Raw genomic sequence first — 72,089 nt, forward strand, 5'->3', positions numbered from 1 at the left:
ATCTTTGATACCACCTCCATTTGTTCCATCTGTTCCTGTACAACCAATTGTAGTAGCTCCACCACCCCCATCAATATCATCATCCTTACTTACACAACCCATTGTAGTACCTCCACTATCTCTGGTAGTCATGGCACGATTTACACCTCTCTTACTGCCTACTCAACTTGCTGCTTTGCATCGGATTATGGTCAAAGACTCCCTTTGTTTAATGGAAGTGCATAAATTACAGCTCAACAACATGTTGACAAGTTAATAGATTTCATTGATTTAGAAGAAATTGATGAAGATAATTCCAAGATGAGTATTATAGGTCAAAGTTTCTCAGGAGATGGTAAGAAATGGTTTCGAAGTATGGCTGCTAATTCTGCTAACAACTCTCATATATTGATTTAATTATTGTTAGCTCGTTGGCAAGAGAATAAAAATCCATTACAGATATTGGCTGAGTATAATTCAATGAAAAGGAACTCAAATGAAACAGTTCAATAATTCACAGCGAGATTCAACACAGCGTACAATTCCACACCTAATGATATGAAGCCTCCACCTGGTCTAGCTCTTCTTCATTATCCTAATGATTTCGATCCGGACATAGCATACCAGCTGAGAGAGAGAGATCCTACTACTCTTAAAGAGATGAAATGGAATGCGGTCAGTTTCTAAGCCAATTTTCTCATCAAGAAGTCAAAATCAAAGCCAGAGAGGACTGAGAAGAATGTTTTCTTTAAAGAAGAACCTGTATAATCTTTTCTTGTAAATCTTGAAAATCTGATAAAAACTATGGAGAGGATGATGGATGGAATATCCATAACTGATCGACAAGTAGAACCTTCAGTGAGGAATCCTAACTTTCACGGACAACAACAACAATAGTTCAGAAATTGACAGAAAGAGCAGCGAAACCAATATCCTCATGGTCAAGTAAGAGCTCCATTTCAACAAAATTATACTAAAGGCCATGAAGAAGATGAAGAAGAGATATTAGAAGAAAACCACTTATTTCAAGAAGATGAACTACCTACTTTCCTAACAGAAGAAGATCAATTTTCTGAAGCTTCTCTCATACCAAGTGATCAACAATTTATGCTTGCAAGTGATGATCTGTGGGTTGTTCAAACTGAAGAGTACCAAAGAGGATATCAGAATGCCCTTAGTCAGCTTCAAAAGAAGTACAATTTGTGGAATAGAAATGTACCTGTTACTCTAACTTAGAAAAGACAAAATGTACAAAAAGACACACCAAGCAAGGAAACTCTTCCTACAAGTTAGAATAAAGAAAAGGACATTGTCATATTGAACCAGGACAAAACAAATTAAGCATATACCAGCAATGTGAAGAAGGACAAAGAGTTGCAAACTGAAAGCCACAAGAAGGAGTCACAAGCTAAAGGGAAAATATAAAGGAAGGACATCATTGCAAAAGAGGTAGAAAAGAAATCTAATCATTTTAGTTTGGAAAATGAAATTTCTAAATTGAAGATTGCTATTCCCCTCATTGAATTATTGAGGAATGATAAATATAAATTTCAGATTGCAAAGATGCTTAAGGTTGACCAGATTTCTGATACATTTAACGTAACTAATGATGAGCCATCAATCCTTTTTGGTACAACCTTAGAAGGAACTCCTGTAGACAGTGAAATCCCTCCTTTTTATCTGAGTCTTAAACTTCATGATTTTATCCTTCATAATGCCATGCTAGATTCTGGTGCCTCACATAATCTTATGCCGAAAGCCATCATGGATAAACTAGGACTGAGTATCACCCGAAACTACCATGATATTTATTCCTTTGATTCTGGGAGAGTGAAATGCCTTGGCCTCATTAAAGACATGGTAGTATCCTTGGACCAAATACTAACCAAGAACGTGCTCATGGATGTAGTAGTTGTTGATATTCCTCCTAGGTTTGGCATGTTTCTTTCAAGGTCTTGGGGAGAAAAACTAAAGGGCACTCTGTAGCTTGACTTTTCATATGCCCCTATCCCTATTTTTGGTCAGCTCCAAAAACTTTATAGGGAAAAGAAGATGAAATTTATGATCATCGGTAAGGAGAAGCCAGTCAATCATCCTATAAATGATGTCCATACCGATCTTGATTCTTTCATTTTATTTAGCGATATAAATTCTGTTGATGATGAAAGTCAGCTAGCGGAAATTTTAGAAGTTCCCAATGTCATGAGCAGCATGCATGAAGTTATTACAACAAAAGGTAAAGAGGATAATGAAGAGTGTTTGCAATAAGAAAGAAGAAATTGAAAGAATAGTGCAGAAACAGTTTATTCTTCAGAAATCCTTTTTCTGGATGAAGAAAATGGTCTTTGGACCATGGGGTTCGATGGCTCATCGAGAAGAGAAGGAGCAGGGATTGGTGTCTGGATACATGGTCCATTACATCAGTCAAATAAAATCCCTCGAAAGTTGAGAATCAGTTCTTACAAGTTGGCTTTTGAGTGTTCAAACAATGAGGCAGAGTATGAGGCATTGATTGTTGGCCTCAAAATTTTGAAGAAGTTGGGAGAAAAAAAGATTTATGTTTATGGTGACTCCAAATTAGTAATCAAAAAAGTCAAAGGGGAATACTAGACCAAGCACCCAAGAATGAGAGCTTATCATAATGATGTACTTGACATCCTCAACACTTTTTCAGAATACCCTTTGTCTCTTATTCCTAGAGCTCAGAATGTCATATCTAACTCACTCACCACTGCAGCAAGCATGGTGAAGATTCTTATTCATCCTAATCAGAAGTACTCCATCCATGTAAAACATCACCAAGTTGTTCCAGATAACATGAGATTTTGGCAAGTGTTTGGGGATGATAAATAGATAGACAATTTTCTGCAATTGGAAGGAGAATTTCATAATTCTCACATTGATGATTCATCCAATTTGAATGATTCATACATCCACTCAGTTGAGATTGAAGTATTAAAGATAAAGGACAACAACATTCCAAGAGGCTTGGTGCCTTTGGAAGAGTTATTTGATCGAGATGATGTCTCCAAGAGGCCCACCATGGTTCCTACAGAAAAGGGAGTTGAAGATGTAAACATTGGCACGACTGATAATCCTAAAATGGTAAAATTATCAAAGTCCTTATCTCCCGAAACAAAAAGTAAGTACATGTCTTTAATGAAAGAATTCGTTGATATATTTGCTTGGGACTATTCAGAGCTAAAGGTTTATGACAAAAGTCTCATTCAGCAAACAATTCCTATCAAGCCCGATCAAAAGCCATTTTGCCAGAAATTAAGGAGGATCAATCCCAAGTTGCTGCCATCAATTGAGAAAGAGGTAAATAGGATTTATATGTCTGGAATCATAGTCCCTATTCATTTTTTTGAATGGATGTCTAATCTGGTTTCTGTAAGAAAGAAGACCGGGGAAATTCGTCTATGTATTGATTTCAGAAATCTAAACAAGGTGTCCTTGAAAGACAATTATCCCCTACCCAAGATGGATCACATACTCGAGAGGATAGTTGGTTCCTCTTGTATGTCATTGCTAGATGGATACTCCAGATACAACCAAATTTTGGTACACAAGGATGATCAACTCAAGACAACCTTCACAACGCCATGGGGTACATTCATGTATGCCAAGATGCCTTTTGGGTTGAAGAATGCAGGAGCTACTTTTCAGTGGGCTATGGACATAGCTTTTGCAAATGAAAAAGATGTATTTATGGTTATCTATTTAGATGATCTTATAGTGTTTTCAAAGTCTGATGAAGATCATTTACATCATTTAAGAATTCTTTTTTAGAAATGCAGAAAATTTTTCATCTCACTTAACCAAAAGAAGAGTTTGTTCACCATGGAAGCAGGTAAGCTATTGGGACACATCATATCTAAAGATGGCATCCACATTGATCTTGCAAGAGTGGAGGCCATTCAACAATTAGACTTCCCAAGGAATAATAAAGAGATTCAATCTTTCAATGGGAAAATCATTTTTCTGAGAAGATTCATTCCTAATCTAGTTGAGAATTTAAAGGAAATGACAAACATGATGAAGAAGGAAAGTGAGGTAAAGTGGTCTTTAGAGGCTAAGAAATCATTTCATGCAGTGAAGTTCGCATTATAGACTGCTCCTATTTTTATTATTCCATTTACACTTCAAATTTCATCATCTTTTCTTTTGCATCTGAGCATACATTAGCAACAATCCTAATGCAGAAGAAAGATCAGAAAAATGAGCAGCCCATAGAGTTTTTCAGTCGCACTATAAGAGATGCAGCACTAAGATACAATATCATTAAATCATGCCTTGGCTTTGGGGAAGGCTCTCAAGGATTTTCGAGTTTAAATTCTGCATTCTCACATGATTGCTTATGTTCCTACTGCAACAGTTAAAGAAATTCTTGTGCAGACAGATCCTGAAGGTAGAAGAGGAAAGTGGATTGCGGCCATGCTAGAATATGACTTGGAGATAAAGCCTATAAGGCTCATAAAAGGACACGGATTAACTAAATTCATGGTTGAATCAAATCTACATGCACTAGACATCAATTTGATTTCTTCACTTTCTGAAGAACAAGAAAAAGACGATCCTTTCCTACAGGTGGAAGATATGTTTATGTCCTCACCTTGGTATTTTGACATTGTCTATGTCTTGTAGCACTTGAATCCTCCACTGGAAGTCCCCAAAGGTAAAGCTAGATCACTGAAAGCGAAGGCTTCAAAATATTGTATTCTAGATGGTGTTTTATTTTGGAAAGATCTTGGTGGTGTGCTGTTGAATTGTTTAGTAGAAAATGAAGCTAAGGATGTTGTGAAGAATTTCCATAAAGGATACTGTGGCGGTCATCACTTTTGGAAAACTACAACAAACAAGATCTTAAGAGTTGGCTTCTATTGGTCCACCCTCTTTTCTGATGTATACAAAACAGTCATGAGCTACCATGAATGTCAGATTTTTCAAGGAAAGAGAAAGCTTTTGCCATTACCATTATAACCCATTTTAATTTCATCTCCTTTTCAGTAGTGGGGTCTTGATTTCATTGGCGAAATCCATCCTTCATCTTCAGCACAACATAAATGGATATTGATAGCCACCGACTACTTCACAAATTGGATTGAAGCAATCTCAACCAGGCAAGCTACTGATTCTCTCATCATTCAATTCATTGAGTCTAATATTTTATCTAGATTTTGCTGCCTATAGAAAATAATTATTGGCAGTGTTGCTGCTTTCAAGTAAAAAATAATGGTGGACTTCTGTGCCAAATACCATATTGTGCTAGGACATTCTACTACTTATTATCCACAAGGGAATGGTCTTGTTGAATCTTCCAATAAAGCTTTGGTTAACATCATCAAGAAGGTTCTAGAGGTGAACAAGAAGAATTGGCTTTAAAAGCTCATAAATGCCTTATGGGCGGATAGGGTTAGAACTAAAAAGTCAATCGTTATGTCCCCTTTTTAGCTGGTGTATGGAATTGATAAAGTGTTTCCTTCATCTCTTGCTACCCCGATCATGAAAATTCTACAAGAATTGGATAGTGAGACTATTGACATGAAAAGAAGGATAAATCAGATGATTCATTTACAACAGACAAGGGAAGAGGTTCTTCAAAACACATCCAAACTCCAGGAGAAGATTAAAAAGATTTATGATCGCAAGACCAAGGAAGAAAATTTCAATCTAGGGGATGCGGTTCTTCGATGGGATGCTAGAAATGAAGAAAAGAGAAAACATGGAAAGTTTGAAAACTTATGGAAGGGACCTTACAAAATTTTTGCTTTCAAAGGGAAGAATGATTTCTTATTGGAAGAAATGAATGGAGCATATTATTCAAGAGGATCGATCAATGGTAGGCTTCTCAAGCACTACTATGTCTGAAAAAGGTCTTGAAATTCATCATCATTGTATATACCAGTGTATATTTTATTTCCAGCAATTTAGGTGGTTGTCATAGGAGTTTGAAGCCCGAAGTGAAGGCCCTAAGGCTTCTTGGGTCAGCTATTGTTTTGGTTTTTATTTCACTTTTTAGTCTTTGTCATGTCAAAAGGTCAGTCAGTTTTAAGTCAAAAGTCTGTTTTCATGCATGTTGACTCCATTGCCCAATGGATAAGGCTACTTGGTCTACGATGTTCTTGACACCTCCAAGGAGTTGCCATCCCCAGTTGGAGCCAATGTTAGTGTCAGTCTTGTTAGCCTATCACCTGGATCAAATGTGCTTTTACTATGCTTGTCAAGACTATCAAAATCAATTTTTTTTATGTCACTAGGTTTACACAACAAAATTTGGTCATTGTTTGGTTAGTCTAGAAATGAGATTAGTCTTTTGGAAATTCACTCATGCTGGTCAACTATCACATTTTTATGGAGGTGTCATAATAAAAATATGTTAGTCATCAACATCATCCCATTTAGTTTCAGGTCATCCATTAGGTCACTAGGGTTTCCAAGGTCCATCATTTTTATGAATAAATCTAGCAATGAATAGAGGATGACAAGCAGTTCTTATGTATTTATTTGTGATTGATCACACATTCATCATGTTCTCATGGTAAAAAAGCTCCAGAAAAAGAAGTTCCAGCACTCAAGAAAGTGAGAAGGCAGCTCAGGTTGCAGTTGTAAAGGTAACTCTGTTTTCAAAAGTGAAAAATTAGTTTTGAAAGTATTGTGGGTCCCATTTCTTTTTCAGAAAGAGAAATAATTTTTCCTATATAAACTCAAAAACCCCAAAACTTGGTTCATTTGCCTCCTATTCACTCTTGAGAATCAAGCTCTCCCATCCAAAAGAGAGAAAAAGTTGATTTCTTAGACAAATTTGAAGAAAACCTTGAGGCATTGCGGACAGGAACAAGGTGCTATGCACAGAGGGTCGGCACTGCGCAGGAACAAAGCATTGCGCACAAGACAAAGTGTCTAGAAAATGCCCAAATCTCTCCCAAACTCCATTTTTTGGCTTGCAAAATTAATTTCATTGATTTATAAGCCAAGAAACAAGAAAGTACACCATCATTCTCCCTCATTTTATTTTCAAAATCATCTCATGCCAATGATTCTTCAAATTAGGGTTTGTAGTGAAATTTTTCATGGAAATGATAGGGTGATAATGGCCATTTTTATTTTTGGTTTCTAAACATGTAAAATGTTTCCCTACACCTGCATACATATTTAATAAACTATTTTAACCATTCAATCCACCTCAAAACAAAGTTTTACCTCTCAAAAAGTAAAGCCCTAGTTCATTCCTAAAGGTTTTTGGGCATTTTTCATTACAAACCCTGTTTTCCTCCTTGCAAGAAGATCACTCTTCCACTGTTTCTTCACTCATTTTCATCAGCTTCCAAATTTAATATCCATTTCTTTCAAACCTCCTCTATCATTTTGTCAAAATCCACCTTCACATCACTTCATTTTCATTCATACCTCACACTTTTTTCATTGCCTGCTGCTAGGGTTTTTTGTCATCATGGAGGCAGAATGTTTAGCAGAGAGGAAAAGACATCAGAAAGGAATGAAGATCCTCAGATATCAGCCATCAAATTGTAATGAAATCAACTCCTATCCTTTCATCCAACAGTGCTTCGATATGTACATTGCTTGGAGTTTTACAGAAGGGTGAGAGAGGTAGGTTTTCAGGAACAGTTAATAGATTGGTGGCAACTCAGTTGAAGGGTGAAAGTGTTGTCATCGCTGATGTTGATTTCATTTTTTTAGTGGCCTCCATCTTAGTTGCAATAGGGCTACCGAACAATGGTGAATATTGGTTCAAGGGACTTAGCCTAGATCTTGAATACTACAGGCCTTTCTTAAAAACACCATACAGGGAAAAAAATGATTACACTATGCCTTTCAGATACTTATTGGAGAAATATTCCCCTTTGATGAAGATTATCATGAATTTCTTTACATGTGAAAGGAGATTCTCCAGGTTTTATTCTTATCATTTCCGCCTCCTAATGCACTTCACCTCTCAGAAGCCACTCAATATGTGTAACTACCTATTTAGGAGCATTTCCAAAATGTCAGAGAAAATACAAATTCAGAAAAAGGAGCACTACCCAAGCCTGTTTCATCGTAGTCTGATTAATACTATAGTCCTTCACTAGCTTGTAGAGAAAGGCATGACTTGGGAAACCTTTCTGGAAACCGCCCTGAAATGGCATGAGGCCAATGTAGCAGCTCAACCCTCTAGCACACCAAAACAACAAATGGAAGTGGGGTCCTCTAAAAAATAGGTTGAGAAAACTCTAGTACCTAAGCCTGAGGTGACTAAAGTGTACAAGAGAGGACAAAGGCTAGTGTTTTATTCTCATGGAGAGAAAGGGGCCAAGCCTTCTTCATCGACAAAGCAAGGACTAGTAGCGAAAGATAAAGAGACAGTTGAGCATGAGTTTAAGCTAGTTGATTTAGAGGTAGAGGATCAGAATTCAAGCATGCAATAGACAATTGGAGATAAATACTATCAAATCAAGGAGATTACAATCAATATGGAAAGAGAAAAATATGTCATTTCATTCCTTGAACAGGAGAATAGTCAACTCAAAGCAAAGGAATTAATCATGGAGAAATAACAAGCCAAGTTATTGCAGTAGGTTGGAAAAGGAAAATAAATCATAGAATCAAGCTAGCCTAAAGGATAAAAAGGGAAAGGAAAGAGGAAAAGGCCAAGAACAAAGGGAATAAAAAAACTTTTGCAGGAAGAGGAAAAACACATCCTATTGAATGAAGACATGGACCTAGAATATAGAATTGTTCTTGAGGTCAATCAAGACAAGGAGTATTGGCTCAATAGGGTGAATGAACACTTGGAGAAGCTTCTTTAGAAGGAAAACAAAGATAATTAGTTGCTTAGACATATGGCACACCACTATCAGGCTCAAAACATGATCGCCAATGTCGAGGTAAAGCAACTTAAAAACAAGCTCAAGGAAGTGAGAAAAGACCAAAAGGATGAGAAAAATTTGGATATGCTTGGTGAAGCATCTATGAAGGTTTAAAAAACATATTTTTACAGATTCTAGTGAATTTTGAGCAAAGTCTGAGCACTTTTCATTTTTTGAGGATTTTTGAGCTAAATTCAGAAAATCAATAGCTCTAGAAGCGCAACACCTTGGCGTTGCGCTTTTTCCTCAGGAATCTATTTCAGGAAACGTTTACATTTTTGAAAAGCTCTTGCCATCCTGTAAAAATCCATCTGCTCAGATTTTGCAGAGGTGGCTTAGTTTTGGAGAAAAATGCAAAAATGTGGCAAAAAACTAGCATTCTGGACCCTTTTTTGACATGCATTGCGTAGAGGGAGTGACCTAGGGAGAATGGATTTCGGAAGGCCTTCCCATGGTCCAAATTCAAAAATTCAAACTGTTCTGGAAACTAGACTTGAAGGGATAGTTCACCATTCTCTCAGTTTTGCAGTTGGACCCCTCGAAGGCATGTCAAAATCAACTCAAAGTCGGCACTTCTCTTATGCACTTTTCCATGTTTTAATTTGTAAATTCCACTATGTAAAATTTCTAATTTCTAGTTTGACTCAGTCAAAGTCAAGATTCTCTTTGTAACAACAATAGTTTCGAGGCTAGGTGATGTAGGAATGAAAAAATGTACATCATAGGTTTTTTTTATGTTTATGACGCCTCATAAAGGAATCATACTCCTAAACAAACTTTCCATGAATTGTTTGAGTTTCACCTTCTCACTCTCACTTATTGGTTGAGAGAATATTGGAGTGAGTTCCTCCACCAAGGAATTCGACTCTTGAAGGTGGGAAAGTGGTCTAGGAGAGTCTATGTATATATATATATATATATATAATTTCTCTTTAGGAGAAAAGGGTTGAACTTTTTCTGAAGGAGGATAACATGTAATCATCTTTTTAGCTAATATAGAGACACGTTGTAGCTATTTTCAAGGAACTCTAGCCTAGTGATTTCATGGTGCTTGTTCTTCATTATATTTGTTTTCTAATCGTTTAAACATATTTATATACATGATATCTCTTGTTTCTATGGATTCCTTACAATGAAATATACAAAATTCTTGTTTTTCAAGCTTTGTTATCTGGTTTTCATAGTTATTATGTTTATGTCTTCCTAAGCTAATGAAATCACGTTTACTTATGCTCATTAGTGTCTTCTACATTTTCTCCTCTATACTACACTGACAATATTATAAATACACCATGGCTCCTAATATCTAGCTCCTTCTCATATTTTCTCCTCCACTCCTACAACCTTGACCTATTTGTGGCTCCAAACCCTAACTTTAGCAAACCCTAAAACCCAAATTTTCATAAACAAACAAACAAATACACATATCTAGCCTACAATTCATTTGCTTGAAAGTCATATCACTGATAAGAGACTTAGAGAGATCCCTATCATGCTTAGTAGGGCTAGCTTCTGTGCTGAAGTGGTTTGAGGTTACTCTTCTCGATTTCCTTTTCAACCTAGGAGATTGTAAGGACTAACAGGAACCATGAAAACACACTTATTAGAGTTCAACCAAATTTTGTAGTAACGACTTCTCAAAGACTAAACGAAGGTGTTGTGGATGTTCCATTCTCTTGTGAGAGCGAGCAGCTAAATCATCCAAATATGATTCAATTATATGCTTGATGTCATGGAAAGCATAGGACATGACCTGTTGAAAGGTAGCTCCAACATTTTTAAGGACAAAAGGAATTTTGATGTATGCAAACGTGCCCCAGGGTTAAATAAATGTTGTCTTATGTTGGTCCTCAGGACGAATTTTTATTAACAGTATCCAGAGAATTTGTCTGTGAATGAAAATATTTCATTTCCAGCACATTCATCGATAATCTGATTAATAAACAAAGTGGAGAAATCGTCTATACAACAAGCTTCATTCAAATCCCTAAAATCGATGCATAATGATTGTTACTTGTTTTTTTATCAAGAAGGACTAGATTTGAAACCCATTCAATCAAAAGAGCATGGTAGATGAACTGTGTCCTAAACAACTTCTCTACCTCAACATTAGTAGCTGTAACTTTCCTAAGATTAACTTTTCTATTCAAAACACAAAAACTTTATTATGTATTGTAATCATCTATTAATTGTTAAAATACGTTTTAAGATTTATATACACTTCAAATTTATTTTAAAATGATATAAAACATAATAATCTTTATTTTATTAATTTATAAATATTTAAATTATATGAAACATAATGATATTACTTTTAAATTTATAAAAAAGCTTAATAAAATTATATTTTAACAAATTTAATAAAATTTAAATATCTTTAAATATTATAATATTATCCTAAATTAATTTTATTTAATTCAAATTTTAATAACTTTTTACATCTATGAGCTTAAATAAAATTTTCCCATTTGAGATGGAATAGAGATTTACAAATTTAATTTGTTACTTTTAAAAATAGCTTTAAGTTTTATTTTGTGTTTTGTTTATTTAATATTATTTTATAATTGTTTTTTTAATGTAGTTTATATATTTTGGAGATGGTGAAAATTATGCTTACATTGTATTAAGCAGATTCACTTGAAAGGATTATTTCTTATTAGTTCAACCAAGGACTAGAAAATATAAAGAGAGAATAACCTATAAATAACAAAAATGTTTTAGCAATTGAAACTCAACCAATTGAACTAACTCTTAAAAGTATATTATTCTTTAATTATATAAATATATTTTAAAATATAAAAGTTATATTTTTTAAAATTTTATTAATTTTTAAAATTTTAGATATTATTTATAATAAATATTTTTAATTTGTACGAAATTTATTTTTTCATAAGTTTAACTAAAAAATTTAAAATACTTAAACACATTTTATATATATCTCATTCGAGAAGATCAAGCAGAATTAAGAAAGGAGATTCAAAAGGTAAAAGAAGCTAGAAAGGAAGGAAAATTGGCAATAATCAGAAATAGAAAAGCTTTTATTCGAGATAGAAACCAAAAATATAGTAATCAATCGCAATTAAACATGCTCTGGATCCTTTCTTGGAACTGTCGGGGCTTCCCATGGAATAGAGGCCCCAAGCTAAGTTAGATTTCAAATGATGTTGATATTATTTTGCTTGTCGAAACTTGGGAGCATGAAGAATATAAGGTCCCTAACATAGATGGCTTTATGCTATGGTCTACCTGGAACAAGCGATCCTCCCGTAGAGGCATTGGGGGAATAGCTTGCTACATTAAGAAGAACATCCCCCCCCCATGCTAGGATTTATAAAAACAACCCTCACAACCAATATAGTTGGATAGAGGTCAGAGACATTAATAATAAAAAGTCCTACATAGCAATATGTTATTTCCCCCCATCAATTCTAACTTCTATAAGAAAAAGAATCTAGATAAAACTAACCCTTACAATGCTTTAGAGAATGATATTTCTAGCCTAAGGAATGACGGTAATATCCTTTTAATAGGAGACTTTAATGCTAAAACTTCAAACAACCAAACTATTATTCGAAGCAATCATTCCAACGCTAATCCTCTTTGGTTAGACGAAGACCCTACTCTGGCTATTAGGCACAAAAGGAGCTCTGAAGACCTCACGGAAAATTTGTTTGGGTCAGAGCTAGTCAAGCTCTGTAGTGCTCAGGATCTCATAATTTGCAGCGTTCTAAAGAAGTGGCACAATTCCAACAAGATGACCTGCATCCATGGACTTGGTAGTAGCGTGGTAGACTACATTATTTCTGATCTCCCATTATACAATGAAATAATAAATTTTGGCATTTTAAATGACCACAAACCTGACTCTTATCATAGGCCTTTACTTGTAACTCTCAATTTTGTCATGCATAGAGTTCCCACATAAAATAATACTTACAGCCAAAAGAAATTAATATTTGATAGAAATAAAAATGATCTCTTTCTAAATGAATTAAAATCTTATTTGCTTCCATTACCTAGTATAGACAACATAGAATACCTCTATCATAATTTTACTACAACCCTCTCATATTATATTAACATGTTCTCAATTGAAGTTTCAAATAATAAAAGAAATAGCAAAACCAATCCATGGTATGACGAAGATTGTAAAAGTGAGAGGAGAGCAATTAAGGAAGCTGTTGATGATCCTCTTAAAATGGACAAGATAAAGATATACAAAGCCCTAACTAAAAGGAAAAAGAGGCAGTACATTCGTCAAAGACAGGAGAATCTCTTACACCTCTCTAAGGTAGCTCCTAAGAAATTTTGGAGGTAGATTCTGACTAGGAAGACTAAAGATAATAATAAAATTGCTCTTTATGATTGGAATTCCTATCTTTAAAAGCTTTATGAATCTCAAAATGTCATGGATAATTTGGAAACCCTACTCACAATGAAAGAAGTTTTCTCTTTAGAAGACATTAAGTTTGGGGTTAATCGCCTCGCTAATGGGAAAGCTAAGGACATTGATGGTTACCAGGCGGAAATCTTAAAAATTGGAGGTCATGTCCTCATCCTCCACATCCACAAGATTTTCAATCAAGCAGTCAAACAAGGGTTCCCTAAACCTTGGACTCAGAGCCACATTATCCCTATTTTTAAAAGTGGGGATACAAATAACCCCTCTAATTATTGGACAATTATGATCAACCCTCTCTTAGCCAAGTTATATGGTAGTATTTTGGAAAAGAAGTTAAGAATATGGCTTGAAAGTGAAGGTAAGCGGGCTAAGGGCCAAGCAGGTTTCAGAAGGCATCACTCAACAAAAGACAACCTTGCTACATTTAGGATCATTACAGAGGAATGTCGTAATGATAAATCCAATTTATTTTGTTGCTTTGTGGACTTTAGAAATCTTTTCAATATGGCTCCTAGATACAACCTTTGGAATAGATTAGAAGAGCTAAAGGTTCCTCTCGAGTTGAGAGCTACCGTTATAAGGTTATACGAGAATGTAATTGCCAAGCTGAAGAGCAGTGAAGGGTGGTCGAAAGATATTAAGTGTAACTTCGGAGTTAAACAAGGTTGCCCCCTCTCCCCTACCCTATTTTTCATTTACATCGATAAGCTCGAAGCCTATTTAGAGGAAGCAGGATGTGATGGCACGATCTTAGCTGGGATAGTCATCATCCTCCTTCTCTATGCTGACGATATTGTTCTCTTGGTAAGGTAAGGTGCCCATTTGATCTTGAGAAGCAACTCAGGCTTCTTAATGATTTATGCTCTACCATGGGTATGACTATTAACACTAACAAAACAAAAGTTATGATTTTCAAATCCAAGAAGGACAATTATGCTAATTTTATGTATGACAATAATAACTTGGAGGAAGTGTATTCTTACAAGTACCTAGGAATTGATATTCATCACAAGCTCAACTGGAACCATAGCATTGAGAAAAGGATTAATGGGGGCTGGAAAGCTTATTTTGGTCTTGAAAATAATTGTAAAACAACAAACCTCGTAATGTGGGATAAAAAGAAGTTCCTCTTTGAAACTTTAGTTACTCTTGTTATCTTATATGGCTGTGAGGCTTGGGGTTGTAGCATATCCAGAGAATCATGGAGAAAGATTGAGCAAATCCAGAAGAGTTTTATAACTTCTAACCTGAAAATTAAAAGTAATACACCCTATATTGTTCTCCTTATAGAAGCAGGTCTTTCCCCTATTGAGAGCCTAGCTACGATGAGGTTTTTGTTGTACAAGCATAAACTCAATAACATAGATGATCATAGACTTCCTAAGATAGCTTTAAATTCCAGCCAAAACCACCTAAGGATCAACCAGGGGTGGCATAAAGACACAAGGGCCTGGTTAAACTATTGGGAGATCAACGAGAATGGTGCATTGCAAAACATAAATAACATTAAAGATATTGTTACTTCTAAGTTCAAATAAAAAAATGTGGTGTGAGAAAGATTTAGCGGCTAAAAGAAAATTAAGTTATTACAGGAAGGTCATCAACCCCACCCTAGAAGATCAAAAGTATCTCTCTATTTTAACTAGCTCAAAGAAGAAAATTAATATAGCAAAGATTAGAACGAATTCTCATGAGCTCCATAGTGAAACAGGTGGTTGGGCAGTTCCTAAAACGCCACGGATGGAAAGGATCTGCCATATATGTGAGAATAGGAACATTGAGAATGAAAACCACTTCCTCTTAGAATGCCCCACGTACAACCACATATGATCTCAGTTTCACAATCTTTGTTATAATACTGACCTTCCTAGCCTTTTACAATGTCAAAATTATAGTGAGCTTGGGAGGCTTCTCTCTAAGCTTTTTGAGCATAGGAATAAAATATTAAATCAAAATAGATAATTTGTTTCTTTAGGTCCAATAGACCAATGTTTGGTCTCAGCGGACGTTAACCATCATCATCATCATCATAAAGATTATTGGTAGACTAATTAAAAAACTAAAACACTTTTAAATATTTAAAAATAATTTGTGTAACTAACTTAGTTTCAATTTTATTAATTAAGATTTAAGTTATTAATATTAATTATAATTAATATTTAGGTATATAAGTATTATTTTAGTGTATACAACATAGATTTTGTTGATATCATCATTCTTTGTAAATATTAGGACACTCACATTAGTAAATGTGGTTGATATAGGCAGGTGTGTGTCGTTTTCATATGCTTATTGATGTATTTAGTGTGTATAACATAGATTTTGTTGATATCATCATTCTTTGTAAATATTAGGAGAACTACATTAGTAAATGTGGTTGATATAGGCAAGTCTGTGTCATTTTCATATGCTTATTGATGTATAAAAGGTGGAAAAAAATGTATATCCACTTATATCAACCACATTTACTAAGGTGGTTGTGCGAGTTGATGGAAGACATTGGTTGGGTGGATTTGTTGACCATGGTTGACCATGCTTGAAGAGAGTTGATGAATTTGATCATGGTTGACAAGGTTGAATGAAGTTCAAAAGGGTTAACAAAACATTAGTGTAAAAATGTAGTAATGTTACATCTAACAAACAATGTTATATTAATGTTGACCATTGATACATTGTTATATTGATGTTGACCATGGTTGATGTTACATTAATGCTATTGTTAATGCTACATTAATATTATGAAAAAGGTTGAAGTAGATTGAGGAGGTTGATCATGGTGAAAGAGGGTGACAATGATTTAAGAAGGTCAACCATTGTTGGTCAAAGAAGACCATGACCATGAGTAATAAAGATTAAGATGATAGTTTAAAGATTAAGAGAAAAAATTATAATTAACATTAATTTTCCATTATGGACTATTATTATATAATTACAACAATGTTACCTTTATTAATATTTAGGTTATTCATTCTAATTCTCATTCTAATTAATATTTATTTATTATTTTAATATATATAATATAAATTTTATTGATGTCATCATTCTATGTAAATAAATAAAATGCTATTATTTGAAATACTTTTTTGATAATTCATAAAAGTGATATTTTTAACCTCTTCATATCTTAACTACTTTTGGAAAACCGATATCTTACTTTAAACTAGTACTTTTAATAAAATTTAACCTCAATGGCATACATAATATCAAATACCATCCCATCCTATTATATAAAAATCCATATTTAAAAATTGAAAAATTTATATATAAATTATTTTATATTCCTTGAGTGGATCCAACCATTATAAAAATCCGTATTTAAAAATTGAAAAATTTATATATAAATTATTTTATATTCCTTGAGTGGATCCAACCATCATTTGTGATTTTATTCATCCTGGAAAGTAACAGCATTGCAAATGAAATGTAACAATCCAAATGAGTTTTGAAGGATTCTCTTATTTTTCCTTACCGTCTTCCCTCCGGTAAGGAACGATGTGTACAGCTCGTTCACTGATGACTCAAATGATTTCCTAAAAAGTCTTTACCGATGTTGCATTGACAGCAATTGGACTTGCCACCAAATGGTGTCTATTTACCCATGTAATTGACCCAAATACATACTCTCCTGCAGAACTCTTGACAGCTCTGAGTGCCACATTAAATGATTTTTTTTCTCCACTTCTTGAAAATTGAAGCACTTGAGGCTGAACCGAAACGGAAATTCCATCAGGGGACTGCACCTTTGCCCTGTAAGTTGCAGGTCCATTTCCTACATTTGTCACAGTTCTTTTCACAGTCACAGACCCTTTCAGGTCTGAGACACTGATAGAAGGATAGTTGAGGTCATATATCTTAGGTTCACCTGCTGGACAAGAGAATACCTTCCCTGTTATGGCCTTAATCTGGGTTGAATTGTAGTTCAAGCTGCAGAGGAAGCTATTGTAGTCTCTGGTTGATAGATCATAGACTAGGCCAGGATCTGCAGCCCCATTTGGATGAACATGACCCGCGCCATAGTTGAAAGGACCTGCTGTTTGCAGTGACGAATCCTTAATTCTGCCCTTGGTGTTGTCTGTTATTTTAGCTGAAAGAAAATAATGTGCACAGTCAAAGGTAGAGTAACTGAGCATATATATGTTTGTTTGGCAATCTGTATTTTAACAAAATGGGGTTTGCCTTCCTAAATCTCCCCTGCTTAAAATGACTAAGTCCTTTTATGGTTAGACACGTATACCTGTAGTCATAAGGGCAGACTTGATGGACCCCGGGCTCCAATGAGGCTGTAGTCGTTTTAATAAGGCTGCAACACCAGCAACATGTGGAGTGGCCATAGATGTGCCAGAAAGTATATTGAAAGGTACATGTCTATTATCAGAGGTAAGATCAGTTATTGGTGCTGCTTCTGAATATGCTGCAAGAATGTTCACCCCTGGAGCTGTGATATCAGGCTGCATTGGAGAAAAAATTAAAAACTTTCTTTGCATGAAATTGCAGTACCTTACTATTGATATATTATGATATAAACACATGTTTCAGGAATTGGATTATAACCTTGAGTATGTCAGGACTAATAGGATTTGGCCCTGGAGAAGAAAAATCTGCCATCACCGGAGCTGGCTTTATATTTAACTGAGTCCTTGAATAAATGGAAGCCACAGGGGACCTGATTGTGCATAATTTAATTGGAATTTATCATGTAAGCTCTTTAATGGACTAAAATCCTTTTTAATCCTTTTTAATCAACCTATTTCAAGAATATTTTGAAATTAGATAAACATCTGTAATGTCAATGAATCTGATCAATAGAATATTTTGAAATTAGATAAACATCCGTAATGTTAATGAATCTGATCGATAGAAATGAGGTAAATTATTTTTGTTTGTTTATCCAATTCAAAAATATTTCTAGAATCTGTAATTAAATTAAGGGGAGCGAAATTTTGTTTCTATTGTTAATTCTAAAATAATATTTTAGATTATAATAAATAAGAGTAACATCACTCTTATCCATCACATTCAAAATATTCTTAAAATCTGCCATCAAAATCTGCAATCAAAATACATGGAATTAAAAACTGCCCTGAAAACCTACCTTGTTGAATTAATGTATTGAAAAACTGCTGTTCCAGCAGACGCATTCAAATGTGTTGCAGGCAGTACATGAATGTCTAAATCGACGTCCTGGAGAGTTTGCTTTCCATTGCAGAGAATCATACCTACTCCCCCTGCCGCACGAACCGCTTCACCTTTCTCAATATTGTCGTTGATACCGCGGAGGCAAGCAACGATCTTTCCTTTAACTTTTCTGGGATCTAGAGCTCCCAGGAAGCACCGCTCTCTGCAATATTATTCTCATTAAAACGAAAACACCCACTGTGTATAATTTCACTGATGGAACTGGTACTCTTTCTTGGAAAAATAATAACCATTGAAAATGAAAATTAACAAGCATTTAGCTCATACCCAGCGGTTTCATTTGTATTTGGAGCTCTGACATTCACTGATGATACAAGAGGGTAGAGTCTGTTTTTTGGTAACTGGAATTGGGACAGACTTTGTCCCTGCCATGAAACAAAAACATAGAAAAGAGTATCTAAGTATTTATGAGGGATCAGATATCCTGACTTTAATGCTCTAAATGTTGTTTTATATTTATATTTAATGTAGTATTTGTTACAGGTTTGGAAATTTTTTTGAGCAATGTAAATAGAATTTGGGAAAAAAATGGTTGGAATCACACATTTTAATTATGAATTTTACAATTTAAGTGTTTTACTAATTGTTTCATTAAATTTTTATCAAATATTTTAAAAATATAAAACACTATTTATTTTAAATTTATTTAATTTAATAAATTAAGAAATAGCTGGAATAGATTTAATAAATTATAAAAGTTGATTATTAGAATATAAATAATTAATATAAATAAATTTCTTTTGATAAAAATGATAGCCCTAGTTTAATGAGGTTTTAAATTTGCATTCAAAACAGTAGAAGATTATGAATTTTATGAATGAAATCAAAAGAAGTTTTGACAAACAAACAAGTTTTATCAACCTCAAAGTGAAGATTATGAATCTTATGAATGAAACCAAAAGAAGTTTTGACAAACAAAGAAGTTTTATCAATAACTTTGTTAAATTCTATCATCTAGAGAATGAGCTAGGTCATAAGTGAGGGCTCTTATGCAATTTACTATAGGGCTAACAAGAGTGTATTTTTTGTAAATTTTAGGTTGCTCGTAGATAATTGAAATTTGAGGGTTATGAAGAGTAAGTCATTTATGAATAAAGTTTACAATGCCTTTGACCACTAAATTAGTGATGGAATTTATCATATTTTTAAATAAAGATTTGTATGAAGAAAATGATCAAAAAATGAAAAGTTTAAATTCAGAGTGAAAAGTTAATAACATTAAAATATTAACCTTATTAACTTTTAAAATAATAATATTGATATTATCATTAAAATACCATATAAATTAATTTTTTCATTTGTAAAAATTATATTTAGACATCTTTTCACAACATAGTAAAGATTAAATTTTCAATACAAATATGATGGAACATAATGAAAAATTAAAACATTTTTCAAAACTACCAAAGATGGAAGATCATGTGATAATAGAATTGGAAAAGGGTGAGGGGTATCATGAGAAAATTAGAAGTGGAAGAGGGTGAGGGGGTTTTTGGAAAAGGGAAAGGAAGGATTAATGTAAGTTAATGTTTTGAAAGTATTAAATCATTATATAAAATATTTAAATTATTATAATTAGTTTTATTAAATTTATTAAAAATTTCATGTTAAGAAATTTTTTATTTAAATTTAAAATATAAATTTTAAGGTATTTTTTGATAAGTTTGGTAAGAGGATTATATTTTCATTATGTCTAGGGAATTGAACAGTGACATCAAAAATTGCCTAGTGCCTTAACAGAAGCCCGAACATGTCTATCCAAGACTCTGTAGACAAATTCCAAAAGCCTAGTGCCTTAACAGAAGCCTGAACATGTCTATCCAAGACTCTGTAGACAAATTCCAAAACATTTTTATTTTAATTGTTATTTTTATTTTAATTGTAGATTTTAAAAATTTGATGAAAATTTCCCATAAATTTCAAAATATTTTTAAAATATATAATCAAATTTAAATACCAAAATAATTTTAAAATCCGCAATCAAATTAATTTCTAACAAATTTAAATACCAAAATAATTTTGAAATGTGCCATCAAATTAATTTCAACAAATTTAAAGCAATAACATATACTCACGTTATATGTCGCGTTGTTTCCAAGAATAGCGATTGAAGGGAATTCCTTATCGACAGTGCTTGCTGCCACAGTTATGATCCATGGTGCCACATTTGCAACACTTCCTGCTTCTGGACCAAAATTTCCTCCAGCGGAGACAACTATCTTTCCTCTCTGGACTGCATGGAACGCTCCAATGGCAATTGCATCTTCAAAATAATCTGGGTCAGGGGAAAATGCCACAGAAATAGAGAAAACATCTACACCGTCATGTATCCCTTGATCAAATGATGCAAGCATATCCGCAGCAGTGCAAGCATATCCGAACAAGCCAGGCCAACAAGCTTTGTATGTTGCAACTCTGGCATGGGGAGCTCCTCCTTTTGCAACCCCTTTTGCATGTCCGTATAAACTTGAATTTCTCACAAAATTCCCACCCGCTGTGGACAGAGTGTGCGTTCCATGCCCTTCTTGGTCTCGCGGGGTACGATATTCCCCTGATAGAGACACATTCAGATGCCCATATACAGCTTCATATCCCTTCATAAAGTATCTAGCTCCAATCAATTTCCTGGTGCAAATAACAATTTGGTGAGTGAAATGTTGATCCTTTAAAGAAAAGTTTAGTGCCCTTATTTCCAATCAAATCCCTATTTGAGTGTGAAAGCTTTTCTTTAACAATCTAGGTAACACGGGTTCTATAGTGGTGTTGGGTTTTATAAAAATCAACAAAGCATCCAGCATAAAGAGTTTGAGCATATTGTCCAATCTACATGTTGCAATTTCTTCTTCATTCTCAATTTAATAAACTGAATACATCAGATTGCAAAGAATACAACAAAATCAAATAAAAAAGTATGCACACCAAACAAGTTGTATTGTTATTTTTTAATCGATCCAAAAAAACATAAAGTGGAACAAAACCTTGCATGAAAGACAAACTGTATTAGTGCTTGGGAAAAGCCTAAGTAAACTGTACTACTTCATACAAACACCTCTAAAAAGAAGTATAAAATCTATATCTATATTTTAAAGCTTTGGAACGTGTATCCATGAAAGTAGTCCACAAAAATATAATTTTTTAACTTCGAAATTATAATCTTTTTCTTTGAAAAAAAAAATCTTTCATCAATTTTAAACCACTTTAAAACCCTTAATTTTATAAATACTTGAGTCAACCTAAAAAACCGAAAATCTACTTCCATATAATTATTAGTAAATTCATATTCACCTGCAAAAACCCTTTGGATAAAAAATGTTGGAAAGAATTTAATGATAGAACTATCAACCTTCCATATGTTGATCTGGGAAAATGAAGATCAGAAATTCAAAATACTTGGAAATGACTTTTTCCCTTATTCAACAGTCATCCTTTATTTCAAAAACCAAAGTAATTTTTCCCTCTTAAATAGAGGAAAGTCTTTATATGTTTGGAACATCAAAATAATGCATAAACAACAAGGAACATAAAGTATTTCTTAACTTTCCACGATTGGACTCATCATCTATCTCATAAAAAGATGATACAATTGGACTTTACCAATTAAAACTACTTGTAAAATACATTGATTTATGCCATGTATATCAGTCAGCCCACCTGTTGCATTGCCTTGAAGTGAATTTTGTGCCATTTTGGCATATCCCTTTCCATCTGGTAGGAACAGGCCCGAAACCTTTGTCACTGAAGCTTGCAGATTCAGGCCATGCTCCTTAACATAACAACAATAACGTTAACAACATAAATCAAATGAATTAACTTTAGTAATGTCTCATTAAACCTGTTATGAATTAGTCTTTATAATTCCTTCTTGAGAAAATCAATGCTTCATTTAGGCATGCATATGAGTTCAGTTTCAATTTATATTGTATTAAGTAGTTACTTTGTGCGTTTCCTAAAAGACATTGTAGTTGAACAAGCATGCAGGATGTAAAGCATTGTAGTTGAACAAGCATGCAGGATGTAAAGCATTTTGATGAATAAATAGAGTAGATTTTGATTGAATTGAAGTTTATTATGTTTAGAAAATTTATGATTATTAATAATTTATTATAAGGGGAAATGAGAAGAAAATTGTTACAGTATGTAGTTAGTTTTTGAGTTTTGTATTATTATTTTGTATTCAGGCTGTCTTCTTTAATTTGTAATGTTTTGTTTTCATGACAGGTTGCGAAGCATTAATTATATGGAAAATATTTTCAATATTGAGTAATCAAAATTTAAGTATTCATAAATTTTAAGATGTGTTAGATATAGTTTAAGATAGTTAAGATAAGGTTTTTTTAATGACCTTTAAAAATGTATAGGATATAGTTTGAACAAGGTATGATAAGGTGCAAGTATGAGTACTAGTAGTGAATTAAATATGAATAGAGAGCACTATTTATTTCTATAAAGATGATCCATGTTGATGAAATGCACAACTCCTAAGTTTAGGATTTGTGGATTGAAACGTATTCATGGTACATATTTTTATGGATCAAAGTATCAAGAAAAATTATAATCAATTACTTAATAGGATACAATAAGAATATTGTTAGTATTGATAGCACATTATAAGTGGGTAGTTCACTAAATGGATTTGAAATTGATCTTCAATGATCACAATAAGGGAGAATCCTACGTGCAACAACCACCTAGGCTTGAAGTAGACATAAACTGTAAGAAACATAAATTTTGCTTATAAATTCATGAAGATATTATATAGTTTGAAAAAAGTTCTTAATCTTAGTATTTAAGAATTAAAACTAATATTCTATAGCATGGTTCTGTTATGTCAAAATGAACCAATATTATATGTAAAACCAACAAGCTCTCTGTTTGTATATTTTAGGTAGATGATTTTATGTTTAACTATAATATCTATAAAATTATACATGAATCCAAGCAAGTGATGTTTGAGTTCAAGATGCTCTTTGTGAATTAATGCATTACTTTCTTGGTATGAAATTATATAAATTGCTTGATGTTATTTTCATTTGTTCCATTAAAAGCTTCGCATCATATTACCATAAGCTGAAAAGCTAAACCAAAAAAATAAAAACAATAACATTGATGTAACTCAATTTTAGAAATTAGATAATAATCTCATATATACATTACCAGACCATATATAAGTTTTGTAATCAGTGTTATTTCTAGATTTATAACAAATCTACATAGAAAAGAATTTGGGTCATGATATTTATTATACTACACCAAAGAATTTGGAGTTGGTAGTTTTAATTCAAATTGAGATGGCTTAATAGATGATCAGAAATCAACATTAACATACTATTTTAATATGATAATATTAATCTATAATAAAATTTTAACGAGCAAGCAGATCTATTTTTATATATCCATTATAACAAGCAAACGATCTATTTCTATATGATATATAGAGTATATTAATATTTTATTTTAATACTTCTATAAATTTTATTAAATTTATATGTTTATTTTTGAATTTTATATTAACTTTTAAGTTTTACTTGGTTGATGGTAAAAATCCAATATAAACTGAAACCCCAAATACAAAACACTCTCACCTATTATATTGTTTTTAATATAATTTAAACCAGATTTGAACGAGAAGAGAATAACAACGTTGTTAATGCATGCCATTGACATTTCATGCATCCCTTTTCTGATTATTTTTCATCTACAACAATAGTTCTGAGGGGTACCTGTATCCAGGTGAGCAATGATAACGTTCTTCCCGAAATCTCCTTTTTTCCATAGCGATTGCTCAGGAATTTCTTCATTTTCAGACTCTCCCGCTCCTTTTTCTAGGCCGAGGAATCCCCATGAGTGAGTTGTCTGCAGACTGCCGACTTTGTTGACAAATACAGACAATACCTGCGGGTGTTCTGAATCACAACACCCAAAACCAGTAGGACCACTTCATTCAGATAGCCAAAATTCCATGTGTTTGCAAGTTAGACCATTCATTCAATGCAACAAATGTAGAGGGTCGTTTAATGCTAAGTATGTTACTTGATAGAGATACAGCGTGCTCTTCTTCCAGAATGGCAGCAAAACCATTAATGGAGGTGGTGTATGAGTAGAAGATGGCTTCTGTGGCTGCTCTTGCTGTAAGTTTTCATTTAAAACTTCTTTATCAGAGCCCAATTTATAAGCAGGAATAACCAGATTCAAAAGCTTGTAACATTTATATCATATAACAATAACAAGAATACTATGCTGGGATATAATCTTGCTCATACGTATACATTGATCCTTTTTAAGTATAATAGAAATACTATACAATTTTTTCTTCTGAAAAAAAAAACAACAAGAAGAACATGTTGATACCTTGTATTTTACATTATATTACTCTACTAGTTTCAAATTAGTTGGCAATGCTATGGGTTATTTATGAATTAAGTTTATCTATTCAAGTTATTGTTAAAGTGATGGTAGATTTTGAGAATATTTTTGGATTTGTTACAAGGTAGATGAAACAATTAACTTTTTTTGGATTTGTTACAAGGTAGATGAAACAATTAACTTTTTTTTGTTTATTAGATTCCAGTCTATGATCAATTTATTAATAAAAAATAACTTTATTTTAAAAAAATAGAAATAAAACAATAAATTTAATTCACTCAATCAAATTCCAAAATATTTCTTAATTTACAACCAAATTATTTATCAAAAACAACTTACATTTTAAGAAAAATATTACAGTACCTTTTAAATAATATGAACAAAATTAAACTAAATGTGAATAAAACAAAATTTATAACCTAAAATAACAATAACATAAAAATATTAATTTTATTTATATCTTTGAAAAATAAAACTACTTTTCTGATTCATATTAAATAAAATTAACTCTTAAATTAAAACAAAAACCTCTGATTCATAAATAAAACTAACTCTTAAATTAAAATAAATATTTAAAAACAAACTGTATATTAAAATAGTCTTATATAAAAATTTAACGCAATATTTTAAAATTTATCAATTTATTCAATTACCTTCCGAGTATTGATCCCAAAATCCTATAATGTGTGTTCGCTACTTGTCCGTATGGCAAATTCTGGTTATGTTGTCCTCCCAGGTACACTATATAAGACTGCAGGAAACAACACAAATTGAATCATATATTTGGTTAAAATCTTGATATATATAATTAAAAATGAATTATGATCAAATAGTAAATGAAATATTTTAAAATTTTATATATTAAATTATTATTTTATATATTAAATATTTATATAATATATTTAAAAATAAATAAAGTTAAAAATACTAAAACTAATAACTTTACCAGACTTTCATGTGATACTTAACAACCCATATTTCTGACTGAATCATTTCATACCTAATACCCACTAACCTATTCTTTCACCCATATTTTTTAAAAAAGTGAAAAACTAAAAGGGAAAAAAATATATATTCAGAGGAATTGTAGAGATGGTTAAAAAGTAGTTTTAATAGCAAAAAAAATTCAAAAGATATTGCAGTAGCAGTGTTTGAATCATGTTTTTGATGGTGGAAATGGATTCAGCACCATCAACAATCTCTGAGGCACCCAAAATTTGAAAGTTTGACAGCTATAACATGATTTACAAAAATCTCTACAAAATTTTATCAAGTTGAAATAGATTCAGTATCATCAAAAACCTTTGAGGCACCCAAAATCTGGAAGTTTGATAACTATAACCCAGATTTACAAAAATCTCTCAAAATCTTGCCAGAATTTCTATGAATTTCCGGACAAAAAAGCATTTTATTTAGACTACCAAAAAAATACTCATTCCAATCAATTAAAAAAACTGAAAACATATAATTGCTGGTTAGAAACGCATCTATTAGAATTTTTCTTATGTGATTTATGCATGGTACAATTTGGATTATTGAAGTGGTGATTGGACAGAATGGTTGGTATATTGCTCACTAAAATTTATTTCCTTGAGAGTTGCCTGATGATGAAAAATATTATTGTAATAAGTAAATGCCATGATTTATTTTAACCTTAGTACTGCTCTTGGTTTATGCCTTGTGAATTACAGGATGATGAGAAATTTGTCCGGCCTATAATTATTGTTTATATTAACCCTCACTCTCGCCCGAAACAAATAGAGTAGATAATTTCCCAAAAAAAACTAATAAAACTCATATAAATAATTTTATCTCATTATTATATGTAATAGATCATATCATCTGATGATGAAAACCTGTCTCACAATGTTGACATATAAAAGATATTGCAGGCAATAAAAGGTGTAATGTATCCAGAAATTTTTTTGTTTTTTTTTGGGGGTTAAAATGAGTGATATAATTTCTGGTTACATGATAAATTTCAGTGTTTTAAAATAGGTTTGTAAATGAATAACTAAATCTAACACAACTTTTGAGCTACTCAAATTTTGCTGACACTTACAATTCCAAAAAATCCAGTGGAAATCCAAAATAAGCACAAATCAGTACTTACTGAACTTAAATCTTAATGGAATTCCTCTGAAATTCTAATAACTATAAATCTTCAGACTGCAGCTACTGAATAACAATATTTCCCAAACAAATACAAAGCAACATTCATAAGGCGAGCTGTTGTTCTTGCCTGTGTAGCGCCCAAGGCCGAAAATACGAATGACAGTGACAAAACAACGAGTACAACTGAAATCGTTCTCCCGGCCATGGTGGGTGCTGCGCGGAATTATTTCAAAACGTTATGACTCTGCGCGTACCAGGACTTTGCAGCTGCTTCATATAAAAAATAACGACTAGAATAGACATCTGGTATTATATGGAAAGGGCTTATATATATAAAAACATTGAAATGGTTTGACAGACCTAGTTGAATACCAAAGCTATAACCAGATTGGCATGTCCTCTCCAGTGACAGCAACATGTGAAGCACGGCGGATATTTTGGCTTCTTTAATTCCTATGATGGGGAAACTTATTGAGAACTGCAATTCATCTATAATTGCAACTCATCCCTAATAATTGTTTCGTGACAAGGTTAAATAATTAGTCCGCAAGATCCATATGCTGTCAGATTTATTGTAGTTTGTTATGGAAATTCGGAACATTGGAGTATTAATATGGATTTTTGCGTAAATGATTGCTAAAAACTTTTAAATTCATGCACCAATCTTAGAGGTGACTTTTATGATAAATACCGCTGCAGTTATAGCATTGAGAAAGGATTAATGAAGGACAGGAAGCCTACGGTGAAGTTGACAAAAAAAATTTAAATAAAGATATTTATATTGGATTTTAAAATAATTTTAAATTAACATATTTTCAGTTGGAAGAAAAAATAGAAGTTTAGATTAATATTTTTATAATGTTATGTGGAGATATTAAGATATTTTTAGGTCGATAGGCCTTTCCTATTCTTTTACTTTGATCCGTTAGATCAGATGAAATACTTTCAACCGTTGATCTGAACCAGAAAACAAAACAATGGAAAATCAAGAAAGCACGGAAAGTCAAGAAAGCACAAAAGCTCAAAAAAGATTCTATGCAAAAAAATCAAGAAAGCACAAAAAAATCATAAAAATCAAAGATCGAAAGAAAAAAGCTCAAAAAAACAAAGATTTTTAGGCCGATAGGCCTTTCCTATGCATCAATTTTTCGTCAACACTTTTACTTTGATCATTAAACACTTTCAACCGTTGATCTGAACCAGAAAAGAAAACAATGGAAAATCAAGAAAGCAGGGAAAGTCAAGAAAGCACAAAAGCTCAAAAAAGATTCTATGCAAAAACAATCAAGAAAGCACGAAAAAGATCATAAAAATCAAAGAAAGAAAAAAGCTCAGAAAAGCAAAGATTTTTGAGGATTTTTATTTTTTAAATGCAATGTATTATTAATTTATTTTTACAATTTAATTGAAATATAAATTTAAAATTTAAAAATTAGTTTAGATTTATTTTTAGTTGTAAGTTTATTATGTGTTAAGAGAGATTTTTTTTGACACTTTGATTTTTTAAGAGTGAAAAGAGATTTGATTTTTTTTGGCATTTGGTAGATGTAGAGTTAAAATGAATTTAGATTAGTTTAAATATTAACCTTTAAATAACTCACATTAGAGAAAAATACCATGGGAAAAAACCATAGATTAAAAATATGATAAGGAAAAACCATGGGTTGGAAAAATTTATATTTTATATTTTAATTTTAATTTGACTAAGTCAAAATGTTAAACATTGTAACATCTCTCTAAAATAATTAAATTCAATTTAATTCTATGCTAGCTCCCATCATTTTCCTGCTCAAAAGATAGGCGTTCTCAACACCTTAGCTACTTCGGCGGGCGTTGCAAGTTTATGACGAAAATCACCTTGAAGATGAGAAAAGTGACCTCCTGGAAGCTTTTAATAAGGATGGTTATAGTAGGTCTCAAGGTCTTAAGGCTTTTCAAAATGCTGAAAAGGGTCCTAAGAGTAAGATTGATCCCAAGGATTGGTCTTCCGGTGTTCATCTTCCCTTTATTCAAGGGACCACCGATAAAATTGCTAGGATCTTGAGGAAGCATGAGATTCATTCTTCTTTTAGACCTCTTAACACTATATGAAGTTCTCTTCATTTTGTTAAGGACCCGATTAACCCAAAGGATTAGAAGGGTGTTTATATCATTCCCTGTTCTTGTTGAGCTCCTTATATTGGTGAGACCGGTCAATCCATTAACCAAAGGATTTGTGAACATGCTGACGACATCAGGCATGGAAGGTCTCGCTCCTCCGCTTTGGTAGAGCATGCAGAAAAAACCAATCATCACATCTCCATTGAAGAGGCTAAGGTCATTGCGAGGATTGACCATTTTCATTATCGTAAATTTAGAGAGGCCTTAGAAATTGAAAAAAACCACTTGTTAATTTAAATAGAGATAATGGCTGGAGTATCAACAGATGCTAGATTCCTGCGCTTTCTTCCTAAAAAATTATTTTTATTTATTTATAGATTAATTAATTAATTTTTTTTGTTAATCCCCATCTTACTTAGTTTATGAATCTCTTAAATTATTTTTGGTAATATGAATAGGATTAAACCTTAATATTAATATAATATTATATATAATATTATTATTATTATTATTATTATTATTCTTTGTAAATATTAGGACACTCACATTAGTAAATGGGTTGATATAGGCAGGTGTGTGTCATTTTCAGATACTTATTGATGTATTTAGTGTATATAACATAGATTTTGTTGATATCATCATTTTTTGTAAAATTAGGACAATCACATTAGTAAATGTGGTTGATATAGGCAAGTCTGTGTCATTTTCATATGCTTATTGATGTACAAGAGGTGGAAAAAATTGTATATCCACTTATATCAACCACATTTACTAATGTGGTTGTGCTAGTTGATGGAGGACATTGGTTGGGTGGATGTGTTAACCATGGTTGACCATACTTGAAGAGAATTGATGAATTTGATCATGGTTGACAAGGTTGATTGAGGTTCAAAAGGGTTAACCAAACCTTAGTGTAAAAATGTAGTAAAGTTACATCTAACAAACAGTGTTATAATGTTGACCATTGATACATTGCTATATTGATGTTGACCATGGTTGATGTTACATTAATGCTATTGTTAATGCTACATTAATATTATGAAAAAATTTGAAGTAGATTGAGGAGGTTGATCATGGTGAAAGAGGGTGACAATGATTTAAGAAGATCAACCATTGTTGGTCAAAGAAGACCATGACCATGATTAATAAAGATTAAGATGATAGTTTAAAAATTAAGAGAAAAAATTATAACTAACATTAATTTGCCTTTATGGATCATTATTATATAATTACAACAATATTACCTTTATTAATATTTAGGTTATTCATTCTAATTCTAATTAATATTTATTTATTATTTTAATATATATAATATAAATTTTATTGATGTCATCATTCTATGTAAATAAATAATATATAATAAATAAAATACTATTATTTGAAATACTTTTTGATAATTCATAAAAGTGATATTTTTAACCTCTTCATATCTTAACTACTTTTGGAAAACCGATATCTTACTTTAAACTAGTACTTTTAATAAAATTTAACCTCAATGGCATACATAATATCAAATACCATCCCATCCTATTATATAAAAATCCATATTTAAAAATTGAAAAATTTATATATAAATTATTTTATATTCCTTGAGTGAATCCAACCATCATTTGTGATTTTATTCATCCTTGAAAGTAACAGCATTGCAAATGAAATGTAACAATCCAAATGAATTTTGAAGGATTCTCTTATTTTTCCTTACCATCTTCCCTCCGGTAAGGAACGATGTGTACAGCTCGTTCACTGATGACTCAAATGATTTCCTAAAAAGTCTTTACCGATGTTGCATTGACAGCAATTGGACTTGCCACCAAATGGTGTCTATTTACCCATGTAATTGACCCAAATACATACTCTCCTGCAGAACTCTTGACAGCTCTGAGTGCCACATTAAATGATTTTTTTCTCCACTTCTTGAAAATTGAAGCACTTGAGGCTGAACCGAAACGGAAATTCCATCAGGGGACTGCACCTTTGCCCTGTAAGTTGCAGGTCCATTTCCTACATTTGTCACAGTTCTTTTCACAGTCACAGACCCTTTCAGGTCTGAGACACTGATAGAAGGATAGTTGAGGTCATATATCTTAGGTTCACCTGCTGGACAAGAGAATACCTTCCCTGTTATGGCCTTAATCTGGGTTGAATTGTAGTTCAAGCTGCAGAGGAAGCTATTGTAGTCTCTGGTTGATAGATCATAGACTAGGCCAGGATCTGCAGCCCCATTTGGATTAACATGACCCGCGCCATAGTTGAAAGGACCTGCTGTTTGCAGGGACGAATCCTTAATTCTGCCCTTGGTGTTGTCTGTTATTTTAGCTGAAAGAAAATAATGTGCACAGTCAAAGGGAGAGCAACTGAGCATATATATGTTTGTTTGGCAATCTGTATTTCAACAAAATGGGGTCCCGGGTTTGCCTTCTAAATCTCCCCTGCTTAAAATGACTAAGTCCTTTTATGGTTAGACACGTATACCTGTAGTCATAAGGGCAGACTTGATGGACCCCGGGCTCCAATGAGGCTGTAGTCGTTTTAATAAGGCTGCAACACCAGCAACATGTGGAGTGGCCATAGATGTGCCAGAAATTATATTGAAAGGTACATGTCTATTATCAGAGGTAAGATCAGTTATTGGTGCTGCTTCTGAATATGCTGCAAGAATGTTCACCCCTGGAGCTGTGATATCAGGCTGCATTGGAGAAAAAATTAAAAACTTTCTTTGCATGAAATTGCAGTACCTTACAATTGATATATTATGATATAAACACATGTTTCAGGAATTGGATTATAACCTTGAGTATGTCAGGACTAATAGGATTTGGCCCTGGAGAAGAAAAATCTGCCATCACCGGAGCTGGCTTTATATTTAACTGAGTCCTTGAATAAATGGAAGCCACAGGGGACCTGATTGTGCATAATTTAATTTCAATTTATCATGTAAGCTCTTTGACCGACTAAAATCCTTTTTAAACAACCTATTTCAAGAATATTTTGAAATTAGATAAACATCTGTAATGTCAATGAATCTGATCAATAGAATATTTTGAAATTAGATAAACATCCGTAATGTTAATGAATCTGATCGATAGAAATGAGGTAAATTAGTTTTGTTTGTTTGTCCAATTCAAAAATATTTCTAGAATCTGTAATTAAATTAAGGGGAGCGAAATTTTGTTTCTATTGTTAATTCTAAAATAATATTTTAGATTATAATAAATAAGAGTAACATCACTCTTATCCATCAAATTCAAAATATTCTTAAAATCTGCCATCAAAATCTGCAATCAAAATACATGGAATTAAAAACTGCCCTGAAAACCTACCTTGTTGAATTAATGTATTGAAAAACTACTGTTCCAGCAGACGCATTCAAATGTGTTGCAGGCAGTACATGAATGTCTAAATCGATTTCCTGGGGAGTTTGCTTTCCATTGCAGAGAATCATACCTACTCCCCCTGCCGCACGAACCGCTTCACCTTTCTCAATATTGTCGTTGATACCGCTGAGGCAAGCAACGATCTTTCCTTTAACTTTTCTGGGATCTAGAGCTCCCAGGAAGCACCGCTCTCTGCAATATTATTCTCATTAAAACGAAAACACCCACTGTGTATAATTTCACTGATGGAACTGGTACTCTTTCTTGGAAAAATAATAACCATTGAAAATGAAAATTAACAAGCATGTAGCTCATACCCAGCAGTTTCATTTGTATTTGGAGCCCTGACATTCACCGATGATACAAGAGGGTAGAATCTGTTCTTTGGTAACTGGAATTGGGACAGGCTTTGTCCCTGCCATGAAACAAAAACATAGAAAAGAGTATCTAAGTATTTATGAGGGATCAGATATCCTGACTTTAATGCTCTAAATGTTGTTTTATATTTATATTTAATGTAGTATTTGTTACAGGTTTGGAATCTTTTTGAGCAATGTAATTAGAATTTGGAAAAAAAGGTTGGAATCACAAATTTTAATTATGAATTTTACAATTTAAGTGTTTTCCATTAGTTAATTTAAAATTGTTTCATTAAATTTTTATCAAATATTTTAAAATATAAAACACTATTTATTTTAAATTTATTTAATTTAATAAATTAAAAAATAACTTAAATTTATAATGCTTTCACAAAAAAATAGATTTAATAAATTATAAAAGTTGATTATTAGAATATAAATAATTGATATAAATAAATTTCTTTTGATAAAAATGATATACCTAGTTTAATGAGGTTGTAAATTTGCTTTCAAAATAGTAGAAGACTATGAATTTTATGAATGAAAAAAAAAAAAAGCTTCTATAAACAAACAAGTTTTATCAACCTCAAAGTAAACCTTAAAGTGAAGATTATGAATCTTATGAATGAAATCAAAAGAAGCTTTGACAAACAAAGAAGTTTTATCAATAACTTTGTTAAATTCTATCATCTAGAGAATGAGCTAGGTCATAAGTGAGGGCTCTTATGCAATTTACTATAGGTCTAACAAGAGTATTTTTTTGTAAATTCTAGGTTTCTCATAGATAATTGAAGTTTGAGGGTTATGAAGAGTAAGTCATTTATGAATAAAGTTTACAATGGCTTTGACCACTAAGTTAGTGATGGAATTTATTATATTTTTAAATAAAGATTTTTATAAAGAAAATGATCGAAAATGAAAAGTTTAAATTCATAGTAAAAAGTTAATAACATTAAAATATTAACCTTATTAACTTTTAAAATAATAATATTGATATTATCATTAAAATACCATATAAATTAATTTTTTTATTTGTAAAAATTATATTTAGACATCTTTTGAGAACATAGTAAAGATTAAATTTTCAATACAAATATGATGGAACATAACGAAAATTTAAAACATTTTTCAAAACTACCAAAGGTGGAAGATCATGAGATAATTAGAATTGGAAAAGGGTGAGGGGTATCATGAGAAAATTAGAAGTGGAAGAGGGTGAGGGGGTTTTTGGAAAACTGAAAGGAAGGATTAATGTAAGTTAATGTTTTGAAAATATTAAATCATTATATAAAATATTTAAATTATTATAATCAGTTTTATTAAATTTATTAAAAATTTCATGTTAAGAAATTTGATATTTAAATTTAAAATATAAATTTTAAGGTATTTTCTGATAAGTTTGGTAGGATTATATTTTCATTATGTCTAGGGAATTGAACAGTGACATCAAAAAGTGCCTAGTGCCTTAACAGAAGCCCGAACATGTCTATCCAAGACTCTGTACACATATTCCAAAATTTTTTTATTTTAATTGTAGATTTTAAAAATTGGATGAAAATTTCCCATAAATTTCAAAAAAAATTTAAAATATATAATCAAATTTGAATACCAAAATAATTTTAAAATCTGCAATCAAATTAATTTCAACAAATTTAAATACCAAAATAATTTTAAAATCTGCCATCAAATTAATTTCAACAAATTTAAAGGAATAAAATATACTCACTGTAAATGTCGTGTTGTTTCCAAGAGTAGTGATTGAAGGGAATTCCCTATCGACAGTGCTTGCTGCCACAGTTATGATCCATGGTGCCACATTTGCAACACTTCCTTCTTCTGGACCAAAATTTCCTCCAGCGGAGACAACTATCTTTGCTCTCTGGACTGCATGGAACTCTCCAATGGCAATTGCATCTTCAAAATAATCCGGGTCAGGGGAAAATGCCACAGAAATAGAGAAAACATCTACACCGTCATGTATCCCTTGATCAAATGCTGCAAGCATATCCGCAGCAGTGCAAGCATATCCGAACAAGCCAGGCCAACAAGCTTTGTATGTTCCAACTCTGGCATGGGGAGCTCCTCCTTTTGCAACCCCTTTTGCATGTCCGTATAAACTTGCATTTCTCACAAAATTCCCACCCGCTGTGGACAGAGTGTGCGTTCCATGCCCTTCTTTGTCTCGTGGGGAACGATATTCCCCTGATAGAGACAGATTCAGATGCCCATATAGAGCTTCATATCCCTTGATAAAGTATCTAGCTCCAATCAATTTCCTGGTGCAAATAACAATTTTGTGAGTGAAATGTTGATCCTTTAAAGAAAAGTTTAGCGCCCTTATTTCCAATCAAATCCCTATTTGAGTGTGAAAGCTTTTCTTTACCAATATAGGTAACAGGGGTTCTATAGTGGAGTTGGGTTTTATAAAAATCAACAAAGCAACCAGCATAAAGAGTTTGAGCATATTGTCCAATCTACATGTTGCAATTTCTTCTTCATTCTCAATTTAATAAACTGAAAATAAGAATGACATCAGATTGCAAAGAATACAACAAAATCAAATAAAAAAGTATGCACACCAAACAAGTTGTATTGTTATTTTTTAATCGATCCAAAAACATAAAATGGAACAAAACCTTGCATGAAAGACAAATTGTACTAGTGCTTGGGAAAAGCCTCAGTAAATTGTACTACTTCATACAAACACCTCTAAAAAGAAGTATAAAATCTATATCTATATTTTAAAGCTTTGCAACGTGTATCCATGAAAGTAGTCCAAAAAAATATAATTTTGTAACTTCGAAATTATAATATTTTTCTTTCAAAAAAACTAACCTTTCATCAATTTTAAACCACCTTAAAACTCTTAATTTTACAAATACTTAGAGTCAACCTAAAAAACCTAAAATCTACTTGCATATAATTATTAATAAAATTCATATTCACCTGCAAACCTAAAATCTACTTGCATATAATTATTGATAAAATTCATATGCACCTGCAAAAACCCTTTGGATAAAAAATGTTGGAAAGAATTTAATGATAGAAAATCCTATCAACCTTCCATATGTTGATCTGGCAAAATGAAGATCAGAAATTCAAAATACTTGGAAATGACTTTTTCCCTTATTCAACAGTCATCCTTTATTTCAAAAATCGAAGTAATTTTTCCCTCTTAAATAGAGGAAAGTCCTTATATGTTTGGAACATCAAAATAATGCATAAACAACAGGGAACATAAAGTATTTCTTAACTTTCCACGATTGGACTCATCATCTATCTCATAAAAGATGATACAATTGGACTTTACCAATTAAAACTACTTGGAAAATACATTGATTCATGCCACGTATATCAGTCAGCGCACCTGTTGCATTGCCTTGAAGTGAATTCTGTGCCATTTTGGCAGATCCCTTTCCATCTGGTAGGAACAGGCCCGAGACCTTTGTCACTGAAGCTTGCAGATTCAGGCCATGCTCCTTAACATAACAACGATAACGTTAACAACATAAATCAAATGAATTAACTTTAGTAATGTCTTATTAAACCTGTTATGAATTAGTCTTTATAATTTCTTCTTGAGAAAATCAATGCTTCATGAGTTCAGTTTCAATTTAAATTGTATTAAGTAGTTACTTTGCGCGTTTCCTAAAAGACATTGTAGTTGAACAAGCATGCATGCAGGATGTAAAGCATTTTGATTAATAAATAGAGTAGATTTTGATTTAGCAAAATGTAGTGAATTGAAGTTTATTATGTTTAGAAAATTTATGATTATTAGTAACCTATTATAAGGTGAGATGAGAAGAAAATTGTTATTGTATGTAGTTAGTTTTTGTGTTCTGTATTATTATTTTGTGTGCAGGTTGTCTGGTTTAATTTGTAATGTTTTGTTTTCATTGAATATAAAAGACATGTTGGGAAGCATTAATTATATAGAAAATATTTTCAATATTGGATAATCAAAATTTAAGTATTCATAAATTTTAAGATGTGTTAGATATAGTGGTTTTTTTAATGACCTTTAAAGATGTATAGGATATAGTTTGAACAAGGTACCATAAGGTGCAAGTATGAGTATTAGTAGTGAATTAAATATGAATAGAGAGGGTTATTTATTTCTATAATGATGATCCATGTTGATGAAATGCACAACTCATAAGTGTAGGATAGTCATGCTACATATTTTTATGGATCAAAGTATTAAGAAAAATTGTAATCGATTACTTAATAGGATACAATAAGAATATTGTTAGTATTGATAGCACATTATAAGTGGGTAGTTCATTAAAGGGATTTGAAATTGATCTTCAATGATTACAATAAGGGAGAATCTCACATGCAACAACCAACTAGGTTTGTAGACATAAACTGTAAGAAACATAAATTTTGCCAAAGTTCTTAAACTTAGTATTTAAGAATTAATACTAATATTCTATAGCATGGTTCTGTTATATCAAAATGAACCAATATTATATGTAAAACCAACAAGCTCTCCATTTATATATTTTAGGTAGATGATTTTATATTTAACTATAATATCTATAATTATACATGAATCCAGGCAAGTTATGTTTGAGTTCAATATGCTCTTCTTTGAATTAATGCATTACTTTCTTGGTATGAAATTATATAAATTGCTTGTTTTATTTTCATTTATTCCATCTAAACCTTGGCAATCATATTGCCATAAGCTGAAAAGCTAAACAAAAAAAATAAAAACAACAACATTGATGTAACTCAATTTTGGAAATTAGATAATCATCTCGTATATACATTACCAGACAATATATAAGTTTTGTAATCAGTGTTATTTCTAAATTTATAACAAATCTACATAAAAAAGAATTTGGGTCATGATATTTATTATACTACACTAAAGAATTTGGAGTTGGTAGTTTTAATTCAAATTGATATGACTTAATAGATGATCAGAAATCAACATTAAATACTATTTTAATATGATAATATTAATCTATAATGGAATTTTAACAAGAAAGCAGATCTATTTTTATATATCCATTATAACAAGTAAACAGATCTATTTCTATATGATATATAAAGTATATTAATATTTTATTTCAATCCTTTTATAAATTTTATTCCATTTATATGTTTATTTTTAATTTTTATATTAACTTTTACCTTTTACTTGGTTGATGGTAAAAATCCAATATAAACTGAAACCCCAAAAAATACAAAGCACTCTCACCTATTAGATTGTTTTTTAATCTAATTTAAACCAGATCTGAACGAGCAGAGAATAACAACGTTGTTAATGCATGCCATTGACTTTTCATGCATCCCTTTTCTGATTATTTTCATCTACAACAATAGTTTAGTTCTGAAGGGTACCTGTATCCAGGTGAGCAATGATAACGTTCTTCCCGAACTTTGCTCTTTTCCATAGCGATTGCTCAGGAACTTCTTCATTTTCAGACTCTCCCGCTCCTTTTTTTAGGCCGAGGAATCCCCATGAGTGAGTTGTCTGCAGACTGCCGACTTTGTTGACAAATACAGACAATACCTGCGGGTGTTCTGAATCACAACACCCAAAACCAGTAGGACCACTTCATTCAGATAGCCAAAATTCCATGTGTTTGCAAGTTAGACCATTCATTCAATACAACAAATGTAGAGGGTCGTTTAATGCTAAGTATGTTACTTGATAGAGAGACAGCGTGCTCTTCTTCCAGAATGGCAGCAAAACCATTAATGGAGGCCGTGTATGAGTAGAAGATGGCTTCTCTGGCTGCGCTCTTGCTGTAAGTTTTCATTTAAAACTTCTTTATCAGAGCCCAATTCATAAGCAGGAATAACCAGATTCAAAAGCTTGTAACATTTATATCATATAACAACAACAAGAATCTTGCTCATATCTATATACTGATTCTTTTTAAATATAATAGAAATGCTATATAACTTATTCTTTTGAAAAAAAAAAACAACAAGAAGAACATGCTGATACCTTTCTCTAGTATACATCTATAGATAAGAAAATTAGTTGGCAATGCTATTGGTTATTTATGAACTAAGCTTATCTATTCAAGTTATTGTTACTGTGATAGTAAATTTTGAGAATATTTTTGGATTTGTTACAATCTAGATGAAACAATTAACTCTTTTTATTTATTAGATTCTAGTTTTTGATTAATTTATTAATAAAAAATAACTTTATTTAAAAAAAAATAAAAATAAAGCAATAAATTTAATTTACCAAATCAAATTCTAAAATATTCTTTAATTTACAATCAAATTATTTATAAAATAACTTACATTTTAAAAAAAATATTACAGTAACTTTTAAATAATATGAACAAAATTAAATTAAATGTGAATAAAACAAAATTTATAACCTAAAATAACAATAAGATAAAAATATTAATTTGAAAAATAAAACTAGTTTTCTGATTCGTATTAAATAAAATTAACTCTTAAATTAAAACAAAAACCTCTGATTCATAAATAAAACTAACTCTTAAATTAAAATAAATATTTAAAAACAAACTGTATACTAAAGTAGTCTTATATAAAAATTTAACGCAATATTTTAAAATTTATCAATTTATTCAATTACCTTCCGAGTATTGATCCCAAAATCCTATAATGTGTGTTCGCTACTTGTCCGTATGGCAAATTCTGGTTATGTTGTCCTCCCAGGTACACTATATAAGACTGCAGGAAACAACACAAATTGAATCATATATTTCGTTAAAATCTTGATATATATAATTAAAAAGGAATTATGATCAAATATTATAAAATAAATTTATTAAAAAATAATTGTAAATGAAATATTTTAAAATTTTATATATTAAATTATTATTTTATGTATTAAATATTTATATAATATATTTAAAAATAAATAAAGTTAAAAATACTAAAACTAATAACTTTAGCAGACTTTCATGTGATACTTAACAACCCATATTTAGCAGACTTTCATGTGATACTTAACAACCCATATTTCTGACAGAATCATTTCATACCTAATACCCATTACCCTATTCTTTCACCCATATTTTTTAAAAAGGAAAAATTAAAAGGAAAGAAAAAAATATATTCAGTGGAATTGTAGAGATGGTTAAAAAGTGGTCAGAATAGCAAAAAAAATTTAAAAAATATTGTAGTAGCAGTGTTTGAATCATGTTTTAGCAGTGTTTGAATCATGTTTTTGATGGTGGAAATGGATTCACCACCATCAACAACCTCTCAGGCACCCAAAATCTGAAAGTTTGACAGCTATAACATGATTTACAAAAATCTCTACAAAATTTTATCAAGTTGAAATGGATTCAGTACCATCAAAAACCTTTGAGGCACCCAAAATCTGGAAGTTTGATAGCTATAACCAAGATTTACAAAAATCTCTCAAAATCTTGCCAAAATTTCTATAAATTTCTAGACAAAAAAGCATTTTATTTAGACTACCAAAAAAATACTCATTCCAATCAATTAAAAAAACTGAAAACATATAATTGCTGGTTTGAAAAGAATCTACTAGACTTTTTCTTATGCGATTTTTGCCTAGTACAATTTGGATTATTAAAGTGGTAATTGGACAGAATGGTTGGTATATTGCTCACTAAAATTTATTTGCTTAAGAATTGCCTGATGATGAAAAATATTATTGTAATGAGTAAGTGCCTAAGAACATGATTTGTTTGCTCTTAGTTTATGCCTTGTGAATTACATGATGATGAGAAATTTGTCTGGCCTATAATTATTGTTTATATTAACCCTCACTCTCGCCCGAAACAAATAGAGTAGATAATTTCCCAAAAAACTAATAAAACTCATATAAATAATTTTATCTCATTATTATATGTAATAGATCATATCATCGGATGATGAAAACCTGTCTCACAACGTTGACATATAAAAGATATTGCAGGCAATAAAAGGTGTAATGTATCCAGAATTTTTTTTGTTTTTTTTTGGGGTTAAAATGAGTGATATAATTTCTGGTTACATGATAAATTTCAGTGTTTTAAAATAGGTTTTTAAATGAATAACTAAATCTAACACAACTTTTGAGCTACTCAAATTTTGCTGACACTTACAATTCCAAAAAATCCAGTGGAAATCCAAAATAAGCATAAATCAGTACTTACTGAACTTAAATCTTAATGCAATTCCTCTGAAATTCTAATAACTATAAATCTTCAGACTGCAGCTACTGAATAACAATATTCCCCAAACAAATACAAAGCAACATTCATAAGGCGAGCTGTTGTTCTTGCCTGTGTAGCGCCCAAGGCCGAATATACGAATGACAGTGAAAAAACAACGAGTACAACTGAAATCGTTCTCCCGGCCATGGTGGGTGCTGCGCAGAATTATTTCAAAACGTGATGACTCTGCGCGTACCAGGACTTTGCAGCTGCTTCATATAAAAAATAACGACTAGAATAGGCATCTGGTATTATATGGAAAGGGCTTATATATATAAAAACATTGAAATGGTTTGACAGACCTAGTTGAATACCAAAGCTATAACCAGATTGGCATGTCCTCTCCAGTGACGGCAACATGTGAAGCACGGCGGATATTTTGGCTTCTTTAATTCCTATGATTGGGAATCTTGTTGAGAACTGCAATTCATCTATAATTGCAACTCATGCCTAATAATTGTTTCGTGACAAGGTTAAATAATTAGTCCGCAAGATTTATTGTAGTTTGTTATGGAAATTCGGAACATTGGAGTATTAATATGGATTTTTGTGTAAATGATGCTAAAAACTTTTAAATTCATGCAACAAACAATCTTAGAGAGGTGACTTTAATGACAAATACCACTTGCAGTTATAGCATTGAGAAAGGATTAATGAAGGACAGGAAGCCTACAGTGAAGTTGATAAAAAAAATTATTACAGTGAAGTTGATAAAAAAAATTAAACAAAGATTTGATATTGGATTTGAAAATAATTTTAAATTAACATATTTTCAGTTGGAAGAAAAAAGAGAAGTTTCTTAGTCATGTAAACTAGTATTGTCCAAGATATATTAATATTTTTATAATGTTATGTGGAGATCTTAAGATATTTTTGTATTTTGTGTTATTATAGGTTTGTCATTTGCCATGTTTGAATGAAATGAAAGAGAACACAAAGCTAATGATATGGTTGTCACTTTTTTATTGAGCCTAAACGTTTATTGGGCCGAGAGGCTCATTCTACAGCTAAGTATGATGTGTAATTGTGTCTAAAAATTAAAAGAAAAATAGAAAGAAGAAAAGAAATTATTTTATGGTTGTCACTTTTTTATTGAGCCTAAAAGTTTATTGGGCGGAGAGGCTCATTCTACAGCTCAGTATGATGTGTAATTGTGTCTGTAGTCACCAAAGTTGAAATTTTGTTCATGTTCGCCAAACTAAAAATTAAAAGAAAAATAGAAAGAAGGAAAGAAATTATTTTAAAATCCATAATGCTAGAGATAGCCTATGGGATTCTTCATCTACTAGATGTATTGGGCCCTTTTTTTGTGAAGCTTCACAATAAGTACTCCTAGCTTCTCGACACATCCCTTGCTAAATAGATTATCCCAAGAGCTAGCTTCCAGCATTATGCATAGCTTTCCCTGTTGTCTTTGAAGGCCTCATATTCTAAAATGAAATTCTTTTCTATTTGCACTTTTTCCCAAAGAACAAAAAATGCATACTCTTTCCTCGCACACTTATTTTGGCCTTTTCCAATGCCCTGTTTCAAAACACAATGGAGTTGATGAGAATTAGACCTTAACTGAGCAATTAGAATTTTGGCTCTCCAAGAGATATTGACCTCTATGTATGTTTTTGTTTGATGACTATGAGTATGACTAAACACATCAATATAGTACTTTTTCTTTCTTCCTAGCTCCTTATCCCAAGTACCCTTGTGGAACTTTTCCATAACAAAAGATTTTATCTCTTTGTTGTTTATGCAACACGTGTTCAAAAAAATACCCCATTTACTAAACCATTTGTGATTTTGCTTTATCAAGTCTTGTATTTATTTATTTATTTAATATGTTGCACAATTTGTCATTAAAGATAACCTTAGGCCATCTATCCTCTTCCATTTTCTCATTTTTTAATAAAAACTTTATGACTCACACCATAGCAATTGTTTCAATAGGAGCAGCCCCTGTTTCACTTAAAAAGATAACATAAGGAACTACACTTTTAATCTTGAATTTGTTTGTAACCAAATGGTTCTGAATTTTCTCAATTTGTCTCCACTGCATATTGGATGTACTGCTCGCCCATAGTTCACAACCATAGGGAATCACCAAAATCCCTAGATGCCCAAAAAGAGTTTGAGTGCTTTTCAATCACATAACTCTACCTCTCTACACCTATTTTGAAAAGCACAAAATGCTTTCCAGCCCCCCAAAGTTCTTTTATTTCTACAACCATCCCAGCTTAGATTTTTGTTGAAGTCAATTCTGAGGTACTTGTAATCTGCAACTTATTCCATGATGCTGCATTCAAAGTAGAACTTATGTTGGTTATGTTTTCTTTTTTTAGAGAAAACCACTACTTTCGTTTTTTTGATATTGCCTTGCATCCCCACACTTCTATAAAAATTCTCAACGGATAGTAAGTGCTCTTACACACCAAGAGCCGATTTAGCAATCAGAATAAGGTCATTTGCATACAAAATAATCTTTATAATAAATTTTCCCAAATAGATATCATCACCCCCTTGCGAATTTAACCACTCCTCGAGCTTGTCGATATATAAACCAAAAAGGGTAGGAGACAATGGGAAACCTTGATTGACCTTGATATCGCTTCTAAAACATTCAGAAATGCTCGTTGAAGTTCTAATTTTGAATTTCATTTCTTCATATAACATATGCATAGCTGCTCTCAAATGTTTAGGAACCCCAAGTTCCTCCATTTTGTGCCAAAGCTTATCCCTAGGAACTGTGTAAAATGATTTTTTGAAATCAACAAAGCAACAAAATACTTCTTCCTTTTTCTCCCAAATATTTTCAATGATGTGCCTTAAAGTTATACAATGATCAACTATGGAATGTTTAGGTCTAAAAACTGCTTGCCCTTTAGCATGCTTATCTCTTTCCTCTACCCAATTGCTAATTTTATTTTCTAGCATGCTTCCAAATAGCTTTGCAAACAAATGGTTTATCATGATGGTCCTATAATTGGAAGGATTATTGATGTCATCGCTCTTGAAAAGAGGTATTTCTAGATTAGTTGTCCAATCTATGGGGAGCCCCTGTTGTATGATGTTGTTGAAAATTTTTGTAATGTGAGATGCAAGGATATTTGAGCCCCACTTTAGATATTCTAATTGGAGTTCAGCTAAGTCTTTTGCTTTTCCAACACCCAACTTCTTGAAAACCATCTCTACCTCTTGCACCATGAAGAGTTTAGTATCAGTGTTAACCAAGGGGGCATGTTCGACCTTGGGATCCTGCTCATAGAGTTGTCTTGCATAGTCAAACCATTTAGAAGTTGTAATACTATTTCCATTTTGTATCTTTCTTGGTTGGAGCTCCTTCCAAAATAATTTTGGATTATTTTTCCCAATGAAGATTAATTCTTCCCTCCTTGAAACCATGAAATCGACATTTTTCTTGCTTAATAACTGCTTGTAACCTTTGAGCTTTATGTTATCCTTGTTTAACTCTTTCCACATTCTCCTTGCCTTTCCATTCCTCAACAAACCAAACATTAATCGGAAAGCACTTTGTTTCACACTTCTTATTTTTTCTACTTTGCACTCTGCAAATGCGCATTGAATTAAATGTGTTAATTCATGACTATGAAGGTTGTGAATTGTTATTTTCTCTTTTTTCGAAGAGCCTCTCTAGCACCATTTTGAAGGTATTACAATTTTCTGGATTCAAAAGAATTTTGCCCTGTGGAAGATTTTGTTGGACATGCTGAATTTTTTAGACTAATTGTTTCTTTCCAATCCAACAGAAACTTAAATAAATTGGATTATGAACTGATTTTAAGTCCGGCAGCTAATCTCCAATCAAAACCTTGTTCATTTTCTCACACAAACCATGCGAGAAAATTACATAATCTACTACACTTGCTCCATTGTAAGTATTGCAAGTGAAATTACTAGACTTTGCCCATTTAGACAAGCCATTACAAATGACTAAATCAAAGGCCCGACATAGAGTAAACAATTGTTCACCAAAGAGATTGGATCCATTGTCCTATGAAATTATTTCCCTCTGATGATTACTCTCTTTTGTAAGCCAAATAGGGTTGCAATCTTCTTTACAGCAAAGAATGCTAGGTTGTTCACTTGCAGTCCTAGCATTGAAATCACCCACTATAAGGACTTCACGTAGCTAAGAATATGTTGCAATATCCACTTTTAAGGCTGCAAATGGATCTTTGTGGTCAATCTCTCTACCTTTGTAGATTTTGGAAACTTGCAGCACAAACTAACATGCTGCAGTTCGGATGTAGTTTCCGTTTTCTAAAATTTTAGACCAAATGAATTGCTTATTTGAGCCTTCTTTTTCTAATGGAATGAGATGACCTTCTTTATCTCTCAATAAAACCATTATACCCCCGTGTCCTTTTCCATTTCCTACTGACTTGTTCCACACTACCTTCTTCGAGTGTCCTTCAAACACAAGTGTCTTACATGCTTCATGCTCATGTGTCTATATGAGGCAAATTAGGTATCTACCTTCTGCAATATGCCCTAACCCAGGTCCTCATCTCCCAAGGTAACCTTTGCAGTTCCAACAAACTAATCTTAAGGAAATTTGGGTATGACTTGATTGCTATTTATTTTGACGTGCAAGACTCATATTTGAGTCTTTGTCCTTGCTTTCCCATACTGACCTTGCTTCTTGATTTCTTGTTGAAAGTTTGTTGCCTCTTATTTATTACCATCTTACTGCTCTATTTTGGAAGGAGGTCCAAATCGCACTATCATAGCTTTTCCTTTATAAATCTATGCTCTCTTGATTTCATCTCTTGCTACCTAAACCTTTAACATTTCTTCCATTTGTCTTACAGTTAAATATTCTTCTAGGAAAAAGTGAGAACCCCTCAAGAGATGCTTCTTGCTTAGAATGATATATTTATCATGCAAGCTAGTTATGATGAATTCTATGGGCCTGGCTCTCTCACCATTAAACTTACCCACCCTTCATGCTTGGCATATTTTTCTTTTCCATAGCAACTTGTCTTTCAAGAAGTCTCTTGCAAGGTCAAGAGTACATCCGTTTTTCCCAAGTCTTTCACCCCTTTAATAATTATGTTTGCTTCTCTATTTTTTCTTTCCTTGCCTTCTCCATCTTGCATGTTGTTAACTTGAATGTTTGTTTCTCCTTCCTTATTAGCATAATTGCTAATAACTTGAGCCCAACTGTTGGAAACTTTGGTAGAATCTCCTTTCGCTTTTTCTCTTGCTCTCTCTTCATGGTTGTCTATTTGGGCAATCATTTTCCCTTTATCTTGGGATGATTTCGCATTCACTGCCTATGTACTTTCCACTACATATTTCTTTATGTTTTCCACATCTACCTTCATGTGTTTCCATTCTATCTTCCCTATCAGGAGGGCATCCTGTAGCAATGCCACTTGTTCTTTCAAAAATTTATTGCTTTCTGCTAAATCCTTGTTCTCAGCTGTTATTATATGAATTTTATGATCTCTTTCTTTCTCTTTAGCTTCTGCAACCTCCAACCTTTGTTTTGCATTTAACAATTCTTTCACATAAATATCAAATGACCATGTGAGAGGTGTGGATGTGGGACTACATAAGGCATAATCATCAATGACTTTTCCTCTAGACTTCTTGTTGCCACATGCTTGTAGAGGGGACTTGTTTGAGTGCTTATTGTGAAGGGTTCGAGTACTTTCCTTTTAAGACAATTTTTTCCTTGTCTGTTCCCATTTTGGACGAGCTAGTCTTCGTTTTAAAATGCCCCGATACTGTCTGGCATTGACCCAAACCCACTTCCTAGCTTTTGTAGATGGGACAATTTTCACTTGTCCTAAATCATTTGTCTCCACATGTTCTGAAATCCCTTGTCCCCTTGTCATGTTTGAATGCATTTTCCATCCAACATCTTCCAAGAAATATGTAGGTCTATAAAATTCCAGGATTACTTTGCACTGCTCCTTGTTGTTCAGGTTATCACTACTCCTTTCTTAGGCTATAGGTTTCTCCTTGCTCAATATTTTTGTTGCATAAAAATCTCCCTTCTCTCACAATGCATAAAAAAAATTAAATAACTATACAAAATATTTAAATAATGTTGGCTCAAAAAAAAAATTGCACTTGAAGAAATTGAATCCCTGTCAACTCATGCTAGATTCATATTTAAAATTGAACTATGCTAGTATAAATTAACAATGGAAAACATCAAGCCTACTATGAAATTTTGGAAAAACATCAAATTAACATACTTATATTGAATTTGAAACCAATTTTAAGTTAACATATTTTTAGTTAGAAAAAAAAGGAAGTTTCTTTAATTCTTACTCATGTATGAGTATTGTGCAAGGCGATCAATATTTTTATAATGCCATATTGAGATATTAAAATATTTTTGTGTGTATGCACGTTTGTCATTCACCATGATTGAATGAAAAGAAATAGAACAATACGTTAATGATATGGTCACCCTTTTATATAAATTAACAATGGACGACCTTTGTCACTACGAATTCTTAAAATTTTTATTTACTAAAAACATAAAGGCCCAAATACTCTTATCAGATAGGGCTATTCGGATCTGGGACCCCATGGACCAAAATTTCCATCTATAAGATTAAGCCTTTTCTCTTGAGGTGAAAAATCTATGTTTCCTCACTAAATTATCAAGTCAAGGTGCTTGGATGGTTGTAGAAAGGAAGAGAATGTGGGGAGGAAATTGTTGGTAGTTACATCATTCATCATTTTCAATTATGAACCTATAAAACCACTAGAAAAATTCCCATCAAGGACATGAAATATATTGTTAGCTATGTGAGAGATAATAGATATTTGTTAGGTATATGTTATATTCTTTCCATGACTATCGCCATGAATGAGATGATAGATATTATTAGGTATGTGTTATATTCTTTGTGTATCTACCCCCAAAATGATTCTTATCAAAGTACCAAAAATGGGTCACAATGGGGTCTAAGCCTCTCAAAAGAAACTTAAATGGGATTTCACATATTCTTTTGCATCTTTTGGCACAATTTTCTATTTTGGTGGTTTTGTGGGGCATAGTGGTTTAGACCATGGTTTTCTAATTTTGGTTAAGGAATTAAGATTGTAAACTAATCCAAATTAATGGAATATATGGTTTCCATATCATATACATTGTATTGTAAATAATGAAATTGATTGAAGATAAAAAAATTAGAGGTGGAAATCTAAAAGGTTTGTTGGTTTTCACATATTGATTTTTTTATTAAATTTCTATTTAGTATGTGATTTTCCATTGTTTTACTTTTCTATTTACAAAAAAATTGTGTATTCATCACATAATTGTTTTTTATTTAAACTACATTTCGTATAAGAGGGTAGGTGTAAGCTAATGATGGACGCTAGCGGCAATGAAAAACTAAAAAAATAAAAATATGTTAACTTGGCGGGATGATTAAAGGTACTTATGCAATGAATTTCAAGATGGTGTAAAATAATTAGACGTATGAAAATGAATAGGATTTCTCAATATATTATTTTTTATTTATAGAAAATAAGCCTAGCTATGTGAATTTTTAGTTTTCCTAACATTTTTTTGTTATTTTCATTCAAAATATAGTGCTTATGTTTATGTTAGTACAACCTTTGAGTAACTAAATGATATAATGTTACTACAAAAACTTGTAGAGTTGTAGAGAACATATTGTTTTTGTAAGAATATCAATTACTCATGCTATCAATCACACTATAAAAGTACACAGAAGAACTTCATTATATAGTAGTGAAGGAGTCATAGTGTTGATTAGAGATAATTATGACAATTGGGCAAATACAAATTCCTATGTCAGCTTATGACTCACTATATCTAGCTCATTAGGAAAGGTAACATTGGAAAATAGCGACACTAACACTACCCTTAAGAAAAATGTAGGGAGTAAACATTGCAGATACAAAAATTGTAGAAAAAGCTAAAGTACCAAAATTGTGGATGTCAGATCCATGAAATCTCAATGAGGTTGGTTTATTTTTGAAGTAAAAAATGTTGTAGAGGCACATGAGTGTCCAAGGCTATCAACTTCCCTAGAAAATAATAACCAAGAAAAAGGCTTCAAACTAAAGAAACAACATTAATGAAAAAAAAACAATGAGGCGTATAAGTATAGAAATGTCAGCAAAAACACGATATAACAACAATAATGAAGACATATGAAAACCATCACCATCACAAAGAAGAAAATATTAGTAATGCAATTATCATAAGAACAACAATGATATCTATCATCATTAAAACCCCCCTAGAAATACAATTGCAATAAGAGTAGGAATTAGTTATATCTATCATCAAAACATTTCCCATGAAACGTAACTAAGCAAGTAGTTGTAATCAACAATTAACAAGATGAACTCTATATGACTACACAAATAATGAGACAAAACAATATGAATTTTGAAAACATTTGTTCAAATGATTCCACAACCATCCATCAATCCAACCGAAATTCACCTTGACGGTCAACACTAGTCCATGGCTCCTCCTTTCACATCTCTTTTGTCGTGACTTGAATGCATGGATGCTATGTTACAAAAAATGTTGACACCTAGGTTGTATCGTTTAATCCATATGAGGATGTTGATATCGCTCGACTTTTGGTTCTACAAACTTAAATCTATGTGTAACAACACTTCAACTAAAATGAAATTAACGTCCATGTCAGTGATTTGTTTATCACAATAAGTAGGAGCATGTTCTTCTATAACTCAGCCTCTATTGGCTTATTGGGGCCTGCCCCAGGTTCAGAGTTAATTAGCCAAACAAATCCGGGTACTATTGGCCCTTTTGACAACAGTCCGCGAAGCGCGGACTAAGGTCTCACCTGAAGTAGTATGGGAGGGTGCTAGAACCATGTTTCCGCACCCTAAAGATGTCCCATGAGTTCAAATGGTTTGTGGTTTGTCCCTGCATGTATATTTCTTTGTGTACTTTCCCGTTCCTCGTAGCTTGATATACTGCCTTCGCGCAACCCTACCTAGGGGCTGAGCGCTGTGCTCTACGTTATTACCTAAGACCTTGCCTGTATTCCATTGTCAGTTAATTATCTTTTCCTACTTGAGTGTTTTAAGTTATACTTAACCACATAAAACATGCATACAAAAGCGCACAGTCAATAAATAATATAATTGCAAATTATGTCAATCATGCACTAAACCAAGAACAGATACACAAAATTATAGTAAAACTTCTCTTTATTGATTCTTTCCCCGGTTACAAACTCGAATCACCCTGTGCACTTAGCTGCAAGGGTCCGCACCCTCAGCTGTAGACTACTAGGCCTCTGTGCACTCAGCTACAGAGCCTTCTCCTACTCTATGACCCAAAGACATACTTCACACTACGACTCAAACACTTAGACTTCTCCTTCCTTCTTCATTAGAGCCTCGCTCTATTTATACAATTCCATGGTCCATGGACCATGGGTAGGTCTATCCAACCGACATTACGTTACAAAACTAGGGTGGACAACCCTGTGACTCTATCATACTTTTGCACTCCATGCCTGCAATTTGCAGATATTTACAACAAGATTCGGTCAAAACTTGGGCTTTAAGCCCAAAAACATGCCTTCGGGGGGATTCCATGCCCAACAGGCCCCCAACAAAAACATCATGACTCACCCTTGAGTCACTTTTTCGGCGTGGTGATCTTGGCGTAGAGTCCCTTCAACTGTTCTCGAACTATGTGGAGGTTAGCAACGCACTGAGCTACTACTTGTTGGATCTATTGCATACATTGCTCTGGGACCTCTATGTCAGGAGTGCTTCTCTGCATCAATATGTGCATCCCCTGCATATGTGTAATCTTTCCTTCGATTTCTGCCATGATGGTGACGACCTCATCGATCCAAGGATGAACGTGCGCCTTCAGGACTACTTCCTTATGTCATGTCGCATCCACCTGCTCCTTCAGTGCTTTGGCCTGCTGCATCCGCGAAAGCCTCTAGGTGAGGACCACCATCTGTGCAGTTCCCTGGACAGTGTCATACTATTGTTGGAGTTCTCATGCCTCTATCTCTAAGCGTTGGATGTTGGGGTTCTCCTGCAGAGTTGTGATGACCTCAAGTGATTCTTCCAACATGCTCGTGCAGTCTCCCACTACACTGCCAATTTCCTCCAATCCCGTTGTGATACCGCTAACGCACTGTTCTCTGACTTTCGGGGGAGTGGATGGTTGCGCCTTTAACCTCAACTCACAATCTGAAGATTCAGCTCCAGCTGAACCTTTCTCATTTCCTCCCTGCTCTTGTGGACCCCTACTGCTAACTTGTGGATCCCCGCCTCCACTAGTATATCTGTTGGGATGGCTAGCTCCGGGACGCTTTAGCAAGCGTCCTCTATCACCTGTACCAGCTGTTGATTTTGCAACACCAATTCATTGCGCTGCAAGATTAGTTGTTCCATGTTTATTTTTTGTTCACTTAGGACTTATAGCACGCGACTCTTCCTAGCTCACAGCTCTACAGTTATCCCATACTACAAAACATATAAGTTCTTGCGTGGGAGCGCAACAATATTGACACTGAGACCTTTCAGCGTGCTAACCGAAGGCCTATTGGCCTCATTTGATGGCACTAGTGCCCCTTATGGCAGCACTATGGTTTTCATTATCTGCACATGTAACATCTACTCTGTTGCCGAGGATCTGACTATACCAACCTGAGTGGAGCATACCTGTAATTCTTGCAACTATGCTTTGAGGGCTCCCAGCACAATCTGGTTCTCCTGCATGAAATCTTGGAGAGCCTAAGTGGTGACATCGCGTACCGCTTCGCTAATGTTGTGCAGATCACCTCGATTAGGGTGATCGGGTCAATGGACAATTTTGAGGCCTTGACCTTCTTCCACGACCCTACCCGCTCAGCTAGGTGTTGGCACTTCACTTGTGTTGACGCGGTTCGTGGGTCCGTGCCTCCTTCTTCTATTTCTGCTTCCTCTTCTTCCTGCCCTTGCAAAGGCATTATTTGGCCCTCACCCGCCTTCGTGGCTACTTCTTGTGCTACTACTGCGGCCTTTTCCTGATTGATGCCACAATCTTGGCGCCTTTTGGAACATCCCCCACAGTCAGGGTCTGCGTGACCTCCTCAGTGGTCATTTTTGTTATGTCCATAAAATCTTGAGCAGTTGGCATCGTACTCGTTCGGAAATCTAGCACTTGCGAACTCAGGGGCTCAATCAATGCTCGTCTCACAACACTCAGGGCTTTGCTCAATTTCTCAATTCACAAATGACCAAGTGTTATTTGCTGGGCAGCCCTTTGTATTTTATAGCTCTTTTTGAATTTGAATTTGATCGTTCCCCCCAAATTTGGTTCATTAATGCTTCCTTAGAAGCAGATTTTTCCATATATTGCCCATAATGCGCATCTTAAATGCCTGCCTCCTACTCCAATTGGCCTCAAGTCAAGCATCCCATCGTGAATAGTGACTTCAATGGTCACTTTCTAGCCAATCCGCGAGGTAGCACAACCCCTTGTGTGTGGTCGTGGACCTTGTGACTCTTTGCTTTTGCAAGCATCTCCAATATCTCGTAACTCCTAGGTAGAATAGTTTATAGTCCCGCACTCCCTTTCAACTGCCTGGAGCACTAAGACTATTCCTTCCCCAACTAGTCAGGCCACCACACCACCTATGTCTGGTTTCTTCCGATCATCCAACATTCCTTCTGGGAAATACCTACCTTTCACCATTACTGGCCGCATCACGCACATTATCCTTTGTAGTGCATCAACCTGGTCAGTTCTCTTAGTAATATGCGGTCCAAGCCAAGGCATCAGGCTAATCAATTCACGGTGATAGTCCTCAAGCTTTTCACCATGATTGTGCACATCTTGTTTTATCACCGTGGTCTTCTTATCAAGAACCTCGTCCCTTATCTCGTCTTCTAGCTTCTTGAATTTTTCTTCTACCAAAGTGCTTTTCCTCCTTAACCGCACCCTTTCTTTTTCAAGTTCTTGGAGTCTAAAGTTTCCCTATTGGATTTCCGCTTCCAATTTTTCGCGAACCATTGCATCCATTGGTGTGATCATGTGCGGGCTAAGTTTTCCTAGTATTATAGGGCTTACTTCAGTTGCTTCGTACTCCAGCCTTGGTGGTGCCTGCACGGTTCTGATTTTTCACATGGTCCTATATGCTCAGAGAACCGCTGGTACGCATAGGTCCCAGTTAGTCTATTTGGTATTGTGGACCCTGTTCAGTACTTCACTCACTTTTTCAAAAGCTTCGATACAGATAACATTCTGCATGCTTGGTCTTATCATACTTGCTAGTCCCAAACAGAGGGGTTGTTCACGCCATTGTCTTGTCTAGTCCTGCTTGCCGATTGTGTTTCTTATCATGCAGATGGTGTGCCTTCATGCAGGTTACGCACCATATGCCTGTATCCATCTAGAAAGATGGGTGCACGAAACGTTTTTTCAGGTATACTTGGCTTTTATCCACATTTGAGGCTTCCCAAATCGTAGGCACATCATCCTTCTACATTCGCGCTAGTCCTCAAAACTTCTTTGATGTGTACCCCACCATCTTGCGGGCATAGCGCATAGTACCCATTTTATAGTATCGAAACACTGCTATTCTAGTACTTCTCTTTAAAATTTGTTTAGAAAATCATCCACCTCACTCAACTTATCGCACATAGGTAGAACTCTTACCTCTGTTGCCGCGTAGTGCAACAACCTTGTCATCTTGTTACAGTTGAGTGTGGTTACCTTATGTAACTGGTTTTTCCATTTTTCTATTTCCTCGTCCGAATTTGAGGTGCAGGAGCTTTCACACTCCCAATATATTCGACCATCCACAGTGGGATTTACCTAGTATTGCTCCCATGCAGCTATCTTGTAGATTCAGTCTAGATCATCGTCATTATCATTGTCACACACTGGTTATGTGTAGCGCGATCCTTCCGCAGGGTCTAAAGGTACCACTACGTGCAGTGATTTTTTATCAAAAATCATCTTTCACTTATTTATATTTATAACTCCATTCATGTCAGTGGCCCACTATATTCCTAGTAGCACAGGATAGGGATTGTTGTCATCAACAATTTCTCTCACTTAAAAATCTACAAGCGCGCTTGCACCTTCGATATCTTTCGTTATTCCCTGCAATATTCCCATAGGTAGGATCTTTTGCTAGTTTTCCATTCGCATTTGGAAAGGAGATCATTGCAGTGCAGGCCTGCCCATGCACTCTCATGTCTGCTTTGGTAGGATGTTCGCGTCCGATCCTAGATCCAAAATCACTTGATCCATTTCATATTCCCCGATCTGCACAATCAATATCATCTCCATTCTTGTTCACGTCATGTGCTTCCCGAGCTTCTAGACTACGCATGGTTCTCTTGGCGCGGTCCCAACACATCTAGTTATGAGTTCTTGTAGCCCCTTCATAGCCTTGTTGTCGTGCAATAGCTTCATGCATGTCTCTAGGAATGTAGTGAGCATTGATGGGTCCATTTATGGTTCCAGCCTGTCTTTACTTCGTAAAGCAGATGCATCCGTGAATCTCTTCTTAGCTTCCATGAATGTCTCTTTAGCGTGTTCCATATCAAATTCAGGTTCCTTCGTCAGAGCCTTGCGAACCCTGGTACTTTATTCGGGCTGCTTGCCCTTGTCATCCCTTGTCGTAATACCGCTTCGGAGCATGATATTTACATTTGGGTTTTCCTCGTGCGGCTCAGACCTCATCATTTGCAGGTTCTGAGTCGAGGGAGGTTGGAGTGCTCCTTTATCATGCAACTTTGCTATCAGTGCGGGACAATGTTATGAAACCAGCTCACAAAAAGATAGAAAAGAGAGATCCACGCCTTAGAATTCAGCCTCTTCGAGGGGGCAACCTCCTTTACATTACATAAATGAACAATTCTTGGATGATACAAATGAAAATACCTCCTTTCTATATATAGGAGTCTAAGTGGTCCCAATACAATCAAAGCCTACATAAAAATAATATTGTAGGGCACAACAGTAACTATGGTGGGCTTCTATGTGGCATAATAGTAACAATATGGGCACTACATGGGTACATCAATATAATAAGTGGGTTATACTAATAACAATGAGGGGTTACACTAGCAGTATAGGGGCCTAACATGCCCCTCTCCTTCAAAAAGCGTTGTCCTCAACGCTTGAGTAGTTCTTGATGCTTCTATATAAAATTCTTGTCCTCCCATGTGGAATATTGAGCGGGTAAGTTCTTCCACTTGATGAGATACTCTGAAATTGATCGATTTCGTAGCTGTCGGGTTCTTGTTTCTGTGACTGCTCCAGGTTCCAATATGATTTTTCCTTCCTCTTCAATTTCTGGCAATATTGCTTGAATTGGGATCTTTTGCAACTTTTGAATAAGTGGCCATAATTCTTCGTTCTTCTTCCATTCATCCGTTGCTTCGTTTATCCAATTTAGTTGGATAATATAAATAGCACAAAACAATGCTTCCACATCCTCATCCTTGAAGCGTCTTCCCATTCGGTAAGGTCGCCATTTTTTAAGTGCATGTAGTATTGCCAACATTTCCTTCCCATAAATAGCTTGCTTGAGATGTAGCAGTAAAAATACCCAATCACTCACATCAAAACATTTTTCACTATGATGTTGATCTACCTGTTGTTTGATTTGATTTTGCACCGAAGTGGCGTTATCCTTTAAAAGTTGGAGAACTTGTTGTTGATGCTCGATATGATCTTTCTCTACTTGAACCTTTTTCTTCTTGATATGTCCTTCTATCTTTTGAGGAGTGGTAATTTCTTCCAGTCCTTTACAAGATATGGTCAGATTCATTTCTTGATGCTCGATGTGATCTTTCACTTCTTGAACATTTTTCTTCTTGATGTGTCCTTCTATCTTGATAGTTTGAGGAGTGGTAATTTCATCCATTGAATTAAAAGATATGGTTGGATTCATTTCTTCTTTCTCGATGTGATCTTTCACTTCTTGCACCTTTTTCTTCTTGATATGTCCTTCTATCTTGAGAGTTTGAGGAGTGGTAATTCTTGCCAATGGTTTACAAGATATGGTCTGATTCATTTCTTCTTTCTCTGGGGTGGTGTCTTGACGTATATCCTCTTCTTTTGATGTTTCTTGATCCTTTTCTTCCTCCTCTTCATATTCTATGTAAAATAATTTCTTCTCAGCACACCTATGACCTTTAGTGCATTTGCTATCACAATTGTAACAAAGCCCTTTTTCTCTTTTTTCTTCTAATTGTTGTGGTGTAACCCTTGTAGGTTGTGGAAGGCTGGGAGAAACAACACTTCCATCTTTATAGTTGTGAGGGGTATGCTTCCTGGTTTCCATAATTTTGCTTTCCATTATGTCACAAATCCCTTTTACTCTTTCCAATTGTTGTGGTGTTTCTCTAAAGAAGGTGTTGCTCTTTATATCCTCATAATGTGCTATCATTTCCTCCGTGAAAATTGACCACGTAACAAGTTTTTTACGAGAACAAAGCCCTTTGTACCATAAAAATTGATCTGGTTCTAAATATGAAGATGCAATACATACCTTTTGTAACAATTGTACACCATGTATATCAAAATATTGCTCCATCTGAAGTATCCAATTTACCGGATCCTTGCCATCAAACTTCCTCATCTTGCTTTTTCTTGATTTTAGGAGCTCTACCTTGAAACAACTGTAACTCTGTACTTTCGGATCTTTAAGTTCTGAACTTGTGACCTATAGTAGCCCTCTGTGTCCTCTTTCCAATGCCACAAGTCTGATCCAAATTGGATTCTCGAAGAAAACGTTATGCACAATCTCCCACAGTGACCTGATTATAGACTAGTTCAGTAGAGCGAAATTGTATGAAGTGCCACGTGTCACTGTTTCAACCTTTGACTCTGAAAAATATATAAAAAGAAACTACAGTCCGTCCTCTTTCTGTACCTTCTTACAAAATTTCAATCCGATGCTCAGAAAGAAAGTTATGACGATTTTCCCCAGGTCACCTGTTTTGAGTGTAATTCAGGAGTCTGCAAAAAGACCAACTTCTGCAGATTATATCTCCGAAAGTATCGTACAAAAAGATCTGAAATTCGGACCCAAGGTTCAGCGCCAATTCTTCTCACATGGGTTTTTTTTGCGACTTCTGAAACGTCACAGAAAAAACGTTATAGCGAAAATTCCACAATGACCTGTTTGTAGTAGCGAAGCCCTAGAATCCAAAGCTCTGATACCAAATGTTATGAAACCAGCTCACAAAAAGATAGAAAAGAGAGATCCACGCCTTAGAATTCAGCCTCTTCGAGGGGGAAACCTCCTTTACATTACATAAATGAACAATTCTTGGATGATACAAATGAAAATACCTCCTTTCTATATATAGGAGTCTAAGTGGTCCCAATACAATCAAAGCCTACATAACAATAATATTGTAGGGCACAACAGTAACTATGGTGGGCTTCTATGTGGCATACTAGTAACAATATGGGCACTACATGGGTACATCAATATAATAAGTGGGTTATACTAATAACAATGAGGGGTTACACTAGTAGTATAGGGGCCTAACAGACAATCCTCCATCTCATGATCAAACTGCATACAATATAAGCATGATGGTCTTGTTAGATTTGTACAATTGCGGGCATAATACCTCGGTCCTCCACAATTGTAACATATCAGCTGACTGTGCCCTCTTCTTGGTCCCATTACTCCTCGGCCTCATCTACAGTCCTAAAATCCAGCGCGCGCCATTCCTGCATTTTGATCCAGGGGCCATTGATGATCTATTGGATCAATTGAAGGAAGCTATTTACTTTTCCAAGATGGACTTGTGTAGTGGTTACCATCAGGTCAAAGTAGTAGAGCAAGATGCATGGAAGACTGCTTTCAAAACAAAGAAAGGGTTGTATGCATGGCTAGTTATGTATTTTGGCTTAACTAATGCTCCTGCTACTTTCATGAGAGTTATGAATGGTGTACTCAGGCCTTTTATCGATGATTTTGTAATTGTATATTTGGATGACAATCTTATTTACAGTAAAACATGGGAAGAACATTTGAAGCATGTAAGGTAGACTCTAGATGTTTTGAAAAAAGAAAATTTCTATGTTAAATTATCAAAATGTGAATTTGGTAAAACATCTTTGAATTATTTTGGTCATATTGTAGGGGGTGGTGAATTGAAGATAGATCCCTCAAAGGTCGCAGCGATTGTAAACTGGCGTAAACCCATGTTTGCTACAAAATTTAGAAGCTTCCTAGGAGCAGCACAATATTGGAGAAAGTTTATTGCTAACTTTTCCTTAATTGTAATGCCCTTACATGCTTTAACAGGACTGAACAAGGTGTTTTAATGGGGAGGAAAAAAACAGAAAGCCTTCGACTCCTTGAAAGAAAAAATTAGTACAACACCAGTACTAGCATTGCCAAATCTTCAACAACCATTTGAGATGGAAACAGATGTCAGTGACTATGCCATGGGAGCAGTGTTGATGCAACATGGTAAACCCATATGCTACCATTCTGAGACTTTTAATTCTGCAGTAGTTAATTATCCTACATATGATAAATAATTGTATGCATTAGTCCAAAGTGTAAAGAAGTGGAAACATTAATTAATGGGCAAAGAAACAATTATACATACTGATCATCAATCACTTCAGTACTTGCACTCACAAACTAAATTGCTGCAATCAAGACACTGTAGGTGGATGGGTTTCCTACAACAGTTTCATTTAGTCATCAGATATAAAAAGGGCATACACAATAAAGTTGCAGATAACTTGTCTAGACCAATCATAAATGCATATACTATACTTACGCATAACTCAGTAATGCATGAAAGCTACATTGAAAAATATGCTCAAGATATAGACGTTAAAGATGTATATGCAGCTTTAAGTAATGGAAAATAGGTATAAGAATTGGATTACTATGTTAAGGACCAATTCTTGTATCATTTGGGAAAGATATGCATTCCACAAACATAAAGAGTTAACATAATTAGAGAGGCACATACTTCTCTGATATCAGGTCATTGTGGTGTGAGTAAAATAGTTGCACAACTCCAAAGATACTGCTATTGGCCAAAAATGCATGAAACAGTGTCTAGATATGTAAGAGGGTGTACCAGGTGTGCTAAAAGAAATCCCAACGATAGAAAACTAGGCTTGTACCCTCCACTTCCAGTTCCTTCCCGTCCTTGGGAAAGTGTTTCCATGGACTTTTTTGGGGGATTGCCAAAATCTAGAAAGGGACATGACTATTTATATGTTATTATGGATAGGTTAAGCAAAATGTGTATTTTAATACCCTATAATAAGCAAATTATAGCTGAACAAATAGCAAAGTGTTTCTTTCATCTTATCTGGGTGCATTTTGGGTTACCCACTTCCATAGCATATGATCGAGACTCCCAATTTGTTGGGAAGTTTTGGTCAAGTCTGTGGGAATTGATGGACACCAGGCTAAAGAAAAGCACAATCTTTCATCCACAAACAGATGGCCAAACAGAGGTAGTCAACAGGACAGTGATCCAGTTTCTCAGGGGTTATTGCAGCAAGCATCCCAAGCTTTGGGATGAACATTTATGTTATGTGCAACATGCTTACAACTGTGTTAAACATTCTTCTACACAAAGATCTCCTTTTGAAATCTGTTTTGGTTTTATACGAAGGTCTCCCTTGGATTTTGTCTTTGAAAAAGACATAATAGTTGTTGGACACAATGGTGTGGACAAAGAAACCAGATTCATTGAATAGATCCAGGAAATTCACCAGGAAGTGCAGGAATAGCCAGAAAAGAGCCAAGCCAAACACAAGGCAAGGCATGATAAACATCAGGTGGAGCACAACTTCCAAGTTGGTTATCAAGTCTAGTTGTATGTCAGCAAGGACAAAATGCAAGGTGAAGGAAATAAGTTGAAGCCAATAAGGTATGGGTCTTTTAAGGTATTTGAGAAAATTGGTGAATCCATAAAATTTAATATTGTTTGAACCTTCTTTAATTGAAGATATTGAAGAGAAAATTCAATTTCCTTCCAGTGATGATTTGTTACCTGAATACCTTAATGAGCTGCAGGAAGATATAGTTCTGGACATGAAGGTGAGGACTACGTGTAGAGGGGATATGGAGTATCTTAGGATCGGGATGAAAGCTTCAAAACCTAGCAATGCCAAATGGATAGAGATTGGGCAGGGGAGGTAACTATATCCTCACTTGAGCGATGCTTGAAAACCAACTTTTGGTGGTCCAAAAGCCTTTTTTCAGTGGGAAGGCGTGATCCAAATGGATCGAAGAACACTCTCTAAGTATTGAAAACTCTTAAAATCATACCGAAGATCAAAATCATCGCATGCCAAGAGTCCTTAACATGGTGGAAAAACACTGTCAGGTGGCAAAAACCAGAGAAAACAAGTGAAATTGGTGAAAATAATAGAGTATCAGAGGCAGAGCAAATGAATGCACAGTTGCTGTTAGATCTAGCTGATCAACAGTCCAGATTTGATCAGAAATCACAATTGGCATAGGCAGACAACGGGTATCAGCACAAACCACATCACAGTTGTGATGACAACTAGCGGAGTCAACTAGGACCGTCGATCAAGCGCGCAGATCAATGGCCCATGTTGCATCGCATGATCGCTATCGGTGATTACAAAGAGTGCTTGCAAATAGCCCAGGGCATGAGCGATGTGCAATTGCGATCAATCACATCATGATATCACATTGGAGCAACACCATGGAGCGGGACCTATACGCATGTATATGTACGATCCGATGAACCAGACCCAATGGTTTTATCAATGTTATTTCATAAGATTTTGAGATCTGCAAATTGGCCTTTTTTTAATGTATTTTCACGTATTTTTTTTATTTAATGAAATACAAAGGAGTAGTGTCGATGCGATAAGCTAGACCTGAAAGGGTTCATGAAGTGAAATGTATATTGTTTCAAGTTTGGGGAAAAGCCATTTCTAATACATTTTCGTAATTTTGACGTATTTCAAAAGTAAAAAGGGAACCTTGGAGCAAGGCCGAAGCAACTTGCGATAGCGATTGAGGATGGACCCAATAGGGGAATAAACCATATTTAAGGACTTTTTGAAGTCCAAATTGAACTGTGTTTTGGTGGAATTTCACAGTCGTGAATGCATTTTCCTGTGTAAAATAGAAAACGACTGCATTTGGTATTCTAAAGGATTTCAAGGGACCGAGGCACTCTTATGTTGCCAAATAAGTGGCCACCTCCCCTTTAGGTGTTATGTAATGATCGTGTAACGTTGGAAGAGGGATTTGAGTGGACAGAGGCCTGGGAGACAGAAATCCGGGAAGGAGAAACACAGCCCATATTGGCTTTAAAGCCATAGACAAAGAGCAAACAGGACCAGTAGTATTGCAGGAAAATGTCGAGACATAGTTAGGACAAACACAGAGAGTGTTGAGGGAGTCTGTGTACTTAGAGAGGATTGAGAGGTTCAAGCAAAGCTCTTTTGTTACATCTGTCGTGTATTGAGTCTCAAATTGAGCTCATACTATTGTAAAAAAAAAAACAACTCTTCTTGAAGACATAATAGAGAGGCCACCACTGAAGGCTAGACCAGGAGATGTAGCTTATGAGTATTGGGTGAACTCCTCATTAAATTTTTGGTGTCATGTGTTGTCTATTATGATTTGTTTACTGCTTTATTTTTTGTGTATTTCATAATCTTATCGATCCATTGCATAAAATAACATAGACAAATCCATGCACATGAGTCTGTAATACCTTATTAATTATCTTAGATCTCCTTATCAGATCGACAAGTATCAACTTGAACATGAACAAGTGAAACATGAACATGAATAATTTCATGAAATTCATCTAAAATTCTATTGAAATTCATTTCAAGTTTATTATGAAATCATAGGAAATTCAAAGAGGTTCGTAATAAAAAATTAAAAAACAACCATTAGGGGAATTTTGAGGTCTAAAATGGGCCCCCTAAGAAAATTATAAAATAATAGTGGAAATAATAAAATAAGATTAGATTACATCATCAAATTTTAGAGGGAAAAAAGGAAAAACTTTTTTTACAACTCGTATTTTCAACTTATATCCCTATGTGTTTACCCAAAATTTGAGCAACACTCATTGGATGCATAATTTGATTCCTCATCCAAGGAGTACCCATGTTACATACTTTCGATGGACCCTACTACACGAAAAATGGGAAATACATGAAAAACGTGATTGCAATCACGTTTTTCATGTACTTCCCATTTTTTGTGTAGCAAGGTCCATCGAAAGAATGAAGCATGGGTACTCCTTTGATGAGGAATTAAATTTTGCATCCAATAAGTGATGTTGCTTGAAATTTGAGTAAAACCTTAGGGAGATAAGTTGAAAAAAAAGTTTCAGTATTTTATTATTTTTTAATTTTTTCACTTTTTTACTCCAAAAATGGTGAATCGTCCCCCATGGTTGACATCATCATCTTGAATCCTATTAGTTCTTATAAATTTTATTTTGGTTGTACATTTTTCTTAGGAGGCCATTTTAGACCTCAAAATTCCCCTAATGAAAACCCTAAAGGTTAAAACCTACCCACTTAAAAATAAAAACCCATGTTGTCTATACTAATGGAATGTTGTGTCTAAATGTCACAACTAGGGAGAGGCAACCACATGTTAGGTTAGTTTTGGGAGAATACCATTGTTTTTTTAATTTACATAGAACATCCTCATTTTTTAAATAATATTTTTCATGCCTCTTTATCTTTATTTTCACAATTTTGATATATTGAGTTTTGTTTATACCATACACACGTAAATTGTATAAATTTGTATATTTATAATTATTGTAATGGAAGTATAATATTTCAATAATATATTGAAGTTAAATATATAAATAAACATTTATATTAAAAAATATTTTAATCATTAAATTTTGTTGTCATCTGTCACTCTTGATTAGTGCTTGTTGAACTTGACTGATAAGGCATCCATTGGGAGCGCTCAAACCTCCGCCTCCTAAAATGGCAAGAATAGGAGAGAAATCTGTAATTAATGATGAAATGTCTTAATGGAGTGACGGTTCAAACCAAACCTTAGATTAGGAGTTTGTTCCTATTTTCTAGGGTGTTGTTTCAACTTCCCTAATTGTGTGTAAATTATATATATTTCTCATGTAATGAATGTAAGGCAAAGCGTGTTTTGCAGAGGCAGTCTCCAAGTGGTGTTCCACACCTGTGAGCTACTCAGGTTTATTCAATAAATTGGATTTTGTTGTTTTTAACATGGTATCAGAGCTACAGGGCTGATGACTGCCTGTAACTCTGACTGGACGCGTTCTAGTGAAGGCTGAGAGGTATAAATTATACTGAAACGTTTTTAAGGGTGATCAATGTGGGATCCAGTGCTATAGTCACGCCTATCTAGTTCTGGCCTTACACGATTTTATTTTTCGGAACGAAACGGGTGTCCCTTTCTCAAAGAGCTTAGATTGTGTGAATCAAGAAATTCTTCAGATCGTTTTTTGAATCCAGGTTTTTTTTTTGAATCCAGATTTCAGGTTTTGGATCGCTACTCCAGGAACAATTCTGTCAGGATCATTTTATTTGGATCTCCTCCTACACTAACTGGAGTAGTCCAATACTCTCAAGAGACACTTGGTTAAGAGACAAGTTTACACGACCTAAGAATGATGTTTTTAGATCACTGCTCCATGAAAAGAGAAGAGGATGAGATCGTTGCCATGTGCTTTGCAGAACATTGATTCCACCATTACCGCTTCCAAACCCACATGATATGCATGGTGAGAGGTCTGATATCTGAGATCTGCAACTATGAGGCCTCTGTGATTTGATTATGAAACCAACATAAAGGGCGCCCGTACTGCTGTGGAGGAGGCCGCAAATTAACTAAAATTTTTGTTGTGATCTCACTGCAAAAGAATTAGTTTCCTCAAATCGGGGATCTACCGATAGGGCCAAGACGTTGCTGGATTCAATGTCAGAGTAAACTCTCTACACTTGTTGCTTCAGCTTCTCCAAATATTCGATGGCGTCCTCTAAAATCAATGCCTTGTCCATCTTGGAGAGCTTGGGTTTCTTATAGCAAAGGATGTGTTGAATCCAGTTTCTATATCTAACGGTGAAGCTGTATATTTCCAGAGGACAATGACATTTCCCAATCACCAATAGAGACAACCCTCCAAGCTTTGGTGAATAAAGGATATTAGAACTTTCTAAATTAAATTTTTAATTAATTTTTTTAATTCTTTAATTAAAAAAAGGGGATTATTATTTGATATAGGGGGTGATTTTTTTTTAAGAAGGAATTGGAGTGATCTCGTAAAAATAAAGCGGATCTCGGCTCAGTTTTTTCATTGAAGTTTTCATTGGATCTAACATTTGCAGTGATTTTTAAGATATGGGGATATTGTTTTTTTAAGTTGATAGGGTTGAATTTTTTAATTCATTCAAGATGAATAATCAGTTAGAAGAAGCATACCTCAATGATAATAACAAGCTGGATGGATCCACTTATTTTGATTGGAAATTTAAATTGCAGACCCTGCTTGAAGGACACAATGCATGTGAAATTGTGAATAATTATTAATGATGAGGTGAAGCTGAACGTGCTTGTAGGAGGAACAAAAGCAACAATCCAATATTGGGATAAGTGGGAGACTAAGGCGAGAATGATCCTGAAATTGACGGTCAAATAATGCATTATTCCCCATATCCGTGATTGCAAGACTGCACCCAAAATCTAGAAGACGCTCAAGGATCTCTATGAGGTCAAGAACACCGATCGATTGTTGTTCTTGAATAGCAATATTCTCTTCATCAAGATGGAGGAGAATAAGACAGTTGTAGCATTTATTTCGTAGATCAAGGAGCTCAAGAACAATCTTGGTGACATCAGTGAAGCTGTGTTAGATACAGATTTGTGTAGAAATTCCAACCTGTAGATCACAGAATAATGCAATAGACTTAAGCAAAATACTTGATCTACTTCTACAACCAATTTAGCAGAAGCTTAATCGAACATGAGCAACATCAATAAGAAGACATATAACTGATAAGAAGGAATCAATCACACATAACATAGAAGATGTAACCTGGGGAAAGCAGCAGCCTAAAACCCCATCTCTGTATTATCATACAAGTGGAAATATAGCCATTATTACAAAAAGAATTAGCTCAAAAGCTATCGTGCTCTCTCTGCAATCCCTCTGCTACTCACAGACAGTGAAAGGTCTCTATCCAACCTCTGATCTACCCTCCAAGCCTCCTATTTATTTGCACAATTTTGACTAGGTTCTAGTGCAACCACTTGTGTGAATTGGCTTCTTCACACACTCACTAACCTCTGATCCAACTACGTAGTCCTGAATGAGATAAATCCTCATCATTGATGAGCTTCCTTTATAGGAAAAATATTCATCCAATTGATAGTACACTGTCCCTTCTCTGATCTCAACTGGGTCTTTCTCTGAACTGACATGCATGAGTTATCCATGAGTGAATACTCAGTTATCTGAAATACATTAGTTACATACATTGATGGGTCCAGCCCCTCATCACACTTACCAATGTTAATAAAGGATTATAAATTGATTTAAATAATTTTCAGTTTGATTAAATGAAAGATTTGTTCATTCGGGGGTTGATTACAATGATTTAATATTTGTTTGTTTCCTGGTACTTATGACTTGTATCTGCATTGCTGGTTCTTGGACAAGTGTCCACTCCTCGAAGGTATCACTCTCGCTTTGGTAATAGATCAAAAAATCCTATCTCTCAATCATTTTTCTCGTCGAGCTGTTGAGGTTGAGGGTTTCGCGATATGGTCCTTCTGTGTGATTTTCACAGTAAAACTTTATGATGCTCCTGGTATTCTAGTTTCGCTTTTGACCTGGAAACTTATTCAGCTTCACCGTCTAGTAAGAGACTCCTGTTGACACTGGTTTTTGTTTGCTTGTTTTCCCCACCTAGTGCTTATTCTCTTTGCTAAGTTATGGTCAGTAGCTTACTTGTAAATATTTGGGGAATTTTTCTATGTACAAGGTTAATATTGGTTATTTTGTTGGACTATGTGATTGTTCTTGTCTTGGCTTCTTCTATTCAACTATTATTTGAGCTCATTGGTCACATTACTCTGTTTCTTGGATAGGTTGTGGCTTCAGGGTCATCGGCTTCGATTTCTTCTCCAATGACAAAGTAAGGTCTTGTTCCCTGCTATCATTCCTTTCCCCTTTTCGCATTTTTGTCTAACTCACTCGCTCCTTCGTGAGAAGACTGACCCTCGGTGACTGCAACGTAGATGTCCTATTTCTGCAATGGTAAGTTTGAAACCCTTGTCTTAGTATTTTTTTCCCGTCTCTTCTTTCATTGTCACAAGATGCTCACACTTTGTTGTTGGTGTCTGTCGTTGCAGGTGGGTTCGTTCTGGAGGGTTTTAGCTTCGGCTTCTTGGCGTGCTGGCTAGACCTGGGTAGGGTCGCTCCTTGTCATTCTTGTCACTTGTTTTATTTCCGTTGTTGGCTAGGGTTACAACAATCTATTGTGGAGACTTTTGACTATCAAGTGGTATGTAGTCGAGGTCTGCTAGGCTCGCATTATTTCTTTTATGTGCAGTTGTTGCAGTTTGTTTCTTGACTAGGGTTTCTAAACCCGTCCACTATGACAAACTCATTTAGACTTGTACAACATTATTCCGCATGGACTGTATTTATATTGGACAGAGATTTTGTGACTGTATATATATATATATATATATATATATATATATATATCTATATAACAAAGGTTTTATGGTTACTTTGTGAATAAAATAAAGAGGGTTTATTCTTTAGAAAATACCTGTGTGACTTGTCTCTGTCTTTACTGCTCGAAATGTATGCAATTTGTCTCTGTCTTTTCTGCTAAAAATGTGTGAAACTTCCAGGAACCCTTTTCATTATTTTGATTAATAATTTCTAGAACCATGTGGCCTCGTTCCTGTAACGTCCTCCGTGGTTATATTTGCAACCTTTCTTTGATTTATCGACCTATTTTAATCAACACAAGTAGAACCATATATGTGTATATACTTGTGGAATAAGTACTAGAGAATGTGCTTTCCTTGTATCAGGCAATTTAACAAATGATAGATAGATAGCTACAGGATATTAGAAAGTCGATTGTGTGCTCAGAGATATTATTATTATATTTCTCCTTCCAAAAGGTCAAACCTATTACAATGCATTCTGTGTCTTTTTCAATAATTGCCTGGAAACAACTTCTCCTAACTGCTATTGGTTACATTTTAATAGTTCATTTTTAGTTCTAAAACTGTTTATTTCCCTACACTACAATCTGTAAAAGTTAACATGAAAATAAAAATAATTACTTGCAACAGTTTGACTAATTAACCTTCTACCTTCCTAAATATTGTTTCTTTACGAAATTAAAATAACAACAAGAAAACGACTATAGTGTTCACTTACAATTCCTTCTCAATCCTCTCAAAGACCAAACAATTGTCTTTCATGACGACCTGTTAGCTAGATGCTACTGCATCAGGCTCCCGGGGTAATAAAAAGTCATGGCTCCGTTCCATGAACTCCTCCACAGAATAACCTGCCTTCTGTATCTGCACCACGTCAAGCCATGAACTATCCTCGATAGGATAGTTCTTCCACTTGACAAGGTACTGCAGATACTCCTTCCTGCGAGTCCTCTTGGCCACCTCTATGTTGAGAACCTTCTTTATCTCATGGGGTTGAGCCGAAGACATTTGCCTCATCCAAGAACTACCTCCAACTTGGGTGTCCCGTTCTGGCCGTACCACACTATCATCTTCCGGGTTGGCAGTATATGGGAACAGGTCTGCCACGTTGAAAATAGGTGATATGCCTATATCTGGTGGCAGTTGTATTTCATAAGCGTTGGCTGAGAATTTACATAGAATTTTGCAGGGGCCTATCTTTTTAAATTTCAGCTTGTTATATGTGCCCTTAGGAAACCGTTCTTTGCGTAAGTGTGCAAGGACTTCATCCCCTACATTGAATTGTACTTCTCGTCGCTTTAAGTCTGCCTGTTGTTTGTATTTCTGAATGCTGTCCTGCAACTTTGATTTCACCTGTTCATGTAGTTCATTCATTGCTTTGGAAAAATCTTCCCCATCAGCACTTCTCTTCTCCAATTTTCCTAGATCCCGCAACTCATGTACTCCACGAGGATGCATGTCATACAGGATCTGAAATGGACTCTGTCCAGTGCTATGGTTCGGTGAATCATTATAAGAGAATTCTGCTTGAGCGAGCGCACGATCCCATAATCATGAATTTTCCCCATTCAAGCTCCATAACAAGTTCCCAAACTCCTGCTCACCACTTCCCTTTTCCCGTCAGTCTACGGATGATATGCAGAGCTGAAGTTCAATTATGTGTCCATATTCTTCCACAGGGTGTGCCAAAAATGTCCCATGAATTTTACGTCCCTGTCAGAAATAATAGATCTGGGTAGGTCGTGTAATCTAACAATCTCCATGAAAAATAGGTGAGCTACGTGAGTGGCATCACTAGTTTTTCAACAAGGGATGAAATGTGCCATTTTTGAAAACATGTCTACCACCGCCATCACCGAGTCGTAACCTCGTTGCATTCTAGGCAGTCCTAAGACAAAGTCAATGCTGACTGAGTCCCATGGTCTACTTGGAACAGGCAGTGGTGTGTAAAGTCTAGTGTTTTGACTATGTCCTTTCGCCAATTGGCAGACTTTACACCTACTCACATATCGCTGCACATCCCTTCGCATTCTTGGCCAGTAATAGAAGTGTCTAAGCTGATCTAAGGTTTTTTTTATGATGAAATGTTCGGTTAGACCTCCACTATGCCTCCCCCGAATAATATTTTCTCTCATTGAACAATCATGAATACATAACTGTCCCCCTTTAAACAGTAGCTTCTCCTGCAAGTTGTAGTCCAACCATGGACTATTGTTCCTCAGCAAGGGATTTTGACAGGCTTCCTAAGCCTGTTTGAAATCTGCATCGGTCTGATGCAAGTCTTTCAAATGCTCGAAACCCAACGCTTGTATAGTACTTTCTTGTAAGAACAAGGCTCTTCTACTCAACGCATTTGCCACCTTGTTTGCCTGCCCGCTGATGTGTTTCAACACAAAGGTGAAACTCTACAAATATTCAACCCATTTGGCATGCTTGTGGTTCAATTTATGTTGTTGCATCACATATTGCAGCGCTGAATTATCAAAAAATAACACAAATTCACTCCCCAACAGATAGTGTCTCCAATGCTTCAGTGCTTGGACGACAGCATAGAATTCCTTATCATAGGATGAATACTTCTGCCTGCTTTCATTCAACTTCTCGCTGAAAAATGCAATAGGTTTGTCTTCTTGGCTGAGTACAACACCAATAGTTGTACATCTTGCATCGTAGCGAACCTGGAAAAGCTTATCAAAATCTAGTAACTTTAAAATTGGCCTTTCTGTAATTTTCTTCTTTAGGAGTTGAAAGCTTTTCTCTGCTGCCTTGGTCCAACAAAAAGGCTGACTTGCCTTTTTAGTAGTGTCCAACATAGGCGCGTAGATTTCATTGAAATTTCTTATAAGTTTGCGATAAAAACTCGCCAACCCATGAAAACTATGTACCTGAAACAAGCTTTTCAGAGATGGCTAGTTAATAATTGCTGCAATCTTTTCTGGGTCCATCTTCAACTTGTTTTCCGCAATTACAAAGCCCAGATAAACCAGTTCTCTTTTTGGGAAAGTACATCTTTTCAAATTTATCAGCAGCTTATTCTACTGCAGTTTCTCCAACACTCTTCAAACATGTCGAAGGTGCTCCTCCTTAGTCCTGCTGAAAATTAATATGTCATCAAGGTACACTATCACAAACTTGCTGATGAACTCTTTCAGCATTTCGTTCATCAATTGCATCAAAGTACTAGGGGCATTACTGGAATCGAACGGCATGACCAACCACTCGTATAGCCCTTCATTAGTCTTGAAGGTTGTCTTCCACTCATCTCCTTCCCTAATCCGAATCTGATGATAGCCACTTTTTAGATAAATCTTCGTGAAGTATGCTGCCCCACTTAGGTATTCCATCATATCATCCATCCGTGGTAGTGGGAATCTGTACCTAATAGTAATTTTATTGATGGCCAGTGAATACATGCACATCCGCCATTCTCCTCCTTTCTTGGGAGCGACAACTGTTGGTACTGCACAAGTTCTCAAGCTTTCCCTTATCAACCCTTTGTCTAGCATTTCCTGCACCTGTTTCCTGATCTCCTCATTATCTTTGGGGCTTATCCGATATGCTGCCTTATTTGGTAAGCTTTCTCCAGGTATAAAGTCAATATGATGACTGATGCTTCTTTTGGGAGGCAACTTGTCCGTCAAACCGTCAACTACAATATCACTGAACTCCTGCAACATCTGCTGAATTTTTGACTGTAAATCAGACATTTTTGTATGAAACAACACTGTCTTTTCCCTCATCACAACAACATAGTTCATTTAATTTTCCTTGATCTGTTTCAAAAATTGTTTTCTGCCTATTAGCAATTCTTTCATCCCGCTTGCTTCTTCTATCTCCTCTTCCTTGATGGGTACAAGCGTGTGCTTGATCCCGTCTTTAACAAACTTGTAGCAGTTTGTCTTCCCATCGTGTACTACCTTCCGATCATATTGCAACGGTCTTCCTAGCAGTATGTGACACACGTCCATTGGCATAATATCACAGATAACTTTGTCTTTGTACCTGCCAATGTGGAATTCAACTTCACACTGTTTGTCAACCAACAGCTATTGGCCTTTCTGCAGCCACGACACCTTGTAAGGGGTGGGGTGCTTAAGCTACTTCCAACCCAACTTCTCTACCATCTCGATGGCAACTAAATTATTTGTACTCCCACTATCAATGATCCACTTGCAGCACTTCCCGTGTGATTTGCAAACTGCCTGGAATAATTCTTTCTGTTGGGTCTGTTCAGCTGATTCTTTGGCTGGTTTCAACAACACTTTATTTATAACTAAGGCCTCCCCCATTTCCAGTACATTTTTTGCTTCTTGGGGTTGTGCCTTAGCTTCCTCAGGCTTTGCAACAAACATTCCTCTCTGGCCAACATGTTTCGCTTAAGGGCATTCAAAAGATCTGTGCCCCCACTTATGGCACTTGTAGCACTGGTAATTAGCTCCTCTACCTCGGCCATTCCCTCTTCCTCGCTGATATGGCCTACCACCTCTAGTGTTGTCTCCTTTTTCTATTGTTCCTGAAGCCTTGGAGCTGCTGCCCTCTTCGCTATTACTGGCAGTTCGTCCTCTACCATAGGACTGTCCTTGTCCTCTGCTGGTTCCCCATCCTCTCCTAGCATTTTGTTTTCTAGTAATCTTTTCCTCAGCCTTCATAGCACTCTGATAGGCTTCTTCTATATTTCTCGGGGAAAGAATGTTGATTTCATCCAATATTTCCAGTCTCAAACCATTTATGTATCTTTCTGTCTTCTCCGAGGTGTCATTGGTGTAACCAGCTCTCAAGTTCACCCTGTAGAATTATTTTGTATACTCCCTTATGGTCATCCCTTTTTGTCTTAAATTCTGCACTTGTCAATACAGTGTAAGCTGATAATCCTTAGGTAGAAATTTTCCTTTCAGCTTGGCCACCATCCTTGACCACTTCTTTATCGATAACTTGTTCATCCTTCTTCTCTCTGCTTGGACACTGTCCCACCAAAGGGCTGCGTGTCCTTTCAACTTTGTTGCAGTGAACTTGACTCTCCGGTCCTCGCCGAATTCTTCACTTTCAAAATACTTTTCCAACTCACTCACCCAATCCAACAAAAATTTTGTGGACAAGCTACCATCGTAATTTGGATTCTTCGGTTTGGGCTTGCTGCTAGCCAACAAGACCGACCTCAACAGCCTCATCTCCGGCCCTTCCTCATCTAATCCGTTTGTTGTAACTATGGCTTCTTCCTCGCTGTCATCTCCTATTTCTGGATCCCTTCTCCTTCCTGCTTCCACTACCTCCAAACGAGCAGTAAGGATCCTTATTTCTTCCCTCAGTCCTTCATCTGCTGCTCTGCGCACACCTCTCCCACATCCTCGTCTTCCAACTTCCATATCCTGACACTTTCAATTTCCTTCTCTAATACCACTTGATGCATCCAGCCCCTCGTCACACTTACCAACGTTAATAAAGGATTAT

At 34.5% G+C, this 72,089-nt stretch overlaps 1 protein-coding gene and 1 pseudogene across 1 annotated transcript; both read right to left on the bottom strand.

The window, feature by feature from the left end:
- Positions 1-16,781: 16,781 nt before the first annotated feature.
- LOC149173613 (subtilisin-like protease SBT5.3) lies at positions 16,782-27,130 on the bottom strand. The gene is made up of 11 exons (XM_089426755.1): positions 27,053-27,130; positions 25,464-25,561; positions 24,478-24,569; positions 24,168-24,350; positions 22,099-22,210; positions 20,523-21,072; positions 18,715-18,812; positions 18,344-18,589; positions 17,803-17,914; positions 17,486-17,699; positions 16,782-17,335 (listed from the first exon to the last, which is right to left on the bottom strand). The coding sequence occupies exons 1-11, from the start codon at positions 27,128-27,130 to the stop codon at positions 16,782-16,784; spliced, it is 2,337 nt and encodes a 778-aa protein (XP_089282881.1).
- Positions 27,131-30,788: 3,658 nt separating this feature from the next.
- LOC149173614 (subtilisin-like protease SBT5.3) lies at positions 30,789-52,639 on the bottom strand (annotated as a pseudogene).
- Between the last annotated feature and the right edge of the window lie 19,450 nt (positions 52,640-72,089).

The sequence above is a fragment of the Pinus tabuliformis genome, chromosome 4_2 (assembly GCF_031772625.1).
Source record: "Pinus tabuliformis cultivar Carrire ecotype Pingquan chromosome 4_2, CPIR1, whole genome shotgun sequence".
Classification (NCBI taxonomy): Eukaryota; Viridiplantae; Streptophyta; class Pinopsida; order Pinales; family Pinaceae; genus Pinus; species Pinus tabuliformis.

Coding starts and splice junctions, on each gene's coding strand:
- LOC149173613 (XM_089426755.1), bottom strand. CDS start 27,130: ATGGCCGGGAGAACGATTTCAGTTGTACTCGTTGTTTTGTCACTGTCA. Junction 22,211..24,167: donor CATTGCTCACCTGGATACAG/GTACCCCTCAGA, acceptor TGTTATGTTAAG/GAGCATGGCCTGAATCTGCA. Junction 17,336..17,485: donor GTCTGCCCTTATGACTACAG/GTATACGTGTCT, acceptor ATTTTCTTTCAG/CTAAAATAACAGACAACACC.